The sequence below is a fragment of the Lonchura striata genome, chromosome 3, assembly GCF_046129695.1.
Source record: "Lonchura striata isolate bLonStr1 chromosome 3, bLonStr1.mat, whole genome shotgun sequence".
NCBI lineage: Eukaryota > Metazoa > Chordata > Aves > Passeriformes > Estrildidae > Lonchura > Lonchura striata.
In genome coordinates, this window is record NC_134605.1 from 71,472,093 (window position 1) to 71,544,181 (window position 72,089).

Here is a 72,089-nt window from a genome sequence, read left to right on the forward strand (position 1 = left end):
TTTGTTGCAGATCAGAGCAGAGCAGTGCAGTGCAGTATGAACAGCCAGCAGAAACAACAATTGGAGGCTGTGACTGCTGGCAGTAGCTAATAGTAAACTGGTGACCAAACAGGTAGCAAATACAAGTGCTGGTGTGAGTAGCAAGAGATAAATATAGTGTCCCTCAAAAAAACCCCCAACAATGGAGAGCACAGCTCCTTTGTCTGGGCTCAAATGGTGAACTAGGAGGGAATGGATTGTAAAGTATTCCAGGAACAATGATCAATACCTGTCATTTGGATGTCTCCAAACCTGGACTGGAAATGGAAATTGGACTTTCTTATTATCTTACATTCAGAACTGTAGGATTAGAACATGGTCAACAGTATTAGGAAAACAAAAATAGATTTATAGAAAAAAAACCCGAAAGTTTATATAGTCTGATGGAAGATGCTTAGAGAAAACGTGTAGAAAAGTGCAAGTGAGGAGGAACAAATTCCTGTTATGTCCTTCCTGTGAGCCCCTAGCAAAAGATTAAATCTTCTAGAAGAAAAAAATATGCACAGGGGCTATACTTGGATGTGATCGTTCATTTTCATGAATATGTTTAGGACTAGCACGATTACTCCTGTATAACTTTCTCCGCAAATATTTCAACATGATCAGTAGCTTTCTACTGCCTAGTTACTTATCAGAAAGGAGCCAATCAGAATAATCTACTGTAATTCATTAAGACTGACATCTTGTGGTTGCTTTTAGTATGACGCCTTTTGCCCGAATTTAGGAAAACCTGAATTTATCCCTTGGCTTAAACAGCAACTGTACATCCTCTTTACGTTACTGAGGATGTATTAGCCACAGGATTCTGAAAATTATTCAGTAGCCCCACCAGGAAGCTGAGAAAATAATTCATACTATATCAAAATTTAATTATCTTTTTTTATTTACCCCACAGAGCTTTATGTTGTTGAATTGTTAATGCACAAAAGCATTCTTACTACTGCAATCACAGTCTCTTTAATCATGTCTATATTTACATGATATTATTTATCATATTGAATATTTTTAAAACTGCTAGTAATCCTATGCTAGAACACTAAACTTCAAGGCATTGTCTAGAGTAACAATGGAGTCTCCTTCAGTTTGAAACTCTATTCAGTGATGTTTTGTCTTTTTCTAAAAGTTAAAAGTTACCATGTCCAGCAGAATGTGTATAGTGAGACCTGCCTTTTGCATGTATTGAATCAAGACAGTTACTGGGACTTGGCTGTGCTTCCCAAAGTTTCATCATGTATTTTAGTGTGGTGCAAGGGTAAAAGATGTACCTCCAATCTCTGTAAAACAGGATTCATACTTTTTTTCCAGTCCAAAGACTACAGAAATTGCCACATTATTTTTTTAATCTCAGAGATTGTGTTAAGAGGCTCAATATTCACGTTCTTCTAAATTTTAAAGTAGAAGTTTCTTTGTTAAACATATGTTTGCAACTGGCAATGTGTTGATACAAAGCTAGAAAGTAATTGTGTTATTTATATTAAGCTCTGCAATCTTCTATTGGTACTTGATTAGCTTGTTCAGAGATATCAACAATGTCTGCAGGAATGCTTTACATACAATATGAGATATCAAGGGGAGTCCACCTGTGTGGCATCAGTAGCAAGTAACAGAGAAACAGCAGAATAAATATGTTCAGTTACTTTATCAAGTGTGGATAGGTCAGCCCTGTGTATGTAACTAATTCTTTTATTTATTTGCTTGAGAAAAGAAAGATTGCATTCCTTTGAACTTTTCTGACTGACAGAACACTTGTCTCCCAACAACTAAAAATAGCCCAGTTTTAATACACTCCCAAGATGAAAATGAGTTGATTAGAACCAAATTAATATATTTTGTTTGTTCTTCAAAATATAATCAGTTCTATAATGACAGCAAATAGTGTCAGCCTGAATTAAATTTTTACAGAGCTAAGAAGGATCTGAAAGAGGGAGAGATAGTGAAAACCTCAGTATATCATAAAATCGAAATTTGCAGCAAATGGAGCAAAATAATGGTTCCATTATTCACTCAACATTTTTACGTTGTTGGTCAGTACGTAACATAGTATTTCAGCATTTTTTACCTTGCAGGTTTCCTTCTGATCTCTGCTTGCATCCAGTGGTGATGAGTTACAGCACCTTAAGTCCTGTTTATTGTTGAAGAATTGTAAACATGCATGTTCTAGAAACATGAGAGAATATAAAGAAATAGCTATCATTATCTGGAGAAAAAGTTTCCCTAACATCTGTAGAGAGCTCCTGCTGCAGAGAATAAAAAACCACAACTAACCAGAGAAGTGGTAGGAAAAACATGACATCCAGAAATAATCTTGCAAGAACGACATCACCAGTGTTAGAGAGACAAGGACAGAATGGTTATTGATTTCTTCTTGGTGAAGAAAGTGTTTAAATACCTGGCTCTTCCTCAAATCCACCTAGACTAATACTGAGAGAAGCATAATTATTAGCTGAAGAAAAAGCCTTATGTTTATACCTTACTTGCTTTTTGGTATTTTTTTTTCTTAAAAATGCTTTGTGCAGAAGATGGGTTTTTCTTAAAGAAGAGTGATGATATTTTTTAAATATGAGATGTAATCATAAGCTTTTCAAGCTCCAGTAAAGACAATGCAAACTGAAGGGCTATGACATTATGAAAATAGTTCAAAGTATTTTCACTCAAAGCCTTGAGCACTCTGGCTTTGTTTTGAGGCACATTAAATCTTCCTTTTGAAAAATTAATGCAAGGGAGATGTAGCACAAATATAGCAGAAATAGAACTGGTAGGAGCTGCTTCAGACCAGGAGCCTGGGTGAATTAGACAAAGTTTAAAAACATATCTTCAAGACTGCACATGTTATTTTTGAGAAATTTCAGCAACCCAGATTGAAGAAAATGTAGGTAGGCATCAAGTGGCATTAACTGCTCCACAGAGAATAGAAATGGATGCTGCACAAGCTGTAATTGATGGTCCTTTAGTTTAGAAATTTTGACAGTCTGTGTAAATCATGTGGGTCATAAAAATAGACAATAACATTTTAAACCTTAATTTAAAAAAAATTATACCTCTTTTTCAGCAGTGCCATAATCTCAGAAAGAGAAACCAGGACATAGTATAGCTCATGCAGCAAAGCAGCAGAGAAATAAAAGGCAAGATAGTTCCACAAGGCAGATAAAATAGAACCAGAAAAAGTGATGGGGAATTTTTGTGATGTCCTAAACCATAACTGCTGACCTGTCTGTTGGCAGAATCAAAACAGCTGTGGTGCTTTCAGGGCAATTTTCCCTCCTTGATGAAACTTCTTCATCCTAAAATGAAAAAAAGTCCAGTAAAAGTATATACAGTTTGTACTTTTCTAGAACATGGTTTTCAATATTACCTGGGGAACTAAGTTTGTCCATTAAAATAATATATTGAAATGACTTCAAGAAATCCCATTAAGTGATTATAAAGCCAGCATCTTTTTACATAGGCTTATATTACTCAAAAATAAGACAAGGCATAGAAATAATAGATCTTATTTTGTGATTTTTAAATCATTATTATAATTATGAATTATTGTTATTATAATTATAAATATAAAATATTGTTTTTTATCATTAATAATTAATGCGGCCCCCATTAGTGTTTCTTTGGCATCTATAGGACAAAAAATGGAGAGCAGAAATCAAATCTGAAATCAGCCAAGTTCACATTTCTTTTGACAGTATAAATAAATGTAGAGATAATCCATAGTATTATTATTATTATTATTATTGACATTTAACCCCATTGAAAAAAAAGTGTTGTATTGATAGTTTTTAAGATAGATAGCTAAATTAAAAAATTGATTTCCATTACAAATAACACATAAAAGTGAAACAGTTTAAAGCTACATTTTCTTACCCTCAATACTAATGGTAGCAAGGTGAAAGGTAGATTTTGGAATCCAAAAAATCTCTGGAAAAAACAAGGATTCATGTATACATGTATAAAGCTTATCTATCCAATGATGAAAAATGTTTCTTGAAGTTTCGCTGTGGTAGCATTTTACATGGCCAGATACAGTAAAACACAGCTGCATGAATTAGTGTATAGGACAGACATTCAGCTGTAGTAGCACTGGAATTCTCAGAGATATGTATAGATCCTCCATTACTGTTTTCATTGGGATTATGCACAGTTCTCTGACTGCAGTGCCTTGATCTAATTTCCTCAATCCCAAAGACTATACATCCAGCAATAAGAATGGATAATTTATGGGATCACTGAATGGATCATAGGGCTGGAAGATCTCTCTTATGAAAATAGACTGAGAAAGTCAGGGCTGTTTGTCCTGGAGAAGACAGAGAAGGGAGATCTTCTGTGGCCTTGCAGCATATAAAGAGGGCTTGCGAGAAGGCTGGAGAGAGACTTACCACAGGGCATGTTGTGATAGGACAAGGGGGAATGGCCTTAAGCTGAAAGAGGGCAGGTTTAGAATAGATACAGGAAAAAAATCTTTAGTGTGAGGGTGGTGAGGCATAGGAACAAGCTGCCCAGAGAGGCTGTGGATGTTCCATCCCTGGAGGTGCTCAAGAGCAGGCTGGATGGGGCTCTAAGAACCTTGGTCTAGTGGAAGGTGTCCCTGGCCATGGCAGGGTGCTGGAGCTAGATGACCTTTACGGTCTCATCTAATCCAAACCACACTTTGATACTAGGAAGACAAACCCACTCAAGAGAAGAGCATCACCTGTGAATATCTCATGTTCTTTGATGGTAACATGGGAAGCAGGAAGGTAGTTGAAGATGTCTGTGAATTAAATTGATCTCTACTGAAAAGGTCCTCAGTTATATAGCTTCATCTTCATTGCAGGCACAGTATATGTGGGCAGTTTTCAACCTTAGTCTGCTGGCATGTCCAGAAGAAGTTGACTCAGCCCACAAGGAGCACATGGCTCCAAACCACACTCCAAAGATTTGCTGACTCCTAACCCTGCAATGCAGTGGAGAAGAAAATCTCTGCTGGCAGAGCTGCTTCCAGGAAGAGCTCAGATTGCACTTAGAGCTCACTGGTAGGGAATGGAATCAAGGCAAATAGAATTGCAGCAGGAAGAACATTGGCTCATGCCTATCTTGGGTATCCCGTAAAAATATCACACTCTTTTCAGATTTTTAGTTCATTCCTTGATGAAACATGGACTGCCATGCTATATTGGTTTGTGTCAGAAACAGTGTGGCCAGCAGCACCAGGGTAATGATCATACCTTTGTACTCAAAAATGGTGAGGCTGTACCTTGAATCCTGTGTTCAGTTTTAGGCCCCTCATTACAAGGACATCGAGGTGTTGGAACAAGTCCAGAGAGTGGCAACAAAGTGGGTTAAGGGTCTGGAGTACAATCTTACAAGGAATGGCTTAAGGACCTGGGTTGTTTAGCATGTGGAAAAGTAGACTTGGAGGGACCTTATTGCTCTCTGCAACTACCTGAAAGGAGTATGTCAGACAGGGGTTGGTCTCATCTCCCAAGTATCAAGAGATAGGATAAGAGCAAACAGATTCAAGCTGAATCAGAGGAGGTTTAGATGGGATATTAGGTGAAATTTCTTCACCAAAATGGTTGTCAATCACTGCAACAGGCTGCTCAGGAAAGTGCTTGAGCCACCATCCCTGGAGGTATTTAAAAGTTGCATAGTACTGGAACTTAGAGACATGGTTTGGTGTTGGACATAGCAGTGCTGGGCTAATGGTTGGACTCAATGATCCTAGAGTTCTTTGCAGGCAAAATAAAAAATTATGCTCTTTTATCCATTTTGAAGTATTTACTGATATTTTTCCTTTCTGCAGAGATTGAGTGTTTTTTCAAAGAAATCCTGTCTCATAGTTTTCTTGTAAATTAATAAGGCTTGTTGAACTGAATCTGAGCAGAAACTCCTTTATTTTTTCGGTAAAAGGAGACAACAAACTGTAGATGAAATGTGCTTTTTAGAATGAGCTTGTGCAAGAAAACCTGAAATAGGGTCAAAAATGAGAGAGAAGGCAGGGATGTTTGGAGTAATGGCATTTGTCTTCCCAAGTCATCACTACACGTGGTGGAGCCCTGTGTTCCTTGGCATAGCTGAGCACCTGCCTACCCATGGGAAGTGGTGAACAAATTCCTTGTTCTGCTTTGTGTGCAGATTTTGTTTTACCTTTTAAATTGTCTTTGTCTCAACTCATGAGTTTTCTCACTTTTACCCTTCCGATTCTCTTCTCCATTCCACCGGGAGGGACTAAATGAGTGGCTGGGAGAGGCTGAGTTGCTGGCACAAAGACCCCAGGAGACAGAGAGCAGAAGAACCTGTTATTAGGTCAAGGAAGACCTTGTGTTTAGGGTTGGGAGACTGTGTAGATTATTGCTATGGAAATGAGTCAGTTAGTATGTATGCTCATTCCCTTCTTTCCTGAGCAGTTTGTGACAGTATGGAAGATAACAGCCACCAAGATTTTATCCACTCTCTGTCCCAAGAAGAACTAAGAAGAATTTGAGATCAAGCAATGAGATCAAGCAAGGTTGGCTAAGTAAGAGTAAGAACTTGTATTAGCTCTTCACTGTCCACTAATAGCATTTCTTCCCTGCTGATTGCAGATCACAGTAAAATACTCTATATTTAAAACAAAATTTACTAAGGATTTTATACTGCTGTATCAATTCATTAACTTTTGAGGATGCATCCTGAATATATTTTGTGTTTAGTGCTGAATTAGAAGCTAAATACATACAAAATTATAACATTGTGTAACTGATTGCATACTCTTAATGTTTTTGTTTCAACCCATTATTTTGGTGCTTTTAAAAGATGCCACCACATATGTCTTGTGGCAGTGTTGCACTGAAGGAATATTACTGTACTTACAGAGGGTTTCAAAAGATATTAATTTAGAAAAAACCCATACATTCTCTAGTTTCCTCACTTTTCTCTTCTTTGATTCCTATAAACAGTTGTTCACACATATTGTAGTTTTAATATTAGGTGTGTCTGGAATCATTCTCACAGAAAAGGAAAGGAACCTCAAGCAGTCACTCAATTAATCCTCTACACTAGTGAGAACATTTAGAAATTGCAATAAACTCTAATCCCAGCCCCTAGAAACTAGGAATAAAAGGAAATAGCTCTCTAAGGCTCTGTGCAGAGAGGAGCCTGTGCTGCAGCAGATTTGCTGGCAGGGGTTGTGACCTTGTGGGGACCCACACTGGAGCAGCCTGTTCCTGAAGGCCTGCACGCCATGGAAGGGACTCATGTTGGAACAGCTCAGGAAGAACTGTAGGCTGTGGAAGGGATATATGTTGGAGAAGTTTATAGAGGACTTACTTTGGTGGGAATGACTCCTCTCTCTGGGGAAAATGAACAGCAGAGATGTCCTCTCTCTGGGGAAAATGGAACAGCATAGAGAGTGTGTGATGAACTTACCACAGCCCTCCTTTCCTGTCCCCCTATGCTGCTGGTGGGGAGAAGGTGGAGAATTTAGGCATGAAGTTGAGGAAGAAGGGAGTTGTGGGGTATTTTTTAAAATTTACTTTTTGTTTCTCATTAACTAACCTAGTCTGATTTGATTTGAAATAAATTAATTTTTTTCCCCCAGGTCATACCTTCCTGACATTCATTATTTTCCCACTTCTACTTTGTTCTGTACAGGGTTTCTTTTCCAAATAGCAGAGTCCAAGTCAGTTCTCACTTACATGGAGGCCAATCCACAGAGCCTTTTGTAATAGAACAAAGGGTCGTGGTTTTAAACTGAAGGAGGGTTGACTTAGATTAGATATAAGAAAAATTATTTTTACAATGAGAGTAGTGAAACGCTGGAACAGGCTGCCCAGAGAGGTGGATGCCACCAGACATGCAAACATGCAAGGTCAGGTTGGAGAGTGCTTTGAGAAACCTGATCTAGTTGAAGATGTCCCTGTTCATTGCAGAGGTTGGAATGGGTGACCTTTAAAAGCCTATTCCAATTTAAACTATCCCATGATTCTTGATTGTCCTTGTTGTCCTTTCTGAACCTTTCTCAAATCTTAGATAGCTTTTCTTAATTTTTCCAAGTCAGAGTCATTGGAGCATTTTACAGACTGAAATAGTGAAAGCATGACACAGAACCAGCTCACAGCCCGTGGAGTCCCATATACCTTCTTGCATTTGGAAGTTGATCGTGATCTTGTTGGGGTATGTTTTCTTTACATTCAATTTTTACATAATTTTTTCATTCTCTATTTACAGCATTGTTACGTAGCCCACACTCCCCTGGTTTGCCAAGATTGCGTCAACACCTGAAGCATAATTAAAGCCAAAATACCCAACACTGAATGCTCCTTCATGCTTGACAACGTATATTATTGTGCCACAGGAAGAAATAAATTAACAGGCTCATGTAGTTGCTTCCTTGCACAGTACCAAGTGTCTATAGTTTTTGTGCTGGCACTAGAAGGGCAATGCACCTGGTGAAGAATCTGGAGCACAAGTCCTGTGAGGAGCAGCTGAGGGAGCTGGGGGTGTTTAGCCTGGAGAAAAGGAGGCTCGGGGGCGACCTTATTATCAGCTGAAAGGAGGGTGTAGCCAGGTGGGGTTGGTCTCTCCTCCCAGGCAACCAGCGACAGGATGAGAGGACATAGCGTTAAGCTGCACCAGGGGAGGTTTAGGCTGGACATCAGGAAGAAGTTTTTCACAAAAAGGTTGATGAGGCATTGGAATGGGTTGCCCAAGGAACCACCCCTGGAGGTGTTTAAGAAAAGACTGGGTGTGGCACTCGGTGCCACGGTCTAGTTGACATGGTGTTCAGTCATAGGTTGGACTCGATGATTTTAGAGGTCTTTTCCAACGTGATCGATTCTGTGATTCTGTCCCGCCTAGGTGCGTTTGCAGCCCCATTCCCTTCCACGCTGCCGGGGAAATGAGCCCCACGGGCAGGCTCATCTGCCAGGGGCGGCTTCAAAAGGCAGCACTTTTTAAATTTTTATTTGCAACAAGCAGACGTTTAAGCATCCATTTCCCACGAGCTTTGACCATTCACCACCCACACCCCTTTCCTTCCGTGGGGGGAAAAGCAAACGGAGGGAGCTCGGGCCCGCCCCCAGCTCCGCCCCGCGCATGCGCGCAGCGCCCGGCGTGGCGGCGGCCTGGGCGGCCTCGGCGCAGCGATGGGCTGAGAGCGGGCAGCGGCGGCAGCGGGGGCGGCCGCGGCTCCGGGCTGGGCGCCCCGAGGATGGAGAGAGCCATGGAGCAGCTCAACCGGCTGACCAGGTCCCTGCGCCGCGCCCGCACCGTGGAGCTGCCGGACGGTAGGAGCGGGGCCCCGACACGGCGGTGGGTCCAGGCGGCCTCCGCTCCCCGGCCGGCGGGGATGAGTTGGGGCGGCCGGGGAGGATGGGAACGGGGCTCCTCTCTCCGCCTCCGACAGGCTCTGCTTGTTCGTCGTGCTGACATTAACAGCGGCGTCCCCTTCCTCCCCGCCCCCGGCGGGGATCCCTGCCGGCTGCTGCCGCCCTGGGCCCGGGCGAGTGGCCGGGGTGCCGGACCCCGGCTGTGTTCGCCGCTGAATCCTTCGTCAGGTGCCTTGTCCGTGACAGAGTAGGGATGGAAACTCTTTGTGGGTTTTTGTGTTTGTTTTTTAGTGGTGCTGAATTGAAAATGTGTTGTAAGTCACTGTCACCACCTTTCTTCTTTTGGCTCTAAACCACTTCACGCGGGTGCTGGACCCCCGTATCAGGACGGATTTGAAAATAGAGCTTCAGGCTCTTACGGCAAGTGGTTTGGTGTTTCAACCAGGTCCAGCTTTTGGGAGGACTAACTATAAAACTCTTGGACATGTAGAATTTCTGTTCTTGTCAGCCATGCACTGTCACTATGTTTTGTTCAGTGTTTACTTTTATGGATGAGTCTTTAACTGCCTGTCTGCCATATTTCATCTCCAGTGGTGAAGGAGAGGGAGTAATATTCTGTTTTCTCTGTGCAGTTGCTGTTTGGACTTCCTGGTGTCCTCCCGAATGGTGCTACTACACCCTTCACGTATTGTCACCTGTCACAGTTCCAGTGTATTGCAGTGTAGTTACTAATAAATTTCACTTGCCAGACAAGTTTCAGGCAGATTTTGCTGCTGCTTGTAAGCCTTTGACTGGCAGCACTGAAAATTGACATAATACCATTAACTTAAGCTTAGACTTACAGAAATAATGGAGTAACCGGTTTGACTAATTGAAGATGTTAATATGAATAATGCTTTGCACAACCTATGTCAGTTGGAGCTGCTTTAAATTTACTCCGGTACTAATGTAGGCAAATTGATTCTGAATTTCATCTGTTTTCTTCACACCTTGGGCACTTTTATCTTACATTTCAGAGGTAGTCTATAGAATGGTAGTGCAAGTCCTGAGACCTTTGGAACAAATACTTCCATCATCCTGTAGTGCAAGTGCAAGCCCTGAGACCTTTGGAACAAGTACTTGTATCATCCTGTAGTGCAGAAGGAATGTGAATTCTGTGCCTTCCTTAGGAATTGCATGAAACAAATCAATGGGACTGATATAACGAGATAAATGTGCTTAACACACTGAAGTCTCAAACTGCATCGACAAACATAGTCTCTGTTGAATGGCCATCCAACTTTGGGTCCATCTTGGCACATTAGGTATCTTCTTTCTTGAGCTTGGTGTTCCTTAGGTTCATGCAGGTCTGCCCAAACTCTTGAGAAGCAGGTTTGGCTTGTAGTATGTTGTCCCAAACATGTACTGACAGGATCACCTTGGAATATTCCACACTGATGTAGGATAGTATGTAGTTTTGGTGGCTTGTTGTGTGCTGTGTCTGGCCTCTTGAATTATGACTCCCCCCTCCTTTTCCCACCACTGCATTTGAATAACTTTAATTTGACATTTAATTTGAAAGATACATGGTTTACCCCTCCATCCTTAAAGTGAGAGTCATGGTTCTCTCACAGGAAATGGAGGTGTATGTTTGAATTTACTTAAGCTGAAGAAGGCAATAAATCCCAATAAATGGAAGATATAAACTTCCATTGCATGTGCCATACCCACTAGGGTATTATGTGGACAGTGCTGACACTTCTTTAAGATTGTGATCTCTGCTAACTTCATGACAGTATCTCTGAGGAAATAAAGCAGTCAATGTATCTTGCCAGGGCTGGATTCTAGATTATGAATTTCAAGTGGTTTTTATTTTTTTTTAAAGCAAATCTTGACACCTGAGTCCAGTGCCAGTGAATAACCTGAGCTTGCAAGTAGAACTTTTTGTATCACTCTTCCAAAGTATCCTTCAGCAGTTGTTTTTTGGACACTTGAGAGCTTACACAAATTTCTGGATGCTACTATTAAGGCTCAATGCCTGAAAACTAGATCTTGCAGCCCAAAGCTGTGACACTATGTTTGGTGTTCCTTTTTTTTTTTTTTTTTTTGTCTTTGAATAATCAAGATTTGAAAAGCAAGCAAGTTAGATAGCAAATAAGTTTGGTGTGTCCATGAGGTGTATAATGCTTTTTCTCTACCTGCTGTCATGTAGTTTATGTCAGATGGAGCTTTTTTTTATGACTAGAGAAAATAATCACCAAAAATAAGCATAAAAGCTCCTTAGTTCTACACACTCTTAAGTACTTCTTACAGAAAAACTGGGAAATCTGCATGTGCTTCACAGTATAATTTCTGTTAATAGAATAGGAAAAGGCTTAGTTTTGTAACTGCCATAAATGCCTGTTATGGCCCAGCTACACTTGTATTTAACTATTGACTTTTTCTATATCACTGCACTTGCAATATAGTTAAATATAGTTAGAATCAATATGAAACATTTCAGTTAAGTGCGCTGATATATTTAAAAGTATTTTTCACCTTTTTTTGGTTTCTTGTATAAAGTCTGATTGTGGAAATATATATAAGGATGTCATGTTTAAATTTAGTTGATGCCCTTAAGTTTCTTTTTTTGTTTTATTTGGAAAGCTTTATCTTCCTGCTCAGAGCTCTATGAAACAGGGCTCAAGATATATATATATATATTTTAGTTTGTGTATACTGGGAGCTAATCATGGACAGATTTTGAAAAAAGTGCTCAAATATTTTTCACAATTGATATTTATTTAGCATCTATTTAATTCTGTTTCAGGATTCTTTCTCTCCCTCCCAGTTTATTCGTCCCCCAGCAGTCAAATTCTAGGTGTGTGTGTCAGAGATGGGGTTATCTGATGCTCATAGAACTCTGCCATAAGAAACAATCTGTAGAGAGTTCAGACTTGAACTTGGTGATGATTAGTTACTCTCTGCAATGTTTAATCATAATTTGGTGTTTTGAGAGGCTTGTGTCTCTTGTACCATGTGTTTACTATAAGCAATGTTGACTTTTTAAAAATTTGTTTTAAAATTTTTATAGCTGATGAAATGTGATTTGAATTTGACTTATCTCTGTCCAGTGTTCAAAGGTAATAATAGCTTATTAGAAGCGTTGCTTCTTTCTTTTGCTAGCTAGGGACACACAACTTCAAATAGTTGATAGCAGTAGTAACCTTGGAGCACTGTAGAACAAAAATAACAACAAATAGTATAGCTGCAGCATGATAACAGTTTCTTGGATTTAGCTTCATAATTCTGAAAAATCTTTATTTAAAATTCAGTAGATGTCACTTTGCCTGCCTAGTGGAAGTAGAGGCATGTAAAAGACACAAGACACTATGCTTGTTTGGGACTTTTCTAATTCTTCCTGTTCTGATTGCTTTGTAACTTTGGATCAATGAAAGTGATGAAGAAAAATTTAAAAAGTCCTGTGTTTCTGAAACCAAACTCCTGTCATAAGTTGGTATCTACATGAACAATCTGTGGAGATTGTTCATGTTCATCTGTGGACTCCCAAAAATGGGTGGCTTGTTGAAGGGAAAAATTATAATAATTGTCCATAATAAAAAAAATATAATGCACATTAATAATATTTATAATTGTTATATGTTAAAATATTTTAAGTTTCGTCAAATTGTTATTCTAAAAATAGTATCTTCAGGAGGTGTGTAAGTGACCAAACAGGATCATCACACCCATGCAGTGTGCTGGCATTTGCAGCAGTAGTGATGACAGACGGTGTGGCTGTATGCCAGTATGTTCTCACCACTGATGGATCTTTGTGTTCTGGCCTTTCTTCATTGCCTTCAAGTGTGAAATAAGAAACTGATTTGAGATGAAAAAGTAAAGTGAAACTTATTGCACTCAGGTATTCAAGTATAAAGACAAAATTGAATGGTTGTGAATAATTTAAAGAAGTCACTATTACAAAATCAGTCTCAGGACTACAGAAGTCACCTTGGAAGACAGGAACCTTCCTTCTTTTTAAAATTAAATAGTTACATGTTTTAGTTTTGTTGGGATTTTTTAATGCATATCTCTTAAAAACTTGGATTTAATTAACAGAATTGTCATGCTCCACTGAAAATTTAGTTTGATGCTCCACTGAAAAATCTGTAACTTTTACTTTGTAAAATCAAAAAGCCACATTGAAGTCATTGAAGTTTCATGTATTGCAATTCTGTGAATTTTATCTCTTATGTAAGTATGATGGCTTTTTATTTATAATGAAACTTTGTGTGTGTAGAATATGTTTAAAAAGAATGATCTGTTGAACAGTGGACACTTGAAAAGGGACATAAGTGTTACTAGATGCATTTATTTTATGTAAAACATATTGTCTTGGTTTGACAGATATCTTTATGGTAACAAAGTAATTTAATTTCTTCCCAGATAATGAAACTGCTGTCTATACACTGATGCCGATGGTTATGGCTGACCAGCACAGGTGAGAGCTTCTTTAAATTTACCTTTTTTTTTCTTTTTTTTAAGATCTGAAAAACACAGCCTGTTTGCTGAAGTTGTGGCTTCTAAAGCAATCTCAGAAGGTCCAGCTGCTAAATTGTTGAGTTGTGGTCTAATTTGAAGTTAGTCACTGTCTGTGTGCATCCCAGTATATTTTTACCTGTTTTGATTTTTGCCATAGGCCAGAACTGGGATTTGTTCTCTTGAAGCACATAGGAAAGTTTGTCCCAGGATAAGAACAAAAGTGTTGTTTTGTAACTGTGTCTTAGTTCTGAGTGTGTATTTATGGATGACATAGAAGCTCTTAGTCTCATTAGACATCTCAGAAAGACATGGAATAAGACTTGGACAGTGAGATTGATACTTTTGGAATTCCTCAGATGAACAGCTGTTTCTGTTACTGAGTTGTCCTCCAAGTGCTTGGAACCTGGAGGCTATATGATGCCAGCTAAGTGATGCTTCCTTCACATGAATTTTGTAGGGAAGCATGCAGTAACTCTTAGTGAAACACAAAGCTGCTTTTCCAGCCAGGATAAACATTTGTTCTGCTATGTAATATTTTGAGACTGCATGCAAGGGTTTTAAATTATGTGATCAGCCCATTACTGGAAGTTGAAAAGTCCTATTTAATTTTTTTATCTTGAATCCTTCTACTTCATCATCATGATTTCACATAACAGTTTTCCCTCTGAACATTGTCTGTTTGGGAAAACTCTTGTATATATGGTTGGGGTGATTTTGATAAGGGGCAAAATGGGAATTTATATTTTGGTTAAATCAAAGCTGTTGAAATGCTTGTTTGTCATATTTGTAAAGAAGTGATTTGGTTGTTTGGTTTAATTCTTACTAGTTTACATTTGAAACAGTTTGCCAGTGTCACAGTTCATTTTTTATGTACAGTAAGAAATGTAAGGAATTAGTTTGAGGAAAAGAAATAGTGATTAAGTAATAGATAGAGTACTTGTGTACAACTTACAGTATAAACTTTGCTTGGATATTGTGAACTATTTTTAAAATAAAAAAAAATATTTTTCTATTTGAAGGTCTGTCTCAGAGCTGCTGTCAAATTCAAAATTTGATGTGAATTATGCCTTTGGACGTGTGAAGAGAAGTTTGCTTCATATTGCAGCAAAGTAAGACTTACTTGAGTCCAGTCCAGAAGTTAACAATGAAAATATTGCCACAAATCTAAGGCACCAATGTAAGCTGGAAAACTCTGTAGTGTCAGTTAACATTTTGTTTTCACACTTTTTGTATCTTGTTTGTTCTTCCTAGTAATGTACCTTCCTCATAAAGAGGACAGATTTTACACATGGTATCAATGAAGGGAGTCTGGCTAGATACTTTCTTACCTTTCTGTGAAATCTGAAGTCTTTTAAAAAAATGCAGCCGTGATGTTTATCCTGTATAGTTGAGTTACTCTTGCCTTTGTAGAGGTAGGGAACTCTCATTTGCAGGTGCTGATTGTTTTTGAGGTATTCTAAAACAGTGGGAGGCATTTGGATGTTTGTTGGGAAGCAGCTGTTCCAAAGTACTTCATGTGACCATAGCTGAAGGGAACTTGGGAGCTCACTTCTAACAAGTTATGTATCCTGGATAGAGGGTTTCAGTGCAAATTTTGATCTACATTATTTATTGTTTGTATAGCTGTTCAATGGGGATAATTCTATTTTATATGTAACTCTGCCAAGAAACAGACAGGTTAGCATCATATAAATAGAAATGAACCACATAGTTTTTGTCATGACTTTTCAGGAAGCTAAACTTTAAACTGATGAATGAATGCTCTGTATTTGTCTCCCCTTTTAAATATCTTGAAATTTCTTACATTTAAACGATTAGAAAAAGGGGAAAAAAAAGGAAATAGAAGTAGTATTGCATATATATATATAGCAGTATTTGATCACAATAAAGGTGGAAATTCCAGCTTCTTGAACAGACTGTTAGAAATAGCTGTTTCCCAACTATTTAATCTCAGAATTACATAGTGCTTATATAAAATTTACTTAAGGAAGTACTTAAAAAAATGCAAGCAAATTTTTAGCATACACTTTAGAAATCTATTTGAAAATATCCTATACTTACTGATTCTCAAGATACAAGAAGTTGTGTCTTAGTTTCTGGATTGTCTTTTATCTTGACTTAGTTATTGGGTCACAGAGGGGTCATCAAGCTGCTGGTTTTGCAACATATTGTACAGTTAGTCTTCAGTTTCTTTGGGTTGTTGTGTAGCAGTTCTGACATTGAGAAGATTTGTAAAAATGGATTAGCTGATTGCAACAAAACTAATCTGTTTATCTTTTCAATCAGATCTTCCTCTGAAAGAGTTGAGGAGCAAGATAAATATGTAATGCAGAGTTTCTGTCTTCTTAGTGACATTGGTTATTCTGAAGAGCTACCATATTATGTAAAGTGAAAGAGTTCAGCTCTTTGTTACAAGTTCAAAGTTGATAGCAAATCAGTATTTGTACTAGCAAAGAAATATTTGTGCAAGTTTTAGAATTTTCTTGATATTCAAACTTCTAAATATAACTTCCAGACACAGAAGCATAACAAACACCAAAATCTTTAATGGAAAATTTAGTCCTGTTAATAGATTAGAGATGAGGGAGGTGAGAGGAAATTGAAAGGAAAACTTTCAAAACAGTTCATAGTGTAAAGAATTAAGTCCTAAACACTTACTGTTGTGTTTTAAAGTCATTAAAATCACAGAGAAGGATGGTATCTATTCATTGCTGCAAGTTATATTTTGTCACTTTTCGCTGCATTAAGTGATTTTACTTAACTCTGTGTAACTTGAACTATGGCGGTGTAAAATGATTTTATGTAAAGATGTTCTAGTGAGTGTGATCTGCACATTATCTTGCTGTTGTCTTTATGCTAATACAGATTTGTAAATATCCTTGTTACAGTTTTTCCCTTTCTTATTTTCTTCTTAGCTGTGGATCAGTTGAATGCCTTGTTCTATTATTAAAAAAAGGAGCAAATCCGAACTATCAGGACATCTCAGGATGTACTCCTCTCCATTTAGCAGCAAGGAATGGGTAAGTTTTAAAAATCCTTAATATCTTAAAAAATTTTTGCATAATGCACTTGAGCTGGCATATTCTGTAATATTTTTGTATAGTTCAAAGAAACGCCTTTGGTTTTCACTTTTGAAAATCGAGAACATGGAGGTTAAAATCCTTACTTTGAGTATTCACAGAATAATATTTTATAAATAGTAAGTCATGTCTGAAATACCAATTCCAGTAGCAGTCATTTTATTGTTTTCTGTTAATCAGGGGCATAATGATTATTACAACAGTAATTGAATGAGGGATACATTCACCTTCCACTTAGCTGAGTAAGAAGAGGTTTTGGAGGGCTTGGAGGGGTTCAGAGACTTCTGATTTTTCTGAGGTAGTGTCTCTAAGAAACTTTTTCCTGCAAGAAAAGGAATACAAAGTTGGCCTGCACAGTGTTAGGAGAGAGGCAGAGAAAGAACTCCAAACCAAGTAAGCAAGTACCTCTTTAAGATCCTACTTCTGGAATTGTAGTATGTGAAAGCATGCAGCTGTAAAGGTAATGTTATATTTTTTCTTTTTGGACATGTATGTGATACAATAACAGAATTGTATCACAGCTGGTACTTCACCTGAGGAGGCTGTAGTGTTTAGTGGCTTCTGGGTATGTGTGAGGTCTATTTGTAGGAGAGGAAAGAAACAGGCAAGTGGTGTATGATGAAATGCAGAAGGAGACAGTTATGTGGAAATGATGTATAAGAAAAATGTGAAAGGTACCAAATAAAAAGGAAAAGCAAAATAAATTTGTAAAGGTAAAACACTTAGGGCATTAAAAATTGAAGCAAAACATGAATTAGGAAAAAATACCACTACTTTTAGAGGTATTTGCATAGATATACAAGACTTGCATATTTTTACAATGACTCATTAAGTAATGATTTAGTGGTGTACTGTAAACATATCCACTGACATGAACAGGCTACAGTGAACTTCACAGACTTCTATTAGCTGAATTCTGGCTTTTTTTCTTGAAAGGGTAGTTCATGAAGAGCTGAAACTGTTAGAGTAGTGGTTAAGTGCTGCTGCATTTTCCACAAAAACAGCTATGATTTTAGCCCTTTGTTGTTTGCTACCCTTGCACTGAGTCTCTGTGAAGATCACTTCTCTTGTTCACATGCTCAGTACTGTAGTCCTTATAAATTGGAACCACCTGTTATGCTTAGAACAATGATAAATTATAGTTATTTGATCTCTAAGAAGATATTTAGTCTTTGTAAGTGATTTTTCCTGACAGGATTTTAATGTATTCTTTTGCTTATAGCCAGAAAAAATGTATGAGCAAGCTGCTGGAATACAGTGCAGATGTCAACATTTGTAATAATGAAGGCTTGACTGCAGTAAGTGCTATTAATTGTCATGATGTTCATAAAATGAATGAGGAATTTGGAGATTCTTAGTTTTTAAGCTTTTGCCATCTTACACATAAAACAAAACTGCTGTGTGTCCAGTGCCATCAAGAATCAAAAGATGTGATCAAAATACCTAAGCATATGATAGTATTGTTCAAAGCTTCTCTTAATATTATGCAAAGCTTCTCTTTGTGGAAGTATTGACAATAATACAGCCGGGTTTAAAATAATTTTTATGGTATATATATATATATAATTGGTAAAGGATACATGTGTATCATCATTTTGTACTTAGATTCATTGGCTGGCTGTCAATGGACGAACAGAATTGCTTCATGATCTTGTTCAGCACGTCAGTAATGTAGATGTTGAAGATGCCATGGGACAGACAGCCCTTCATGTAGCTTGTCAAAATGGACACAAGACAGTAAGTTTCTAAATTGTATGAACACAATTGATTTGTGAAGAACTTGGTAATGCCTCAAAGTTGTGGGTTTTTTTATAAACTTCAGAGTAGTAATGCATATGATAATGGCTACAAGTGTGAAGAATGTGTCTTTACTATCGACTGCATACACTTCCATGGGAACAACTTGTTGATTCTTGTGGAGCTGATTGATCTCAGTGCCTATGGGAGTTGAGGTGTTGTACTGTGTATTGTTCAGCTCTTCTGTAGTGCTATTATTGGCTTGTTAATATCAAGGTTTTATGTAATTTTAAATGTTTGAAAATGTTTTGCCTTATTTTTCACAATATGTTTAATTCATAATTGTGCAAGCTATTATATGATTCTGAAATTAGAAATATTAATGTACTGTGAGTAAAAAATGAAAAGATTTGGGCCAGTTACAATTTAACTCTAGAAGTAAACAAGTTCAAATGAATTCTTCTGTTATTGATCTGTGTGAATTATTTTTATGCCTGGCCTTGCATTAGGGCTGACTATTTATATTCAGAGTATAAGTCTGGATGCTTTACTTGAACTGCATTAGAGCCCTATAGAGTTATACAGTTTGCCACCAGAAGAATTTACTGCTAAAAAAAATAAATTGTAATTCTACCCAGATCCCTTCTGTTAATCTTGTCAGTGCTGGATTTTGGAAGGCCAGATTCTGAAAAATTTACCTATAGTAACTGTAGCAAATTTATGAGACTGAAATGTAACAAAAGTTGTTTGAGAGTCTACTCAGTCTTTTCATATTTTAGACATGCACGAAATATTTGCAAGCCAGTAGGGTTTTCCACTGCTCTTTTCTAACGGTGGTGTTTTGTTCTCTTGTAGACGGTGCAGTGTTTGCTGGACAGCGGTGCAGACATAAACAGGCCCAATGTTTCTGGGGCAACTCCGCTTTATTTTGCTTGCAGGTTATACACTTTTAATTTTTGAATACTGGCCTAAATGTGAAATATTATTTCCCCTTTTCCAATAACTGATTAGAGATTAAAAAATATAGGAAATAGAAAAGCTGACAAGCTGACTGGTATTTAATCTTGTCTCATTTTTGAGTGTAGTTTGGTGTCTTACCTAAATACTTAGGTTAGTACTGCAGTACCTCTTCCTAACAGCCATATTAAACACATACCTGTACATGTTCTAGCATGACTCATAAACTGATGACTGCTGAACCCTTTTCTGAAAAAATGAATTTTGCCAACTTAGATTATTTTGAGTACACTAAAACCAGAGCCTTTTATAAGGCAAATTTGGCTATTCCTTAATGTACAGTATGGTGTTACAGTATACCTGAAATGTGCATATATGAGTCAAAGTTACAATATTGAATTAAAATTACATTGTTGCTTTGATCAGTTCTGTTTTTGTCATAGTTTTATTTCAAAATTAATCACATATGAGAAATGATATTTTGTTTTAATTAGTGCATTTCTGCAATTTGTTAGAACATTTACAATTTTTGCAATCCCTATGTTAAATAGTTCACATAAGATCAACTATTACTATAAGCAAAAGGAGAAATAGACTGACCTGCTGGTCTGCTAAGAGTTATGTTCTGGGAGCCGTGGTCTCTGGAGATAGTATATATTGACTTGTGGCAGTTGAGAAGAAGGGAAGTGGAGAATAAATTGCTGCTCACCTTGGTCCTTGATTTAGGGACTGGTATTTGTACACAGTTTAAAAGAAGTGGTTGTCTTGGCTTGGAGGTTTTTCACAAGAAGGGAATGTGGCAAGTACAGGAGTTATGTTCTTTAGAAATTACCAACTAGAACATCTGGAAGGGTAGAATGAGCAGGGTGTGTACTACAGAAAACCTGGGAAGAAAAGTTCTAGGTTCCTGATGACAGGGAGGGCAGGATGTGGTAGCAGTGGCAGGTGATAGCTGCAGGATTCAAAGTCTGAATCTGAAGCATCTTTTTTGTCAAGTGTTGGATTGTGCACTTAGTCTAGAGAGTTACAGTGAAGATGCTGCAAGTAGACCATTAGTCTGAGCTTCTTTTTGACATTTAATGTTTGTTTGCATTGGGACAAAGTCTGGTACATTAGATGAACCTATTGGCATCCTGGGCTGGAAGGACAGGACTGAGGAGAACTCCTCTGTGAGTTATTGAGAAATCAGTGAAGCTACCTCTTGCCCCTCAGCTGTTAGTTGTCACTTTACCTGTGCCCTTTCTGAACTGATAGGCTGCACCTATTGGGCTCAGAATTCAGACAGCCTTTTGTATGTTCCAGGATGCAAAAAACTCATATACATTGGTGTAAAGTGTGTACTGAAAAATAGCTTGAGAAATAAAACTTCCTTGAAAAAACTTGTATCTGTAACTGGAATTGCTATGTATTTTTTATCAGTCTTTCATTTCATCCTTTAGACACTTCTCTGTTATGTTTGGCGGTATATGCACTTAATGCTGGTGAAGGCAATATTCAAGTAATCATTCCATGTGTTTTTAGTGAAGTAAACCTCTGATCACTGGTACTCAATTTCTCATTTTTTTCAGAAGAAATGATTTGAGAAGGTGTTGAGAGGTATAAATAGTTGGTTTTTCTGTTTCCTAATGCTGGCATGTTGGGGAAATTTTTAACTCAAGGGAACTAAGGGTCCTATACCTATATGCAGATTAGTGAATATACTTTGAATGTAAAAGTAAATCTCATCACTTCTAGAGGCTATGCAAGACATTTATGTACAGAAATTAGAGGTATTTGAGTGATGTAGTTGTCACTTGTACAAAAAAAAAGATAAAAAAAAAGGATTATCAATAAAAATATCTTGCTAATGTTTTATTGATGGTTAAAGCACAATTAGATTGTTTTTTCCCCAAATATGGTAGAAGTGAGCAAAGAACTTGGCAAAGATAACTTCCTCTGTGAAGTAAAATAGGATTTAAATTGAGAAAGAGCTCTCTTTTTGCAGGAAATGCAGCTCATAAATATTTGAGGCGAGGCTAAGATGAATCATTCCTGAATTATGAGAGTGACTCTGACTTCATAAATAGCCTGAATTTTGGACTGCTCTTTTTCAGTAACTATTTTCTTTTAGCTTATGTTGGTTTTGTTGTTAGATGCAATAAAGACAGATTTATGACTCAGTTCATAAATGCTGTATTAACTGTCTTCCTTCTCTTTTGAATAGCCATGGTCAGAGAGACACTGCACAAATTCTTTTGATGAGAGGAGCCAAATACTTACCAGACAAGAATGGTGTTACTCCACTGGATCTCTGTGTACAGGTATTAAGTTAGCAACACTTTTTCTGTGAATTTCTATGACTTACTACAGTGTCACCTGATCATTATTACCTTTTTTTTATTCTTAAGGCCTCTGAGAGATAGTGGTCTTTTAGCAAAACAAGTGCAAAATGTAATTTTTTAATCATGAAATTGATCCTACAGGCAGATTCATAATTTCTACTCTTTGCATAAGTCAGATGCAAGAACTGACATTGTGAGAAAGAGTTTCCAGAACTCCATTTGACTGGAGAGTTTTGTAATCCTTGGTATAATGGTAGTACACAATAGGTGTACAATAGGTGCTTGCCTATTAACAAGTAAGAGGTAAAGGCATGCAGAAAGGAGTGCTTTTTTTTTTTTTTTACCTCAAATAATAGATTTTCTTTTCCCATGAGAAGATGTTGCTATTAAAAACAAATAAAACTTACATGGTGATGACTCTTTTCTAAGGTATTTTTATATGTGGGTGAGGAACAAAATTCTTACACATTTTCAACTAACATGGCATTTTTATCTGCAAAACAGTCTCTCTTGTTTGATACCAAGTACTGCTTGTACTGCTTGCTTAAGTGACTTTTTTTATTTGTGAACACTTATACTTTTTTCTGTCAGATCAGTTGAAGGTCAGTATGTAAATAACATGATTGAATGGAAGCTTTTGAACCTTTGCTAGTAATGAGACTAGAAAACTGAACTGAAAGCTGAAAAAACTAAATCGTTGGAGTAAGTGGACATCACACTATCTTTATGCATGTAATTAGTTCTTCAGGGTAAAGTTGAAATTTTCTATTTTTTGTTCTGTATTTTCTGATTATTTCAACCTCAAGTTATTTAATTTCTGAGGTGTCCTCATGTGCTTAAGACTTACACTTGAAATAGTTGTGTGTATCTGCCAGAGTGCTGTCTCCAGTACCTGTGGGGTATTTCTGGAATGTTTAACTCTGAAAACTTTTTATCATAGACTGTCTGTGGAAGACCTTGATCCAGTTAGGTTACTTACGGTATTTATTTTTGCATGTAAGAAAGAAGAAACCAAGTAAGTCCTCAGTTCTGGTCACTGAGAAGTGCCAGATCACTATACTATCTCGCTGCTGATTTGATTGTGAAACTCAGGTTTTTTTTTCTTTGTTATGGCAGAATCACTTATCATTACATAAAGCCATATGGAGTCTGATTAGTTTCAAGGTATTCTGCAGCAACAGACCTGTAAGACAGTATATGGCAGGAGAAGTTTAGATTTGATATTAGGAGTAATTTCTTCATGGAAAGGGCTGTAAAGCATTGGAGATGACTGCACAGTGAAGTGGTGGAGACTCCACCCCTGAAAGTGTTTAAAAAAATGGTGGATATGGCACTTGAGGATGTGGTTTAGTAGCCTATGTAGGGGTGGTGCTAGGCTGATGTTTGGTCTTGATGATCTTAAAGGAATTTTCCAACCTAAATCATTCTGTGACTCTATACCAGTCCTTAATGGTAAAGTTATTATTTTTTATTATTAATGTTTTGAGTTTCTGCTTCAGTCTCCAGTTTTGCAATCCCTAGGGCACTTTTTTACACATAAAACTTCTGTTAACTTTTTTTAGGTGTGAGTAGTGACACCTGGTGTTTGTTTTGTAGTGATGATCTGTGTTCAAGATCAGGCAGTATACAAGTTCATGATACCAAGTAAGAATAGAGAAAACAATATGTTTTCTTTCTTTTTACATTGTGGGCTTTATTCTATGCTTAAAGGTTTATTTTTCAAAGTCAGTACGTCTTTTCAGAAGACTGAAATTATAGATGCATACACTTCTTGCCAACATTAACTTGATCTTGGAGATTTGACTTTGATTAATTTTTATAGATTCTGTGTGGGTTTATTTTTAATACTTAATTTCTTGGTACCAGAAACAATTAAATTAATCTTTTTAATGTATGGTTTTCACTGAGCTAATGTTAACTGTCATTCACAGAGGAGCCCCTGGAGTTGCAGCAGTTAATACATCATATGGTCATCTTCCCAGAATAGAAGTTCATGCAGGTTCAGGTGTTAGTTGTCTGCTTAAAAATGCAGCTGTGTTAAATAAGATTTGATTCAAATAAACCACAAAATCAAGTTGTTTTCTTTCCTGAAAACATTTTTTCTCAGAAGGGTGTGAAGTTAGTCCAAGGCACATCCTAAGGAATCATTAATTGTGTGTTGATTTTAAAGTTAAATAACCCTTTCATGGGTTTATCCTATTTCTTCCTGTAACAAGTCAGATATGTGTCCTATGAACCTTTAGAAAATGTTTGTTTTGAAGAATTAGATTCTGGATGTAATTAAGTAGATGTCAGCAAGAGAAGAGAAGTGAAATATTGCACTGTTTTTAATCGCTGGTGATTGTTGGCTGAAGTGCTATTCAACTGTACCTTTAGTTTGGTAAGTAGGAAAATGTTTCAAAAAAACAAAAAACCCGTGAGTAGATATGTGTGAGCCAGTATACTGAAAAAAAATGATTCTGTCTACTTCCAAACATTTTGGGATACCTAACTTTGCTACATTTTTGAATTTCAAATTATTTTGGAATAGGATTTCTCCAGCATTAAAAAAAGACCATAGTCCTTAATAGATGTTATTGCTGGTAGTAGTCTAACTCTCAATTCTAATGTTTCTTTTAATTAAAATGTTTTCTTAGGGTGGTTATGGAGAGACTTGTGAAGTCTTAATACAGTACCATCCTCGGCTTTTCCAGACGATAATTCAAATGACACAGAATGAAGATCTGCGGGAAAACATGGTAATCTGGGATGCTGTGTGTTACAGCCAGGGATCTCTCTGTGTGTGGTGGAGAACTTAGTGCTTAATATGAGTGCCAATCAGTACCATAGTAGTTGACCACTAGGTATCTTTCTGTCCTCATGGAAAATGTGCAGTCTTCACATAATTTTAAGCACAAGAATTTGGAATTAAATGTAGGATCTTTTTTCATCTGGTATTCTAACTTTGTACATTTGGCAAAGTGATCTAGACAGTTTAAAGAGCAGACATTGCAAGCTTCAATACAAAGGTACTGGTAGAGCATGCCTAGAGCATCCTATATATACAGTTACTTTGTGTAACTGTAACAGGGCCTATTTTCCTTCATTTAGTCATTATCTGCAGATTTCCATTCTAAGATGTGTCTTGAGACTGAATCATCCAGAATTAACTTAAAAGTCTGTGATATGAGCACTCATGTATGAAGTTGCCTTGTACAATTAGAGTGTAAGAGATTGCCACCACAATTTCATTTGATTATTATTTTGTAGATGAAACTACTCTGTTTTTTTTTAATGGTTCTCTTATACCTTGCTTGTTTGGTTATTGTGGGATACAATCTAAAACAAAGAAAAATCAAGGAAATAAGTTTTGTTTCTTTATTGTGTAAAGGAAAAGAAGCATTGGATGCCTTTTCCTCCTTGTAAATCTAGCTTGCTGTGGGGTTTTAATACGTTACTTGTTTTAAAATGATGGCAAACAGCCTTACAGACTATAAAAAAAAATAGTAAGGTGCTGGCTGCCAATTTACTTAATTTTGCTTGCTAGATTATGATGTTTTAATTTTCTCTAAAACTGCATTACTTCCATTAGAACACTGAAGATTTCCAGGTCAGTATTTAAATTTCTGAGACAGGGTTGAATTTTACAGAGTGAAATGAAGCAGATGAGAATTCTCAAAGTGTATGTTAGATGCAAGGGAAGGTACTATAGATGATTTAAATTATAAGTGAAAGAACTAAAACAGTGGAACAAAAAGACCTTTTGTATATTGTAAAAGTAAAGAAAATAAGTGAGAAAAATTTTTCATCTGTCTAAGTAATGATGGAGCTGTGTGCAAAAACAGGATCTTAATGAGATTTTATGCAAAATATGTTAGCTAATACATGGTGTAGTTCTACTTTGTTGCTGAAATGTGATCATATATTGAAAATTATTTTCTATGGCCAAGTTTCAGCTGTTCTGCTTAGTCTTGGGTAATGACCAGTTTGTATTATCTGGAAGTGATAACGTAAGGAAACTGGGTATGTGTTACAAGTCAGGACTTGTATTTTAAATGCCGTAAGTTGTTCTACATGGTTAAACATTCAGTGTTTCTAACATTCTGTAATTGGTTAAATACCCTGTAGTACATGCATCGACACTAGAATGTGTATCTTTGCACATTTGTAATCTTTGTAAATGATAATGAAAGGTTAACTGAGGTTAGAGGTTGTATAGATGTACATTAAATGTACAGTATAGATATACATTATTATTGTTGGATATTAATATTTGGGTAATAGTGTTCTACATAAGTGATAAATTTTTGTTCATCTGAAGCTCCTTGACGCTCTGCAATTGCTTTTGTTTTAATCCTTCAGTTGCGGCAAGTTCTGGAGCACTTGTCTCAGCAAAGCGAAAGCCAGTATCTTAAAATCTTGACAAGTCTTGCTGAAGTTGCTACAACAAATGGTCACAAATTGCTCAGGTAAGTGTGAGGTCACAAGCTGATAAACTACCCCACAGTTAGTGCCACTTAAGAGTTTTAATAGTCCAATCATGCTCAGCACATGCTGGAATAGATGGATCTCAAATCTGATTTATATGGTAATGTCCGTTCAGATCAGTGTCTTCACAGGCTTCAAGAGAAAAAGTTGGTGTCCTTGTACAGCTGCTGGTATCTGCAAGCTTCAGTTGCAGAGAAGTGTATTTTTTGTTTGGTTTGTTTGGCTGTGTCAGCTCTAGTGAAGGGAAGCTTTGAAGCTTTTAGACAACTATCAAATAATTCTTTTTTTTTTTTTGTCTTTACCCTTCTCATTTTTCATTCCCTTGAACATTTTTATTTTTCTACATGCTTCCTAAGCATGCTTGGGGAGAGTTTTGTTACTTCAGACACCTTTGCTGGTTCTGTTTGCCTTACATGGCTACTAATATATATGAGACAAAAAATCTCATTTACCAGTGTGCTGCCTCAGCAGCACAAGCAGCAGTAACTTAGGGAGATGCATGACATAGGCAAGAATATTTACCTGGTATGCTTTCCTAGTTCTTGTGGCATCTGTTTGAGTTTGTGCAAAACACTTTGCAATTTGTTGGAACATTTTATTGTTTTCAGTAGTGAACAGATTTTGGTTTATGCTTTACTAGAAAGTCTTTACTGAAAGAGTCAAGGGTCTGAAAACATGAGTGAAGTTCCTTAATAGGTTTTAGATGGCATTTTGGCAAAGAGAGCTTTGAGACTGTTCTGAGACCGTTCTGTAGAGGATTATAACTTGGGAAGCTTTTTTGTACTTGGGCTGGGGTCCATGGAGCCCATAAGTGAGGTGGAAAATAAATAGTATATTCTTTCTCCTAGATGATTTTTTTTCTTCCCCATTAGTCATGTTACATTTTAATGGAGCTTGTAGATAGGTCAGAACTCCTGGATGATGGTAGGAAATTCATTACACCATTAATAAATCTTACTCTGGTGGGTGTTCACTTTAATGAATTAATGTATAGGTCTGAATCCCTTTAAACCTTGAGGTTGAAGTGTGTAGACATTAATGAAATTTTGTTGCTGTGAAGATAACATTTTTTAAGAATTTCTGCTGTTGCTGAGCTTCAGTGTGTATCAGTTTAACTTGTAATACGTTCCTTTTTGTCTTCAGACTTCATTAGAGCCAATAGATCTCCCACAAGTTGTGGTAAGGTCTAAAACCACAGTGCAGCAAAGGGTTTCAAACTTGCTCTGTATAGGCACATTATTGGAAGTGGTGGTAGCTGGATTACATCCTATGAGGTAGTATTTGCTTCTGTTTCAATGTCTTCAGAGGTAAACTGATTGTTGTTTAGATTTGATTTGTTACTGCTCTTCTGATTTGAGCAATGCTCCCCCAGTGTGGCTGTAGGAACAGTAGCTCTGTGCCTGTACTGTCTCTGAGTTTGAGCCTCTGTATGCTCCTGTGTTGCTGTGTATGGGTGGGCTGGTGGAGGCTGAAGACAAGATTGAAGGGTTGCATTGCATTGGATGAGGACTCATTTCTAGAGATGCCAGTACTTGGAGTGTCCTGTGGACTCTTACTGGCCAGCTTCTCTTTGTACTTTGTAATACAGAAATGTGATAGCAAAAGGAAACAATTCCAAGATGGTTTCACAGATGCAGTTTTGCAAAAACTGTCTCTCTGCTCTCCAGCTTGGTTTCCTGGCAGAAGCAGTGAATTTCTACTTCAAGAAATATTTCTCAGTTGCTTTCTTATAAAAACAGTGGTGATTAAGGTAGTACTTGGTGGATACTCTGAGCTTGGGCCTCTTTCCTCTCTCTCTCTCTCTCTCTCTCTCCTTCTTCCAACAAAAGTGTGTAAAATGTACTTTGTACATTAAAACCTCCAATAATGATATTCTTGCATGGCTGAACTAATATCTCAATTAGTTTCCTGGGTACTAACCCCACAACCTATTGCTTTTGGGTTTGTCTATTGTTTAGTTGAAAAGTCTCTAATATTTTTTCTCATGATGCTTCTAGCAAGTATCCAGGTGTGCCACTAAGCTTCTGCCTGAAGAATTCTGCCTTGAGTACAAGCAAGGACCCTGTTTCATTTAGCATTATCTTCACCAAGTATTCCCTTTTCCCAAGAAAATAATTGATGATGTGTGACATGATTTGGTCTTGCTGGTGCAGGTTAGGCCTAGCTGACTGTTTACAAATGTGCCATTAGAATTTTCAGTAAACTATTAAAAGGCTTCTATGTTTTTTTCTACATATGTGGGTCCTTATCCTGGAGACCAGGAAATTTCACCAGGAAAATACCGCTGCTGAGACATGATAAACCTCAGCTGAAATGTTAGAAGGTTTTTTTTTTCTCTTTTCAATAATTAACTTCTTGAGTTAGCTTCTTGTATTCATAGATTCTTTTGGTATATAAGCAAAGATTTTACAAATGCTAGTTTTTAGCTGTGATGAGAGCTTCTGGTAACACAATTGTAGACTGCCAGTCAGGTGATTTTCTTTACCTGGTTAAAAACTTAACATTCCTACTGTAGCACTGTTTGCTCTCTCTGTTCTTTTCTTTCATTGACTTACTGAAAACTTACCTGATTAAAGTAAAAATTGTCACAAGAAAATTGTACTTTGTAATGTAATTTGGTAAAATTTTTTGTACATGGCTTTTAGAAGTTAACTCACAGTCATTAAAATGTAGTGCTGAAAACAAATAGGTATTTTGTTGATGACATAACGTGAATGAGATCATAATAAAGCTATGCTAGCTGTTACAACTAACTGTGTTTTAGGTTCGTGTATTGACAGATTATTAATTGCAACAGATGTTTACAGCACCCTATAAGATGTCAATTTTCTGGTGTTTACCAAACTTCTGGCTGGGAAGCATGCTTTTGAGTTGCAAGTACTTTAAGGATAGAATTGAATATGTGCTCACTTCTATAATATTTATAAGTTAGTAGCTTTTGATAGAAAAATAATTAATTTCTTGCAGTTTATTTTGCATTCAAAACAGAAGAATTCTTACTCCTTGGGGTTTAAGAAAGAAAACCTAGTTGAGTTTGGTGGAGAATATTCTGCTTGTGCATAATGTCATGAATATCTCATATTTTGCACTGTTTTGGTACAGAGTTCAGTGTTTGCCAGTTCAATTAAGGGGACATAAAACTTTTAGTATATTTGGATAAATAAATAACATAGTGGTGGTTTTGTTTAGTATCTTTTAGATTACATTTTTTCTTGAGTAGAAGTAGTGGCATCCTTACCATCCTGATCCCTTGTCTGGTTGAGGTAGTTAATGGGCATCTAGAATAATAGCTGGTGAGGATGGGCTGTGGCAGCATATCTGATCAGTCAGTAGACTTTTACTATTGGATGCTCTCTTTTTTGGGTTGAGAAACATTTTCATCTGGATATCCCAATTTGCTTCATGCACTGAGATTCTTAGGAAGCTGGATTTCCTCCCAGGGGTTCATAACAAGTGTATTTAAAAAAAAAAAAAAAAAAAAAAAAAAAAAGGAAGTGTTTTGAAAGATCTAGAATTTGCTGTTCTTACTTCTAGTTAAAGTTACCTGTACATGTTAGTAAAATCATAATGCTTATATTTGACTTTTGGGGCTGGTGCAGGAAATGAAAGTTAAAATTTTGTAGGGTTGAAGCTTAGGGTTGTTTTTCAGCATATGTATCAGACCCTGCCATTACATTGTTTACTCCTTATTATACTAAATTGTTTCATCTAGGAAAAGAAACTTAAACATTCCATTTTTTTCCCCCAGCTTGTCAAGTAATTATGAAGCTCAAATGAAGAGTCTCTTAAGGATCGTGAGGATATTTTGCCATGTCTTTCGTATTGGCCCATCCTCTCCCAGTAATGGAAATGACATGGGCTACAATGGAAATAAAACTCCAAGAAGTCAGGTGTTCAAGGTCAGAAAAGTATATGATGTTGTTAGGAAGATAGACGTTAAAGAGATGAATTTCACAAAGCATGCATTCATTAATCAGACATCTCATGAACAGGAAGTAAGTTTGGTTGATGTCCCTATCCCTTTTTAAGTTAAACCTACCTCTCTCCTTCTCCTGTATTTTTTTTCCCACTGAATTAGTTCATTTAGCCACTGATGTTATGATTTCTGATTATTTATTATTTAATAGATTGTTTATTAGGTATTGAAAGTTTAGCTACCCAGGTGACCTTGGTAAATTTTGTTTTTATTTCTGTTGAGTATAGTAATATCAAAATATGGTGATATTAATATAATAGATTATAGTAATGTAATTTCAAAATGGTAGTTGGAGATACACAGATGGAGTGATGATCAGTAAGTTTTATCCAGCTTCACAAGACAAATGGAAACAATTGAATTCTTGATCTCTGTTGTTCTCACTGTGATCATGCAATCTTTTCCCAAGTTGTTTTGGGATTTTATTATTACGTGCTTTGAAACATACCAGCTCACTACTACCCTTGCAAGGTTACTGATCTGTAGCTGCTTTTAAACACATGCTTTAGGTGGTTGCCATTTAGAGGTTTAGTTCCTGAAGGTGCTTGGTATTTTTATGTTTATTTGTTAAGGAATCCCTCTGTAGAAAGTCAAAGATTGCCTTTTTGTAAAGAAGCCCCAGTTTCCTGAGTGCCATTCAGTCTTCATTGGATGTATAGCTGCTGTATTTTCAGAGCACCTAATAAAAAAGAACTGTGGGGTAATCTTTCTTCTGCCATCTTACTCCATACTCTTACACAGCACCGCTCATACCAAGAAATTTAGATGCCAGTATTTGAGGATTTTTCTTTCTTCTACGTTTCTTCCACCGTGTTGTGAAACCAGCATTTTGAAATTGCTGCAATTATTTGATGATATATGTTCATCAGGTTACTTCCAAGGAGTTTTAAGACAGAGCTATATTGATAAGATTGTGGAAGATGGTACTCTTAATTCCAGATAATTTAGTGAATTATCTCAATTTCTGTTTAAGTTTCTTCTCTTGGAAAGAAGAAAAGCATTAGACTGTCAAAACCAAAAAACATGCAAGCACAAATGTTTGTTCTTCTGGTAGCACAATGGTTTTTAGGACAAACTGATTTATATAATGAATATAAACTAGTGCTTGAGTCTGAACAAAATGTAATGAGTCTGTACAAAATGTAATGCAATGTGCAGTGTAATAATTTTCCTTTGGAATTGTTCATCATAATAGGGCAATAATGTAGGTTTAACCAGAATTCTGTTTTTAAAAAACAAAGCTGTACTCAAATTACAAAAATAATTTTATTAAAGGCAGCACTTTCTAATAGTTTTAATGAAAATTGCTCCAAGTATACCAGATTAAATCACAAACAGATGTCAAACACACTTCATACAAGAACTATCTCCATTGAGATATTCTGCTACCAAGCCCAGAAATGAAAAAACGGAAGGTTTTCTGCTTTTCAACTCCACATAATTTCAGCACTCAGTATAATAAAAAAAAAAAACATTCAACTGCAATTTGCAAAGGAGGTGCTATATCTGTAAAATCACTTACCTGCGTGCCCAAATGACTTTGTGCATTTAATCTTGTGCAGTAGACTTACATGAAACAACTGCCACAGTTGTCCCAGAAAATATCAGTAATTCTTACTTGTGTGAAAACAACATGTATATTTTTAATAAATAAGCAAAATGCACACTACTGTTACATTATCTAACAAAACAAAAATTTCAGGATGTTTTAAAAATTATTTAAAAATTGCAATTATTGTAATTTATTTAGAAGTTTCATGAGTGAGGTAACCATGCAGTAGGGCTGCTGTTGTGTCCGTGGTATTTTAAAGACTGATATACATTTCAAACTCAGAAATATAAAACTGCTGATGAGAACTTACTGTTGTTTGGGAATGGGCACACAGGTCTGGCAATGCAAAGTTAATATACAGTTGTGGTTGGTTTAGCTTGTTCTTCCCTGAATTTCCAGTAGACTGGGTAGTGGGAGATTAGATATAGCGCTGAGTGAATTGGATGACTTCCAGGTTTCTCTTAGTCCTACCTTTCCTTCTGCTTTTTTTTCCTTTCTTTGAATATGTGCTTTTGATGGTCTTCTACACCATTTGGGAGGAGATAAAAAAGACCTGACTTCTTGTAATTCTTCATTAAATTTTTCTGTTTCAATGTACTGATTGAACATATTTGAAGAGTTGCCACTGTAATGTAGCTGGGAAGGGATTAAAAATGAGTATTCTGGATCTGAGCCTACAGAGGAATGTAGGCTTGATGAGGTCAGGAAAATCACAGGCCTACCTGTGCTTTTGTGGAATTCTCTGTATGTGATTCAGCATATCCAGATGTTTTAAAGTGGAGGTACTAGCTAATGATAACACATTCTCGTACTGACCCTGAAAGATACAAAAGAATCATTGAATTTTGTCTTCCAAGCTTGAATCTGCTAACTTAAATGAGATCTTACCAGTGAGAAACTTTGAGTAATTTTGACCAGGTTTACACTCGTTACTTTTCCATGTATTGCTCTTCCAATTGCTGTTCAGTGTAATTGCATATTAGGGAAACTTGCTGCAAAATTTCTCTGTAATTGAACAAGGTTGGGAAGTGCTTAATATTTTTTCCTTGTTTCAGATACTGTTCTTTTCTAGAATTGAGGTAACAACTCTGCTGTGATAATGTCACTTCATCGGTTAGTGATCTCCTGCACCCAGTGTCTTAAAAAGTTATCTGACATCTGGCAAAAGATTTTGTTTCTGTGTTGCAGTTTGAATATGGATTTGGTTACTGGTCTTGCTTTCTAGATGAGTAAAGAGGAAGGCATTGCATAGGTAAATTCTTGCATTTGGGAGGTAAGGTGTGCAGCTGTAACAGCTTGGTACTCCATCAGACTCAGCCGTATAATTCTAGAGAAACTTTTCCACACCCTGAAGCATGACAACTGAAGTTTGAGTGGAGGCCTTTGTTTAATATGAGGTTCATGGTAAGAATTAACTGAAGAATGCTGACTAGTAGTTTGAAAAAACATTACTAGTGGTTTGATTGAATATGTATGCTGCTTGAAAAGGTTATGAATGACAGCATAAAATGCTGACAGTCATGGATATGGAGGTGATGGGCAATATTTAGAAGTGTTTTATATCTTGAAGTTGGACTAGAAAAAAATAAAATGAAATGTTAAAGCTGCTGTGCTTGACTAGACTTTTAAATGAGTTTATGATCAGAAGCTGTGAAGAACTAGCTTTGGAAAAACAAATTGGGTAGAAAAGTTTTGAAAAGTGTGCTAAAACTCTTGGAAATAAAAGATAAAACACAAGATACTGAGGGAATATGGTGGAATATGGCAGACTAAACATTGAAAAGTTTGAGGGAAAAAAATTAGGTCTTAGTATTCTAGTAAATACCTAGTTTCTCCTGAGTTATAGGTAGAGAGTACAGGTACATTTTAATTCTTCTGTGTATTCAATTAATCCTAGTTTCCATTAGAAAGTTTTTTTTAATGTTATGTTTTGTGCTAAAAGTCTGCCAGATGGGTCTTGGAAGGAGGATAACTTGATCCTGTGTGGCAGACATTTATGTAGAAAATGCTATCTGCGCTGGAGGTATTCAGATCACCACCTAGAGAAATGTGTGGTCACTAGGAGCACAAGTATTGAGTGACATACAAAGCGTTGAGCAAAGTCTACCAGTATTATCAGGCTGGCTTTCCCCCACACTTCTATTGGGAAAAAATGGAAGCATAGTAGTAAATTTTAAAATAATGATTTTAAGCTGAATCTTTTAATACAGAGCTCTTATGAGAAGTAATTTATTGTGTATTGAGAGCATGTCAGCTATGAGGTGCAACTGACAGTGCTCCAGATAGTGTACAGATGTTAAGCTACAGTGAGCAGCTCTTTATTTTCAAAAGCAACCTGAGAATATAGCTTTCAGTGTTTGCTAAGTCTTTGAGTGTTTTCACTGGAGAAAAATGTTGATGAGACATTTGTAATGAGTAATATATGTAAAAAGGAATCAATTTAGAAGTTCACTCTTACTTTTGGAATGCTGTTAAGTACTTGAGTCCATCACTTCCCTGTAGGATTCATATCCCTATGCTCACTAGACTGTGGGCTTGTGAAACAAGCCCTTAAACACCATTAAGAGAAAACACAGCCTTTGTAGATTTTTTTATACTCATAGGAAAGCAGCAGGTCTTGTCCCTTTTTGTCTTCCATAGTAGGTCTGCAGCTCAGAGTAAATGTGTAATGAGGGGATTGTACTAGATTTCAATTATTTTGAGTTTTAGCAGGTGGTAGTAAAAAAAGCATGTCTTTGTTGAAGTAAAATAAAATTTATAGCCTTATAATTTGATATGGAATTCTGCTGATATTTGATTCTACTTTGTAAAGCTAGATGTTAGTGACCCTTACACTGAAACATCTGAGGTACTATCAAAGTGAGCTGTATGAGCTCATATTGTGCATAAAGCACATTTTTAATAGACATGAACGTGAATCTATGTGGTATTGTCTGGGATTTCCTCCATCTTCTTGGTAGAGGAAGCTCCTCTGACCATCTTCTTCCTAAAGAACTGGCACTCTCTTACTCTAGAAACGCAACCTGTGTGTTCTTGTTTCCCTGCCTGACTGCAGTGGTTAGGCAGTAGGGTGGTCTGTGAAGCCAAACTTTGTCATATAGTTCTGTTCTATAGTTCTTCTCTAGTTCTTTCTAAATGAGTTTATCCTTCTTCCATCTGCTGCTTGATTTTCCTTCTATATGAAATTGTCTCTTTGTACTGTTTGGCTACAAGTGCAAGATTTTTTATGAGTATTGGCCTTTTATCTCTAACCTGACCTTTAAAGGATCATTTAAAGCTTTAAAATGTGCATGATATTTATTTGTCTTAAGAGAATTATCACATTATTAATATTATCTAATGTCAACATGTTTCTTTTTGTCTGTTTTTTCATGTGTTTATTGCAGCCGCTTGAACTGCTCTGGCATTCTTTGGATGAATGGCTTGTTCTGATAGCCACAGAGCTGATGAAAAACAAAAAGGACTCTGCCAACATTACTTCTATTTTATTGAAGCAAAAAGGACCAGATCACCAAGATGCTACTTCTGCGCCTTCTTTTGCCACTGCAGGAGCTGAGGGAAGAAAAGAGCTGTCCACTGATGCTGTCGAGTTAAAAACATATGATGTTGCTGGGAAGCAGGAAGCTTGTGCTGATTGTCAGGATGTTGTCTCCATGACAGCAAACAGGCTAAGTGCTGTCATTCAAGCCTTCTATATGTGCTGCTCCTGTCAGATGCCTCAGGGGTAAGGAACTGATTCATTTTTCTTACCCAAACTATTACCATTTTAAAATCATACATACTTTCTTGGAAGAATGTTGATAACTGACCACATTGTATTAGTGACAGTCAAAGCTATGCTGTTTAATGCTTTCACTAGTTCAGTTATTTGAATGGTTTTTTTTAATGGTTCTAAAGGCACCAAACAGCACTGCAAGTTTTCCATAGTGCTGCTGCCTATGAATATAGCTGCACTGAGACACATTTTGTATTGAATTTCTAATGGGTCTTTGTAATCATGTACTATACTTGTAGGATTTTGGTATTTTGAAGCTTAGCTGTATTTGCTGTTGGTTCTGAATGTGAAATTAACCCTGAATTTAATGTGATTATCCAACAAGAAGAGCTGTGAGCTCAGAAGAGAAAAAAATAGTGAGTTATCTTTGTGTATGAAAATGATGGCTGGGGCAAAACTTATTTGACTATATTATATATAAAAAGGAGAGTTCAGTCTCAAAGTAATGCTCACTTGGAATCCTGTCCCAGGTTGACAAATATGTAGCTTTGTGTGGAACATGCAGTTCAGCTTAGGTAAGCCTAATATCATTGAGGTCTGGTTTAAAAAGGAAGCAAGTGTGACCACTTGTTACTGAGGTCCTAGTCTCTCCAAGATTGTTATGGATTATATTTATGACTTTGGCCCTCATGACTAGAAGATTAGGCAACTATGATGGTATCACAAGCTCCCTGAGGAATCTAGCAGCAAGGGTCCTACTACATGTCAGCTCTTATTCCTAATCATCATTCTTTCTCTGCCAAACTGAGTTGAATAAAAGCTTTCAGATTGGCCAGTATTTTCAATTGACAGTAAAATTTGTTTGGGGCATAGTTCTCTGTGGATGTTCTGGAAGATGATTGGTTATTGAAATTTTTGCCTTTTCTGTTAGAATTCTGAAATTTCTGTTTCTTGTTATGAGGTCTTAATGCTGTTGAATATTTAGTTTCATGATGACTAGTCAAACAGCATCAGTTTCTATTTGTGTAGTATTTATTTTAAAAAACCCCAACAATTTATGTAATTCAAATTAGTTTTGATTGCACTAACCGAAAACATCTTATGATTTTTGAACAGGATGACATCACCTCGTTTTATAGAATTTGTATGTAAACATGATGATGTCCTAAAGTGTTTTGTTAACCGGTAAGATTCAACAAATACAGACCCTGTAATCTGCCTCTCTGTTCCTCCCTGGCAATAATTCATTTTTTTCTTGCTGAGTTGTATTTTTAGATTGTTGCTGTGATATATGAACAATATGCAATTTAATGGTCTTGCTGCACTCAATAGTGTAGATTAATGATTCAGAGTTCAGACTTAAATGAACTCTTCTGCATATTTAAGTGATCTGTTTTGTAAGATTTCTGAACAAAATATATTTCACAGAACAACAGAATAATTTGATGAATGGATCCTTTCCTTATATTTGTTCCAAATAAGGCCTTCCATTTTAAGGTAGACGTAAACTTTCATTCTTCCTCAAATGTATGACGACTTAAGAGTCTAAATCATCTTTGTACAGTTGACTATTTCCAGAATTTCTCTGGGACTTCCAGGTTTATAACCTTCCTTCTGTGTGGGGAGCTGCTTCTAATCCTCTCATGTTTAACAGATGAGGTAGTACTAGTTGTTTAGAAACAAGAGTTAGGAAAAAGGAATAGAATAGAAGAATCTCTTGAAACTTGTCTATATGATAAATTGCACTTTTTCTTTATGTAGACTTTTTGCATCATGAAGCATTATTATTAAATCTCTAACAGGCTTCTAACCTATTTTTCTTTCAGAAATCCCAAAATAATTTTCGATCACTTTCATTTTCTTCTGGAGTGTCCTGAACTAATGTCCAGATTTATGCACATCATAAAAGCTCAGGTAAATGTCAGGAGGTGCTTAATTACAACTTCTGTGAATATAAAAAGGGTGTTTAAAAAATATTTAAAGAATTTCAACATGGCCTCAAGTGGCTTCTGAATCTGTAATGGGGAAAGATCATATTAAACAGACATGGCAGCCAGACTTCTATATTCATAATTCTCTAAAAAACATGGGTGAGTCCATTTGAGATAACCAGTATTGGATGTGTCTTACAATTCCAACTTCTAGTTAAAGAGTGAAATTTCTGTTTGTAAATCTACTTGTGCACATCTAATAGATTGAACTTTAAAATGCTTTACTTCCCCCTGAATGACTTGTATTTGGAGACAAACCAGAGGATAAATACATCACTATTACTTGATTTGGTCATAGTTAGTGGTAGCTCCTTTAATGAAACATCATGTCATCTTGTCTGTTCCAACAGCTTTATTTCCTAAGTTGTGAACCATACTGTGCTTTTATTTCTAAAGATTAATTGCTTTTATTAACCCAGTGTTGTTTTTGGGACATGGTGTATGTGTATTGTTTATTCAATCTTGCATTGAAGTGTGTGTTTTTGAAACTCACTACCTATGAGTAATGAGGAGACCCTGAGAACTGATGTCCTGCTTGTTAGATCAACTCATGTATGTGCTGTGTATTGCAGGGGATGAGAAAGGCCATGCTTGTGTCATATCTGTCTCAAAAGAGCTGCAAATGTTGACATAAACAGGGTCAAACAAGTTAGAACCTTCTCACCTAGGAACTGCTTTCTAAGGTTTTTGGTTCCTTTGGGCTGTTGTACTTTGCCAGTGAACCTCACTGCAAATAGGGCTGGTTCGTATTGCTTGTGCTTCTGTACTCAGCTGTGGTTGATTATCAGTAGTTTTACAGAAGCCAGTGGTTTATTTCTTATCTAAGTTCTTTCATGCTCTCCCCTAACCTGTAAGAAGTTTTGTGCTCTTTTTCTCTTCTGTGGAAAACTTAAATAGCTATTTCTGGATAGCTGGTACTCCAGTCTTTTTGGAAGCACTCAAGCACATGTCTAGTCCTTTCTTCTTCCCAAAATACTCTATAGCATATTGGGGTAAATCTGCATATCTCAAAAATTAATTGAGAATTATGCATTGCTGTTTACTTATGAGAGAGGAATTATTCAGGAGAATGCATGTGTATAATATGGTTTGCACCTTGTTTTGTAGCCATTTAAAGATCGCTGTGAATGGTTCTATGAACATCTGCACGCTGGGCAGCCAGATTCAGACATGGTGCACAGGCCTGTCAATGAAAATGACATACTGTTGGTTCACAGAGGTATTGTGTTCTAAATTGACTTAGTGTGTCTTTGAAAGACAATGAATGAAAATGAAAAAAAAATTAATTGGTATTTTGTATTTAGATTCTATTTTTAGGAGTAGCTGTGAAGTTGTGTCTAAAGCAAACTGCGCAAAATTAAAACAGGGGATTGCTGTGAGATTTCATGGAGAAGAAGGCATGGTGGGTAAAAGTGCATGGTTTTATTTTATGGCATTTTCATACAGAAATGCTAATTGTCATTCATAAGTGAGGTTTTGAGCTAAAGCCTACATTAAAATTACTTTAAAAGAAATATGTGGTTACTCAGCATAACTATTGAGTGAAAGTTTTGTGTACTAATATGTTTTATTCTCTTGACACACAGGGACAGGGTGTGGTGCGTGAATGGTTTGATATCTTATCCAGTGAAATAGTTAACCCAGATTATGCCTTATTTACCCAGTCAGCTGATGGTATGTCTCTGACCCCTCTTTTTATTTTTTTTTCCCCTAAGTTTAAGGTGTAATTTTTTATAAAAGCATTTTTATAATGCATAAAGATCTATGTAGAGGCACAGATTATTTCATGAAAGTTAAAAGGAGAGATTCGGGTCTGCCTTTTAAAGTAGTCTTCTCCAAGGAGGCTAGGACTGGACTGTCTCCTGCCTGCATCTGGCTGGAGACATATGAAGGAAAGTAGATATATTCTTGTCATTCCTTTGAGCATGTTCACAATTTGACAGAAGCAAAGCACATTAGAGTGAGTAAAACATGTATGTAGCAATATAGTAATATGGAGGACCAAATTTAGCAGTTGGTAATTACCTTTTTGTTGATTATAATTATTTTAGAGCAGTGCTTTGGAGAGTGGCTAAGCAGTATCATTGTAGTAAGATGTCATTACATTCTACGACATTACTTTCTGACATCTTTTTTGTGTAAACAAAAATTCCGAACAGACTTTCAAAACCCCAAGATAAAACTCTTGCAGTGTTTCCAGATGCTTAATGTGTTTGATAAGTAAAAGATTAATTAAAAAAAATAATGGAGCATGATAATATTTTTGTTTTGTAGGAACAACTTTCCAGCCGAACAGCAACTCTTCTGTAAATCCAGATCATTTGAATTACTTCCGTTTTGCAGGCCAGATCCTGGGGCTGGCTCTGAATCACAGGCAGCTGGTGAACATCTACTTCACAAGGTCTTTCTACAAACATATTCTTGGTATGATTTTATTAAAATCCTGCTTATTAGTCATAACAGTTGGCTGAGTAGTAAACCTTTTCCTTTTTTACTTTTGTGTATGTGTTAAAAGTGAAAAAACGTTAGAATTTAATGTCTTGCTAGTCTTTTATGTACATCAGAGTCACAGCAATTCTTTGTACCACAGTTGTGATATTCATTTACTCTTCTGCATAGTGTCATTCTTGAGAAATTAAAATAATTGTTCCCTAGTTAACTTAAGATAGACAAAGTTGAGAGTATTTGTGAATTCTGGCAAAAATCTATTAGGCATTCTTGATCATGTCTCAAATTCTTCACTTGTGCAATGGTTTTTAAAAAGGTGAAGCCCTGCTGTTGAAAACCCCTCTGTCTACCTACTCCAGCAAATACTACTTATTTCCCAAAACAGGATTTCAGAAGTAATGCAGGTTCATCCTGTCTCCTTAATGAGAGAAGTTAATTCATATTCTTTTGCTCTGTAGTATTCAAGAGGATTGGACAGACATTTTTATAGAAATGTAACTTTTTTAGTAGGATAACCTCTCTTAACTGGTAGTATCTGTGTTCTAGGGCTCTTCTCTACTCTTCTTTAAGAACCTTTGTGCCTCTTGATTGCTGAACAAGATGCCCCTCTTCTGCATTGTCATGAAAAAACTTTCCTTGAAAGAAGATGTGATGCCCTGTGTGTTCTTGTTACTCCTCTAAGTGCATTAATTTATTTGCTGTTGCATGCAGAATTTCCTTGGTGTTCAATCACTAATCTTTGGAAGTATAAGACAGCTTGATGGTTTTCTGTAATTGTTTTGTCTATCTAAGGTCTTCCTGTGATGTTTGCTGAGTCCAGGACAGATCAACTCTTAACTTCAGGCTTGCTGTTTATCTTCCCTGCAAGTGTTCAGAGATCACTTGCAGTTCATTGAAGGTGCAGGCTTAGTCATCTTTATCAAGATCTTCACAGAGTAGCATATTTTATTCCTCTCCCTCAGTATTGCTTTCTGTGAGAGTGACTGCTGGGCAAGCACCATGTTAGCAATGCTTCCTCAGGCTCCCCTAGTCACTGATCTTCACACAGGAAAGTAGTTCTAAAGTAGAGGTATCATTGCATGGCAAAGTTTGGTGCTGATTTAAGCCTTAGCCTCTGACATCAAGTCAGTAGAAGAATCATGAATGATTTGGGTTTGATGGGATCTTAGATACCTTGGGCAGGGACACCTTCCTCTAGACCAGGTTGCTGAAAGCCCTGTACAGCTTGGTCTTTGAACACTTCCAGGAATGGGGCATCCACAACTTCTCTGGGCAACCTGTTCCAGTGCTTCATCACCCCCACAGTAAAGAAAGTCTTCCTAATATCTAATCTAAACTTACTGTCTTTCAGATTTAAACCATTCCCCCTTGTCTTGCCACTGCTTGCCTGAGTAAAAAGTCCCTCTCAAACTCTTTTGTAGGCCACCTTCTGGTACTGGAAGGCTGCTCGAAGGTCTCCCTGGAGCTTTCTCTTCTCCAGGCTGAAACAAGTCCAACTGTCTCAGCCTTCAGTCTTCATAGGAGAGGTGCTCAGGCCATGTGATCGTCACTGTAGCCTCATCTGGACTTGCTCTGACAGGTCTATGTCCTTATATTAGGGCCCCAGAGCTGGCTGCAGTACTCCAGACGGGGTCTCATGAGTGTGAGGTAGAGGGGCAGAATCATTGCCTTTGACCTGCTGGCCACACTGCTTTCATTGCTATAAATAACACTCACAGGCTATTTCCTTGTGATGTATTCACAAAAGAGAAAATCTATTTTCTGCTGTTCAGTGTACATTGAGAGTAGTGAAGTGTTGTTCTTGTCACCTCTTTCAGAAATGACTGCTAATGATTTTGCCTTCCTTACTGGTTTTGGCTTGTGATGATATGCTTGATTGTTGGTTTCTGAATTGACAAGACAACCTGTTACATACTTTTTTCCTTTGTTTTCATTTTGCTAGGATAACTATTGCAAACGCAGCAGCAGTCATTAGTCTCTGTTAATAAGGTCTTGCCATTCCAACATTCTATTTTACAGGCATCCTGGAACTTTCTAGACGTTTATACACATTAAACTTGTTTAAGGTCAAAATGTTAACAATTCTTTATCACTTCTTTTTACTTATCAGAGACAAAGAACTAGAAAAATTACACCTCCACTTTGCAAAGTAGTTGCTTTTTCTGGCTCAATCCCTGTTATTTATTTAAACCCTTCCAAGGCCTTTTCCATAAACTTTGCACATCTCTTATCTTCTTATTTAAGGAATCAGAGATGTGCAACAGTGGGTGCTCCTGAGCAGATTTGTTTTATTTTTGCTAGCTCTTGTTCTTGTCAAGTACAAGTTATCTGGTTATAGACATGGAAATTCCCTTCAGCTTCTTGTCAGGCCTTAAGTAAAGGAGTGTGAAATCTCTTGCAGTCTGCAACTGTTTTCAGCCCTTTGGTTTTTCACCTTGCGCTGAGATCCTCGTTTTCTGTAGTGAAAGTATATCCATCTGTTGATGGCACTGAAACCACCAGTTTTGTGCTAAGCCCTTCTGTATCTGAGGAACACTGTGAATTTCTTTCAGAGAGGAACTCCTCTTTTTAGGCAATAGACCTGATGTGGAAGTGACTTAATTAGAAGCTGAAACCTGTATGAACAAATATTCATACATTTCTTTGAGACTCAGGTGGGTGCATTACCTTTTTCCACTGTGATGAGTTGAGATCTTTCTGCAACAATATCTGGTAGGTGAGGAAAGATCATTATGTGATGACTCAGCTAACACGCTACTAATGTGCATTATAAGGTATTAGATATGTAGTGTGCATGATTTTTTTATGTGTGTGTGCTATGAAACCAAACAATGTTCCATAGGTCTTCAAGTTTATTAAGTCTGCACTGTCTTCCAAATGTAGCACAGGGAGAAATACAGTTAGAAATTAGTAAGACGTCTTTGGTTTACTTTTCTCACACTTCTAAACTATCAGCCTCCTGCTTAAACAGGGGAGGAGCACATGGTTTCTCTAGTGCTGTTTTCCGGTTACTTTGTATTTCTTTACAGATATAGTTACTTTCCTGTTAACTTCCACCTTCAGCTTACAAAGACAGCAGATAAATTCTTAACTGTTCTATCTACTCTTACATTTCACTCTATAATAGAAAATAGTCCTTGAAATGGCATAAACAAAAGTGAAAATTAATTTCTAGGTCAGTGTATTTTGAACTGAAGGCCTTAAATCCTTGAATAATTAATAAGCTTGTCTCAGAACTTACCTGTGGTATCTCTTTGAAGTTGTGAAGCTAGTTTTCCAGTTCTTTGTCTCTGATAAGTAAAAAGAAGTGATAAAGAATTAAAACTTAAACAAGTTTAATGTGTATAAATGTCTAGAAAGTTCCAGGATGTCTGTAAAATAGAATGTTGGAATGACAAGACCTTAGTAAGACCAGTTAGACCTTATTAACAGAGACTAATGACTGCTGCTGCGTTTGCAATAGTTATCCTAGCAAAATGAAAACAAAGGAAAAAAGTATGTAATAGGTTACTTTGTCAATTCAGAAACCAGCAATCAAGTATATCATCACAAGCCAAAACCAGTAAGGAAGGCAAAATCATTAGCAGTCATTTCTGAAAGAGGTGACAAGAACAACACTTCACTACTCTAAAGGTAGCACTGAACATACCTGCACAGAACATACCTGCTTTTCACAATTATTCTGAGATAGATTTCTCTTCAAACTCAGGGGCCTTAAGGGTATACAGGAGAAAGATATATAGTATTTTGTGGGACTCAAATTTTTCATGATAAATCTGATGGAATTTTTTTATAACTGCCTGCTTGAGTCTCTTCATTGGTAAAATATCTGTCAAGCAAATGACTGAGCTTAGTGCTTTGGTCTCACACCATGTTGACTGTGAGTGTACTTTCATCATAACACTTGTTAGTTCCTTCTCTAAAGGCATCTCTGATTCCTACTTTTCAGTCTTCTTTTCCCACATTTTTCTTATATCACTCAGAGGCATCATTATTTCCATGTTTCGTGTGTCAAATGCACATATGCTTGCTAGTTAGCAAAAGTGAAAATCCTCTGGAAACTACTAGATGGCTGTTGGTTTTTTTTTTTTTTTTATTATTTTGAGAGAGGTGGCAGTGACATTTAATTAGTAAGTTATCCCTCTCTTAAACTGGTGTTGCTTGATTTTATTTGAAAAACAATGCCTTACAGCTGTGTGCACACCATTTCAGCGCTTGTCAGCTCTTCCAGGGAAGTACTATAACTTTTTTTACTCTTGGATATTTTGCAGTGGCTGCTAACCTTTGAATTTTGTGTTTCTCTGGGTTACTGCATCCACAATCTGTAGTGTGCTAAGGCTTCTACTAATGGGCACCCTTGTGACACTGCACAGTGCATGGAAGATGGTGAAGCAAGAACAGTACTTCCCAATAACTTGCTTTTCTCTAAACCTACTGCTACCCTCACTCCCTTCCCCTTTTCCCAGATATTGTATCTGTCTTGGTAGTGTTGAAGTATCTATCATGCCAGAGTTAAAATAAACAAGGTCAGCTTTCTTGTGAAGAGGGTAGCTCTCTTCCATAAACTAGGGACACTTTGTTCTGGGCCCATTTGCTCAAATGTGCTTGAGTGCCATGCCTGTAAAAGGGGTTGTAAATAGGCACTTTCTGTACCTGGATAAAAGTCAGACTTCTAAAAACTCTCCTTTTATTTGTTCTAAATGACTTGTAAGTTCAGTTTGAAATACAAACTTCCTATAAAATAATTTTTAACTGTTTAATAGATCTTATTTCAAATATGATTAAAAAGAAGAACACTGAAGAGTAAGGAAGAGGAAGGTTATCTCCCCCCTCACCCGCTAAATAATCTGTGGGAAAAGATACTGATAGAGATAGATAGATAAGATAGAGAAATACGGTATTTACATTTCTAAAATTTGGGTAGAAGACTTTAAGACTTTGCAGGAAACATTTAATGTTTGGTGTTCAGAATGAGTAGATGCTTTTACTGAAATCCATTAGTGAACTAAAATAATGCAAATTGGTGTTGCCTAAGTGGTATGTCATTTGCTTCATAAAAAGGAAAAACATGGAGGAAACTTGATTCTGGTGTATTTAAAAAATACAGTGTGCACAGTTCTGCTGTAGGTAGCAACAGTGCATCCCTTTTTCTCTCTCCTATTACTGCATTATTCTCATTTTTCTCTAGAGGGCAATCTTCTACCATGTATTAAGTCAGAACTCCTTTCTTCTTTTTCTATTTATTTGAGCAGTTTTGTTTCTTTGTTTTTTGTTTTTTGTTTTTTTCCTAGGCATACCTGTAAATTATCAGGATGTAGCATCTATTGATCCAGAGTATGCAAAGAACTTGCAGTGGATTTTAGATAATGATATCAGTGATCTGGGTTTAGAGCTGACCTTCTCTGTTGAGACTGATGTCTTTGGAGCAATGGAAGAAGTACCATTGAAGCCGGGGGGTGCAAGTATACTTGTTACACAGGAAAACAAGGTGAGTATACTGTTTATTCAGAAGATGGTGGTATAGTACAAGCCATTGGACTGATTTTCTGAATAACTGGGAGGATGAATGGTATACCTGTTTTGGAGAAAATACAAAAAAATTGCAGTTGCCAACACTGTTTCCTCTTTTTCTAAGTTAGCATGTTACAGAAATAGTACTAAGCATTTTTAAAAGAGTTCAGATTAGAGGTTCTTCTTTCTGACAGAACTGTGAAGGAAAATAGGATCAATTTAAAAGAAAGATTTATTTTAAAAGTTACAAATACTCCTAAAATTAAGTCTTGGGTATATATACCAAGGAAGTAGAACAGTAGCAATTGGTAAACATAAAATAGATAATGTTGCAAAGTGTGCTACCTGCTAGGCTGGTCTGTAGTGCACTGTATTGCTCTAATTAAAATGCAGATACTGGACAGAATAAAAGTCTGCAGGAAGATTTTTAATGTGTATGAAAATAACCTACTTTTAAAATTTACTTTATTAGTAGCAGGTTGAAAAGCTCCTGATTCCTCTGCAGCATTAGTTCAAAAAAAGAAATGCAGGCAAACACAGCCAGATTTTGAAGATCATCTAGAAATTATGATAAGCACAAGTGTAATTGAATCCTGCAGTTATTGACTAAACAGTTCTGAGTAACTGCAGGAGTGTCACGAGTAGACCTGTAGTTTTTTGTAACATTGACTCTTGGTCCTGATGTCTGCTTTGTGTTCTGATTTTGATTCGTGTTGGGCTGGCCAAGCCTGTTCTTACTGGGCTCAGTAAGCATTTGGCTTCAGGAGTGGTGCAGCAGATGCTGCACTGGGGAGCAGCCGCTTGGTGTCAGCCTTTGTTGCAAGGACGTTGCAGTTTGTGTTGGAGCAATTGGCACTGGATTCTTGTAGCCTTAATCCTCATTTTCATTAAGGCAGAGTGTCATTCCAATGGCAGGAATACATGTTACTAGCCTGATTCTGCACTGATTCCTGCAATACAGTCATTTGTGAAAGAATACAGATGGCAAAAGAAGTCTAATTGTGAAGGTAGTGGATGCTTAATTTCTTTTTTATCTGTTGGAGAAAGCAAGAATGTTGACTCCTGTGTCTGGTCAGTCTTAGCTTCTCAGTATATAAAAAAGATGTACTTAACATAAATTGTAGTTTCATAACAACTATTTAAAACCCGTTTTCAGCTAGCATAAAATTAGAAGTTTGTCCACCTGAGGGTACTACCCATTAGCAGTTTTATTTGCTCTCTTAATTTTAGAGCAGAAGAACAGTATAAGAATGGTGATTGAAAATGTGTGGAGGAGGTGCCTCCATTCTATTTCATCAAGCCTTTGTCAGCATGGCAGGAGGGAACTAGAGTTGGTGTAGCTTTAATTTGAAAGGTGGTAAGAAAGAGGTGCTCTGGTGGTAGCTTTGAAACTGCTAATATTAATGCATTTTTTGAATTTGAAGTTGCAAAATGAGAAGTCAAAAAACATCTGTAAGATGGCACAGTTTTGTTCACTGGCAAAGTTCTTGACAATGACCAAGTTGTTGAAAATTGGAGATATGTATTTTAGTGGTTTTGGGGAACTTTTTCCCAGTTCATTTAATGTAACATAGTTTTGCGGTCTGTTTTAGCTTAGTTGTTCTATCAGTTTAAATAGGATTGTGTCTACTTTATAAACAAAAATCTCTTTTTCTCCTGCAAGTGGTATCTTATTTTTTTCTGCCTTTACCCAAGGAATAATAGATCAGTCTTTAAAACTCATTGTATTTATTATACCTGTGGGAGAAAAAAAATTCAACTTCTAAAAGAATCTGCTGTGTATGCACACTAGCAGATTACCTGTTAAAATTAAATTATGAATGAATCTTTATCCCTTAAAAAACCTAAACAACAAACACAAAAAATCCTTTGTGCCAAAACCAGAATAAAACACACCCTTGCCCCTCCCTGCACAGAAACAACCCAAACAGTCCCTTTCTCTCATTGAAACCTGAAACAGACTAAATGCACTACTAGTAAGAGCTATTTGTAAAGTGTTATTTGCTTTGAATGGGGTAATTTTCTTTTTTTTATATCAACTGTGTAATAGGTGAATGGTTATGGGACAATTAGATGATGCAAATATTCATGCCTTGCAACTGCTGTGTCCATGTGGCCCAACTAAAATACAGTTATAGCTTGGTTCAAATGCCTTTTGTCATGGTAATGGAGAGACTTCAAAGGGAAAAGTCAGGCTTTGTCCTGAATTTATCTTTGCTTTTTGCTGTGTATCATTTAGCCTCTTTCTGCTTTTTAGGAAAAAAATAAAATCAGGCATAGTCAAGGTTTGACTTTATGTTATATTAAAGAATGGTGCAGATTTCCACAATCCTGTGGCTTTCTCAGTTCTCCCAGAACCTGTCTGTGAGCTGGCCATTCTATTTTGCAGTAAAATAGTAGGTATTTTTTTCCAGGCAGCTTTAAAATGGAGCTGCTCTCTGAATCTGAAAATCATCATAACCATTGATCCTTGTCTCACAGTATGTGGGATTGTGAAATCAAGGAAGCATGATCTCTGCTTTATTTACCTCAGAGTAAAATATAGAACAATCCCTCACTCAAACTAGATTTTGTCATTATATTTGTGATGCTCATCTAATGTGTGTTCAATCAAATCTCCCTTCCTTAAAGAAGCCTGAATCATAACTTTATGTACTATGTAGAAATGCATATGTAGATCTGAAATGATATATTTCTGTTTAGTAATGTTCTTCTAAGGCTTCAGAGGGGAAAAAATTGTAAATGAAGTGCACAGAAAGCAAAATAAATTGCCCAGGTTGTTTACTGACGTGTATTATGTAAATTCTGTGCTACAGGTCTTTCATCATGCGCCAGTGCTGATAGCCAAGGAAGCTTGGCTGTTCCAGGCTATTTTAAACATTTCTTGTTACACCTAAACTACAGCAACTGCTTTCTCTCATAATTAAAATGTTCAATGTAGTATTTTTGTCATGCATAAAATAAGTAATTTTTTTAAAATGTTTTTTTCAAAATAAGGTTGTACATTTTTCTTTCCTCAGCCCTGTTTTTCTCAGTAGCCTAATTTGCATAAAAACAGTTTAAGAGATGTAAAACAAGCATTTCTGATTATTGAAAACAACCAGTGTTAACATTATTTTGAATCCTGGTATTGCAAAAATTTCTGATTTCTTCTGTATTCACAGACTGACTTTTGTCTAGTGTAGTTAATCTCCTTTGGCTCCCCAAAATAAAAAAGGTATCCTGCTTTGAAATGTTTTATACTTCATTCTCTTTTTCTGAAAGGGAGGAAAGAAAAAATGCTTTGTTGCTTTTGTGCAGGTTCAGAACACAAAAGTTTAGGTTGAAATATTTTAAAATTAAAAATCAAAGTAGTATTTTTGTAAGATTGTTCTCTTGATGGAAGTTGATAGTTGAGATGGTTTAATCGGGAGATACATTTCATGATTTTCTTATTAAAAGTCATGATTACGAAGTCAAAACATTTCTTTAAACAGAGTACCTAAATAATCTAGGAATAAATTTTGTTTTCAAGTAGAAAACTATTTTCTTGAGTAAAGAAACTTTATTAAACTTGTGTAATTTCGTCAGGGTAGATGAGACATGTTTATAGAATTTTAATTTAGCCACTTTTTTAATGCCTCCTAGGCTTCTGTGTTCTTAACAAAAGCAAAGTTCTGGTGGATTCCTTTTCTTTCAAAGAGAACGGAGCCCCCATATCTCTAAAACATATTATAGTCTATTCCCTGGCTATGATGTAAGTTGTTTTCTGGTGTTTTTAATTTTTTAAAACTAAGGTGATTTTTCAAGGGTTTCTTAAAAAAAAATGAAATTCTTACTAAGACTAATAAACTCTGCAGGCTTTATTATGTATTATTTTAGGCTTCTAGAGATGGGGTGAAGGGGAAAGCAGGAAGCTTTTTGTCTCACAAATATTCCTTCAGAAGTTAGCTCTTTTTCCTGAGTAATGTCAGTTTGCTTAAATAGAGTATTTTTGCTTACGAACATTGGTGTGTTTATGCCCTTAATTGAGATTAATGGAAGTGGTATTAGATGTGGGCATGACAATTTAAGTTTTGTTTACTTTCTTTATCCTGGTCTGAGTCCCTGTTTTTTGACTGGTTTATGTAACAATTCAAAGACTTTGGTTTAGGAATTGTCTTAGGAAGGAAGGTGGAAGAGCAGAAGGGCCTTATTTTAGGTTGCTTCCATGTGAAAAATGCTTAGTTCCTTACAGTAGAAGAGATTTGTAATGCATTGAGGACTGCATTTGTGTGTGTGAGTTTGTTTGAGCACTGTGTGGTTTTGCTGGAGTCTATCTAAATATTGTTTTCTATGTTGCAGGCTGAGTATGTCCAGCTTGTGACAGAGCTCAGAATGACAAGAGCCATTCAGCCTCAGATAAATGCCTTTTTACAAGGCTTCCATATGTTCATTCCACCATCCTTGATCCAACTTTTTGATGAATATGAACTGGTAAGCTGAAATGCCTAGGTATTTTTAAATGCTTTGTTCAGCATATTTCAGCAGCAGTGGAAATTATGTAGAAGTAAAGCTCAGTAACCACAAAATAAAGATTTTGTAGCTTTCACATTGGCTTTGTTTCCTGGGCATCTATCAGTGAGGATCTCATTATGTGTATTCCTGCTTTTTCTAGTTACTCAGGATTACCATCTTCCTGAAACTTCACATGGCATTAAATACCTTAAATTGTAATTTCAGTATGGAATCAGCATGTTGTAGCCTTTAAGTCTTTGCATATTTTCCTTGAGGAGGACAGAAATCCTATAAGAGTAAGGCAATGCTGTCTATTGTCTTTACTTTTTCTGAGCCACAGAGTCAAATTCCACTAAATATTTGTTGGTGGTTTGATCGTCTGTAACCAACACATCTCAAATTTTCTCTGAAGCCATGGCGAGACTCAGAGGTTTTTTCTCTTAGGTTCTTTGGCAGTAATTTTTCTCTCTTGCTAGTGCATACTTAAATTAAACAAATCACGTGAAGTTATCTGAATTCAAGAATCTTCCTGCATTAAAATTTAGTCATGAGTTCCATAACTGAAACAACACTGTAAGCTTTCTACTTCTTAAAATATTGCTTCTTAAAATAACATAAACTCTTGAAATAGGTGGTTAGTCAGGAAGACTAATCACAATCTTTCTGCTTTTCCTGAAGGAGCTTTTGTTGTCTGGTATGCCAGAAATTGATGTGAATGACTGGTTAAAAAATACAGAATATACCAGTGGCTATGAGAGAGGAGACCAAGTTATTCAGGTAAAAATATTTGTTTGGTTGGTTTTTTGTTTCTTGTTTTTTTTAGATAATGTAGACTATTTAATCAAAAAAATGTGGGTTTGTTGTCACTCTGTGTGTGTTTGTGGAAGCTTATTTTGGCTGAAATTTGTGGAGGTTTTTTTAATACTGTATTTCTACATTACATTAATTATGTATGAAAGTGGTACAAAAAATTCCACAATTTAAGTAGCAAACTTACATATATTCCATTTATTTTTATCAGTATATTTTCAAGTACTAAAAATATTTAATAGAAAATACAAACTAACTTTTTTTTGTCATTTAGTGGTTCTGGGACGTGGTGGAAGAACTAACTCAGGAAGAGAGGGTATTACTATTACAGTTTGTTACTGGCAGGTGAGAGACTCCTCTGTAAGAACAAATACATTGTCTAGATACTCTGAAATAAGACAAGAGGCTTGAGAGATCATAAAGTATCATCTAGAAACTGTTTTGTATACTGGTTGTTCTATACGTTGATGGAAGTAGACAGAGTGTGTGTTAATACTTCTGCTGTCTCTGTTGCCTGCAAAATGATTGATTATGTATTTATTATACTTGACCACTTTGCAAGAGGCCTTTGTTGCTGTCCAGGCTGTTCTTGACAAGGCCATAGTGAATTTAAATAGCTTTATATTATTTTTTCCTGTTGCATGTTTATGTGATTCTTGTCTTTTCTAGCAATCAGCTGAGGCTGTGATATATGAGATAAGTAGGTATCACTTCAGTCAGTGTACACAGAATATCCTTCTCCTCAAGCTGAGTTGAATTTAACATTAGTGCAGTGTGTCAAGATAAGTAAAGATGTAACCTTATGGAAGACTGTCTGCTTTATGAAGGTTTGCTGTCCTAAATTCTATTTGTTCTCTAGGGAAAGGCACTTTTATTTCCCTAGTGGTTTGGGGGCAGTGAGGGAACATTTTAGCAATAAGTCCCCCTGCGAGCTGGGTGAGTTGCTGAGCTTGTGGGCACAGACATTTCACAAAGTGACACCCGAGTTGTGCAATCCAGTCGTTTCCTGGTAGCAGGCAGAGATCACAGCATCTTCTTGGTTTGATGTTCCCTTAATATTCTAGGATTAGTAGAGTAGTTGACCTTTTGTGTATAAGTTTTGTGGTTAAGCAAACATAAAATACAAATTAAGATCATCAAAACTACCTTTTATATTAAGGAATTTTACAGCCATGGATGTATCATCAAATGGCCTGGTCTCCAAATTCTGTTAGTTTCACTTGATTTATTATGAATTTCCTTGGTTTTAGGGATCATGGATGATTTAAGAAGCTAGTTGTATGCACTTTGATCTTTTTGTCCTCTGAAGAAATGATTCCTGAAGTTGTAACTGCACATGTGTGGCATGCCAACTGCTGGTCTTTCATTTTTAGTGGACTGGTCCATTTCTAAATCTAGACAACAAATAAGGATATTTAAAATGTAAGGTCATGTTTCAAATGCTTCTTAAAACATTCCAAATGATACAGAAGTGGCATTCAGTATTTTCATGGCATTTGGGATAATCTACTGGATTCTAAGAGACACTTTCTATCAAGTAAACAGTTACACTGTCTGATTAATACGTGCATCAGCATCATTTGTTTTGGTTACAAATCACCTACTGTCTTGTTCTTACCCATTTTCTTGTTAATAGGAAAGAAATTTTTGGTGTGACTTAACTCTGGTCTAGAATTTAAAAACAATCTGCTTAGGATTTTTTTCATGTATCACCTAGGAGGAACCCTTTGTTTTTTCTTCAGTGTTTAAAATGCAATAGATGTATTTTTCCATAAATATTTCACTTTTGAAAGTTACCTTGAATAGTGATATGCAGCTGGCATTTTTGCACATAAGTCCCAAGACAGTAATACTTTCTTTTAAAAGGAAGATTTAGATGCTGACTTTTCTGTGAGCCTGGTACAGTAGTTGGCCGATATCTTAAGTAAAATTTTACATTAAAAGTATACCTGATTTCAGACTATGGTGTTTTTCTGGCCTTAGTGAAGAATTTGTTTCTGTGGGTACTGGTTGGCAGGGTACATTCAAAAGTTTTTTTCCTCCATTTCCCTTTAATCTCTTCTATACATTCACTTACTTGATTTTTTGTGCTTGTGTGAAGTGGAACTATTCCTTCTTTCCAATCAAAGACTATGAAATTAATCTAGTGAATTAAATAAAATAGGTTTATGATTATGTCTTCAGTGTTTCTCTGACATCTCTAAATATTTCTTAAATGTTTTGTTTTATATTCTTCCCCCATTTTTACATCTCTTTCTCTTTTTCTCTTATGAAGTCTTGCTTTGGTAGTTTCACTGGAGATAACATTGCATTTGTCATTAATACCAATTTTGAGACATCTTTTTTGTGGCTCATGTTGGGGATCTGAAAGTTCACTTATGATGCCATTTATTCTTTCTCAGCTAACAGCTGCTTGAGGTGATACTGCCAATTCTACAAGCTTTTCTTATTTTTCCTCCTCTTAATCTGTTTGGTATTTATAATACTATTTGGCTAATTTAGTGTTAATTCTCTTCTGGGAACTTCTGATGGGGTTTTTAGTTAACAGTTGGAAGGAAGTGTTGACAGTTTGATAGATTCCAAATGATAAATTCTACTTTATTTGAATTCTACAGCTGCAAAGATTGTATAGAACTTCTTTGGGGACTGTAATTTTTGTGGAGCAACATGCTTATGCTCTTTAAAGCAAAATTCAGCATAGCTGTGAAATATGAAAGATATATGTGTCTACTGTCATATAAAAATAAGAAAACTTAAGGAAACAAGCTTAGAATCTCTTCTACCATGTTTTCATTCCAAGCAAATTTATGCAAAAATTGTCAGTGGAAAACTAGGTAGAAAAGTCACGATTCAGATGTAAATGTAGAAATTTCCAAAGCTATGAAATTGTACTGTTGCTCTTGCACACAGCTATTTTGATATTTCTTGCACCTATTTGCAAGGTTTTCTTTACTATATTGGCTGGGTTTTGCTTGGAGAGAAAACTCATTCTCGGAGGCTCCAGTTGGCAGCAGTCTCTTCCTTTTAGATGTTCAAAGCTTTGACCACGCTTCATTATTTTGACCTGTTATGTGGAAAGTATGTTAATAAGTTACATTGAAAAAAAATTTAAGTAATAGTGGACTGAAAGAAATTTTCAGCAGTTTTATTGTTGATTTGAATGTAAGATGTTTATCAGAGGGGAGAAAAAAAAGTCCTTGCAGGGGAGGCAGGGCTATATTGGAATGTGAGCCAAAATCATTGTGGTGCTGGTGGCATTGTTCCTAGTGCATTCAACTTCCTTTATCCTTTCATTATAGTGGAGTTTGGGGTGGAAGCTGAGGTTTTTTTGGATGCAAGAGCTGTGCTAGCAAGATGTTATCTTGCAGTGTATATTAGCTTAAGTTGATATTATGAAAATATCTGAATATCTGAATTTTATTCTATTTGTTAGTTTCTAATGAAAGAGAGGGAGTCTGACCAGTGAGCTATTGTGCATTTACACCTGGAGTAATCTTTGAATAATATGTTGGAAAAAAAAAAAAGAGTAATATTAAGTGAGATTGCATTCCTGAAGATGCTAGTGATTTTTTAGTGTGTTCTAGTTTTGCCATAGTTTATCACTGGGCTATAGTGTGACTGATGTAATGGTTTTATTAGTTACTTGAAATATTTGGTCTGAAGTAGTAAATGAACAGACATGTCAAGGACACTTTTGTCATTTGTCCCACAGATAGTAATCAGAGAATAAAGTGTTTTGTGATGTAGCTTAAACTTTAAACATAAATAGACATGTTTGTCTTAACTGAGATAATGCCACAATATAATAAGGATATAAATCTGTTAGAAAGCATCCAAAGAGGTCATGAAGATGGTGAAGGGCCTTGAGGGGAAGCTTTATGAGGAGCAGCTGAGGACACTTGGTCTGTTCAGTTTGGAGGAGACTGAGAGGAGACCTTGGAGACCTACAGCTTCCTCAGGAGGGGAAGTGGAGCAGCAGGCACTGATCTCTTCTCTGGTGACCAGAGACAGGACCCCAGGGAATGATGTGAAGCTGTGTCAGGGAGGTTTAGGTTGGATTTTAGGGAAAGGCTCTTCCCTCAGAAGGTGGTTGGGCACTAGAACAGGTTCCCCAGGGAAGTAGTCACAGCACCAGCCTGACAGAGTTCAAGAAGGGTTTGGACAATTCTGTCAGGCACATGGTGTGTGTTCTCTGAAGAGTTAGGAATCAGATTTCAGTCCTTGTAGGTCATTTTCAGCTCAGAATATTCTAATTCTATGAACATTCTGCTCCAAAAGCTGGTTATAGAAATGTGTACTTCTTCCAGGCAGAATTATCTTAAATGTCAGTCAAACAATATGGTGCCTATTGTCAGTGGACTAATGTGCTACTCAGTCTTGTAATTACAAGTTTTAAACAATGAGAATTTTGATATCAGTAAGAAAGTGAAAAGTACTTTTACTTTAGTAAAAATATTAGTAACTGTCAAATGATCCCAAATAAGAGATATTTTCTGTCTAAAGTTTACATTTTTTTGCCTTATAACATTTTTTCAGTGCTCTAATTTCTGTACATTTTCTCAGTTCCAGGGTGCCTCATGGTGGCTTTGCCCATATAATGGGTGGCAGTGGATTGCAAAATTTTACTATTGCTGCTGTGCCATATACTGCAAATCTTTTACCAACATCAAGCACATGGTATGTTAACTATTCTCATTAAGATATCTCAAAACCAGGGCTTTTTCAGGTCAAAACTGATTTAAACAGTTTCTTCAGTATTCACTCTCCAACATGAAAATGGTGGGTTTATCCCAAATGATGTTACATCATGTTTGCATCTCGAATTTGTCTAATCAAAGTTAGTAAAATTAATAAAGGAATATTGAAGTTAAATTACTGTATTATAACTTACTGAAGTTATAATAATTTCCTACAATATAGTCAAATGGTCAGTGGTACTATAAGTCTGCACAGGCTTGTTTTCTTCCATACATGTGATCTGTTCAAAGTTTTTAATCAGAAATCTTTGCTATTGAGTTTTTTTCTGAACTGTGGTGTCCTTATTTTTTTTTCTTTCCAGTATCAACATGCTGAAGTTACCTGAGTACCCAAGTAAAGAAATCCTGAAAGACAGGCTTCTTGTGGCATTGCACTGTGGAAGCTATGGTTACACAATGGCATAATGAAGTCTAGAAAACCCATCTGACTGTTAGTGTGCAATTTTGAGTGGCAGAAGTAATTTTGGAAACTGTCAATAGAAAAGCGTCTTGGATGCTGCAGCCAATTGGCAGTGTTGGGCTTCAGAACAGCACCATCAGCTTTCCATTATTGTGTTGTCAAGGTAGCTCTGATACCATTGTAACAAACTTCTCAGTATGCTGTATTTTCATTTTTTAAAATTACAGATCTGTATGGAAATCAGTTTACATGCTTTTCATTATTATTTCAATCTGAGAAAGTTTGTCAGAATCACTTTCCACAGTTTACATTTGATTTCCAACTATATGGTTAAATGACATTTGCATTGCAGTTTACTTTGCACTCGGATGGGATACTGCAAATGAAAAGAGTTGTACTTTATGCCTCGTTGCATGTGAAAGTGCCATTTATTTTTGCAGACCACTACAGAAAGTTCAATTGGAATATTGTACAGTAAGATAGAGCTGATGTATTTTCCATTTCTTTGCAGAAAGAAACAGAAAGAAAATTTTATAACTTTTTAGTATTCTAATGTATATAATATGTAAAGATTAGACTGTTATGACTGGAAAAAACCAACAGATTGAGTTTATCTAGTTTATATTAGAATTTACACTATATTCTACTAAATATTTGAAGTATTTGTGACTTTATAGTCAACTTGCATTTTAGAATTTGTAAATACCGTTTAAGATCTATATCCATTGTTTGAATGCCTTTACTCTCCTTGATATAATTGTATGTTCAAAAGGTATTAATTAAATTTTAATATTTTAACCAGAATCAGAATGTGACAAATTTGTGTGTTCCTGTGGGCAGATTATTCTTTTTCTACCAGGATTTTATTAATCTTTCTATAATTTAAATTGTCATGGAATTAGTATTTGAGGAGTCATTGTCAAAGTGTATGGATGGACATAAAAAAATGCACAAGAGAATAAATTGAGCTTATGAGGTTAACTGACAAAATTATGATAGTTAGAATCTCATGTCAAATATCAATATAGAATTATTTATTGCTGTTTTTTTCAGATTTTATTTATTTTAATCTAAAACATACATAACTTCTCTGGAGGAGTGAGAGAGGAATCCATGGACCATCTTGTCACAGTAATTTTCTTCTGAACTAAGCTTTAGACATGAACTTACTAGCTTCATTTCCTTTTTGGTTCTGTTTGTGCACATGTTGTATAAATGTCGGTTTAAATTCTGAGGCAGAGTCTGTGGCTGGAACATGAGGAGAATACCAGTTTTAGGTAGTGGAAAGAGCAGACACTTCTAGCAGAACAGTCCAGGGAAGGCTGCTTGGTTGTTGCTTTTAGGAAAAGGAATGAAATCTTGAAATCAGACAACAAAGCCTAACAAACGCTCTGGAAAGGAGATACGACCAAAAATAGTGCAATTGAAAAAAGCCGGAAAATTTGGAAATGGAGTGACTACAACTAAATGGACTGAGATTAAATGAGGGGCAGTGAAAAGGACCAAAACTTGCCAAAATTACTCCAAGTAAAATCCTGAAATCAGGGAAGAAACTAAAGAAATGAAATGTTAAGAAAAAAAAGGAAGAAAATAAAAATCCAAAACTAAATGAAAAAAATAATAGTGAATGGGATGAGAAGTGCCGGGAAATGGATCAAAGCTTGCCCCATTTATCCTCATTGAAATCACAAGATTTCATTCCTTTTCCTGAGAGGAAACGGGAAGGTGCTGTTCTTCTCTGGCATGCTTGAGGGATCTTAGCCTATTTGAATAGGTTAGATGGTTGAGGATGTGTGAGGTTTTAACATTTAATCCCAGTTGCTTTGGATCCTTCAGTTTAGCAAAAGTACTTTGCTCTCTTGCACAGCTGGGCTGTGCTTAGTTACCTTGTTCTATTATTTTATTATGTGCTTCTGCAAGGTACATTTATAGAGGACAGTGTTTTGAGCAGTACAAGGTATTTGTCAGGCATTGGGCATTTGTTTTCTTCATGTAAACTGGGATTTTTGTTTTTATCTAGGGTTTTACTGTAAATAATGTTGTTCATTAACTGCTATGCAATCTCTGCTTTTTTCCCCCCTTTTACATGTTTTATTTACAGTAATATACAGCAGTTTCCAGGAAGCCAAAACATTGCATGCTCCTGCAGTGCTCAAAATAAGTCATACTGCAAGCTTGAGTGAAGATAAAAAAAAATTTTTTTTCTTCCCACTTCTGTATTACACTTTACGTGACAACAAGCTGAGTTTGGTCTCAAACAGTTCACCTAACATGCTAGGCAGCTGGTTTTGAAATGTGAAGGAGAGCAGAATTTTAATGTTCTCAGTTTCCTATGACAGATCTCCCTGTTACAGCCTCACAACGGTAAAGCAAATTATTCTTGTTGCCTCTGTGCACCACATTAGTGATGTCCCTTATGATGTATATTGTAGGATTTCTTGTAATGTTTGCACTACTTACCCCCTAACCCATTAGAATGAAATTCCTCTGAAATCCTCCAGTAATAAGAAAGCATGACATAAATATGAAGATAATGGGAAGAGAGCTGTTGATACTGGACTCTTGGTTTTACATCAACCTTGCCATTTATTTTAAACAGGGTTTTTTCCTGCTGGAACTGAGCAGTGCTGTTGACTGCAGCTGACCATATGAAGTTAGCAGGATTTAATTACTGCATTGAAAGACTGTTTTTTAGGACACCTGTGCTGTATTAGCAACAGGGTATGAAAAGCTTGTTGAGAAACTATAACTTAATATAGCTTATAGTTTAGAATGGTTAATTGGTTTATATTTGTTCTCTCCCACTGTGCCAGAACAAGGCAGGGTGAGTATTTTATCTTGGAAAGAACAGAACAGATGTCTTGTCAGATCATAGATCATGAGTACTCATTAGCTTTTATTATCTTTATGAAATGTTAGATAGCAAAGCCTAGTTTTTGATGCTTGAAAATGTACTGTGCATCTAATGTTGCAAAACCATTAAAACCATAAACTGTGAAATGCAGCTTAATGACTTCTACTGTATGTTTCGTAGTCAAATAAGATTGAAAATGGAATGAGAGGAAGATGGTGGTTGGCCCGAATTTTCCAGATACTTGGAGATTTTCACGTGCACAGTAGAAAAAAATGTTAGGATCATCTGTGCTTTAGAAATTATGGGCAAGTCAGTAGTTTATGCAGCTATTATTATTACTGAATTTTTAGCATGTCTGTAGAAGAGCATTTGTCTAGTTAAGAAGTAAATTCAGCGAACTACTAAACTAATGCTGAGAACCAAAGCTTTAAATCAACTAGATTAAATCTCCTCAGGGATTCTGGAGTTGTAAAGATAAGTAATTTTCAAGTCAGAACATCTGTTTTTATCCAGACTTACTATAGATAATAATACAGACAAGAGACAAGACAGGCAAGAGACTGTGATCCATGTTTTATAGACACACTTGTCAATTCAACAGTATTTTGCACTCTAAGAACACTAACAGAGTTAATGTACTTCTGTGGGGCTCGCTGCTGTTTAGAGGCAGTAGGAATCACACCACATAAAGAAACCTAGTGTAAGGTTACTGACCTAGGTTAATTACTAGCTAGTTTCATTTGAAAATAGCTCTGTGCAGTTAGGTAGATTGAAACATTTCGTATTATGTGTGTAAAGTAGTATTTCTAGTTTCAGTTTTAAAAATCTGTGTGTAATTCAAACTAATATAATAGTAAAAATTAAATTCATATAGACTGCACCTTTAGTTTGGATTTAAAAATGGCATTATTGTATGTCTTCCCATAAATGGTATATAATTTAGTTGGAGAACATTGTTTTTGAAATGCTCACTTAATATGTTTGAAATGCTACAAGTTAGCCTCCAAACAGCACTAAGAAGGGCTGCAGTGGTCCACTGAAATATTTCTTCTGAAATCAATGTCATTTGTGTGTCAATCATTTGTGTGTTAAAAAGTCTTTCGTCAGAAACACTTTGGTCTCCTTATATAAAGGAGATTACAGATTGATAGACTTTCTCTTATATTGATAGATTTTCTCTTATATCAGAGCCCTCCCAGATTTTTCCTGATCTTTTTCTCTGAATGTAATGTATAACCATTGACAGGAATAGCAAATAATATCCCTACATTTGTGTCAGTTTTTCCCATGGGAAGTTGTTTTTAAAAAAATAAAATACACTAATATGATTGGAAACTGGTTAATGCCAAAAGAGAAGTTGAGGAGGAGTACAAGCACTATGAATGGAAGTGTCCCTGAGCTCACTGTTTGCAGCTGCATATATTTGTTGCATTAAGTGTTTGTGACATTCTGTGCCAAGAGTTCAACTATTCCGTTTCATACAATGCCAAGTGATTCATTGGGATTATTAGGATACTCCTGGGATAGCGTCGCCATACTGATTGCCTCTGACATACCAGTTTGCTTAGATTAAAAAGCAATTGTTGCTGTCTAGTCAAATTTATAACCCCTGGTAAAAGGAAACTGAACCCTAGTGCTGTCCAGTATATAAAAACACCTTCAGTCTATAAAGTACTTGGATTGGAAAGAGAACTGAATACTTGAAGAATGATACTAGTTAACATGCATAGGGCAAAGATTTCACAGGTATCTAATAGCTTTTCTTTGCTGGTACGTTTATTCTGATATATTTAGATCAATGTATAAGCAGTATTTTAGATTAATTTTTCTAATTGCTGTCATTATTTCTACAAAGTGATGCAGCTATTGATTGGTATTTGGATGCCAATATGGCTTTCTGGTGTATGTCAGCTAAAAATGGGATTGTACTATAGGGAATCTAAATTTTGTGGTAGATTAGGTCTGGAGAGGTGGCCTGGAGACAGCTAGTGTGCTTTATTCCTGATTTGTGGGATGTATTAGTGATGCTCTTAGATGTAGGACCATAAGCAAGAAAAAAGAGGAAATAAATGGTAGAGGCACACTTCTGAAAGTGACGAGTATTTCCAGGAAAGAGGTGGGTCATGTCCAGAGTATAAATGTGGAATAACAGGGATGTTTTGAGAACAGATACATCATTCAGCTGGCAGATGGGAATAGTGCCTGGGCCTCATAGAAATATCCTTTTTTCTTCCCTGCCTGGTCTGAAGGCTGCAGTCTGCTGCCACTGAGATTGGGAAGACTGGTTTGGCTTAGCCAGGAGGGTTGCTGGAGCATGGTGGATTTTCTTTATATTTGATGCTAGCTCAGAATGAGCCTACTGCTGACTTGTTATTTTGGTATATCCCCCCCATCCCACGCCTTAAGGTAGATCTTTTGACAATGTTTGCTAGAGCAAGTTAAGGTTTTACTGAAAGGGCACCATTTTAAATTTTATGTGAAAAGGGACTCCCTTCTATGCAGGCGAGATGCTCCCCATTAAGCACAGTGGCATGAATAACTGCTGAAATGTGTCTCCAGTATAGGAAAATTCTAAATGTGAACTCCATGGACAGGCCACATGGAGGTTAATAGTCATATCTGTGCTTTTGATTCATAGCACTTTGGCATCATTTTAAAATACACCTTAATTATGTTGTGTTTTTGAAATAGTCTGTGTGTCTTTGTTTAGGTTGTGGTTCTTTGTGGAAGTGTTTTTATTTTAGTGGATTTAGAATCTCCATCTTCAGTTTTGACTGGATTGTGGCAATTTAAAAACTCTTAAACCAGGCAAATGTACTTTCAGTTCTTGCTATTCATTAGTTTCTGTGTATTGTGTGACAATTTCCTGTGTCTTCACTGGTAATGCTACCAGAGGAATGGACTGAAATAATGAAATGTATGAGTGAACAACTGTGATAAACTTCAATGTAAAGCTATACTTTCTATAAGGTGTATTAATACTTTGGTTTAAACTGTCTAAAAGTCCAACAGAGCTCACAGCAATATGCACTTGGGGTGTGTGTGTGTGTGTGTGTAAATGCCTGAATAAAAGGTTTTCTTACTGTCTTTTACATAAAAAAAAATATACCTTTGACCGTGTCTTGCCCTGCTGGCCTGAAGGTTTTGTTTCTGCTTGTCTCTCTGTCTTGTTTCCAGTACCAAACTTCTCAGTTACTCAGTCTTGACTGGTTTGATGTGAGTTCAACAGGGGCTTTGGCTCTGTCATGTGTCTTTGTAGTTAACAGACAGCAAAGTTCAGTGGACAGGCAGATGACAGGGAGACTGCTGTGGCTCATGTTTGGTGTCTGCATCTGCCACTGACCCCCTTTGTAACCTCGCTGAATCCCTTCATGTCTCTGTACGTAGTCTGTGCTACTGCAGTGAGACTGTAAACTTCTGAGGGAAGGGGACAACCTCTGTGTGTCTGTGTGATGCCATGCAGAGTGATGAGTTTGGCAGGGATATGTGGAAGTAGCCAGACACAGTTGTCAGTGTTTTTACCCAGGGTTTAGTGCTGTTCCTTAGGGACTGCCCTAGAGTGGGGTCTCAGGAGTGTACTTGCTCTTCTGTCTCAAACATCCTGCTGAGCTCTTCTGGCAGCTGGAGCAAACTGGAGCAGATGGCAGTTGTAAACTTGTGCTTAAGAAACCTCAGTATCTTGAAAATGCTGTTTAGTGCTCGCCTGTCACAAATTTTGAAAATGGTAACAGAAGAGCTTGGTATCAACCAAATTCTCTCCAAGGCTTGCTTCTGGTTCAGTGTCTTGTCCTCCCCTGTCACCATGACTCTAATGCTTGGTAAAGTGCGAGGGAATATGTTCATTCCTGTGGTCTGTCTGGAAAGCAGTCATGTCTAGTAACCAGTGAATTGGTGGGGATATTCCACACAAGTGTGACTCAGGTGCTTTAACTTGCCCTAGAAGCACCGTCTTGTCAAAAGCCTTTGTAGCCCAGATGCTGGAGGTGTTTACACCCAGACATTGATGGTCTGGATGGAGAGATGCTTCTGATGAGGTGGGAAATCCCCATGGTTTAATGCTGATTCCTTAACTTTCAGATAAATAAGGATCTAAGTGCTTTCCAGTTTGTGACAAAGTTGAAAAGTTGCTTTTAAGCAGTAGGAGTTATCCTATGGCATATCTTACCTTCTCCTTAAAGCAGAAGTGAATTTAATTTTCAGAAGCCTTGATGGTGAGTGTCATGCTCATCTTATTTGGGTCTGTTTCTATATCCATTCAACATCACCTGGCAACTTCTGTCCCAAGATTGACCACCTAAAGTTGAACTCATCGATACAAGATGGACTTTTGGGATCCTACCTTTTTTCTATACGTACAAGCTCTCACTAGTGCAATCTATGCTTAGAATCTCTAAATCTAATCTGGACCTTCAATGTGTATTTGCAATGGATATGATTTTTGGTTTAATAAAATAAATACTGCACTTGTATAATTTTAAGATAAGCAGTTACATACATGAAATGACTTTAGGTCTGTGTTTGAAGTGGGCACTTAAAGAAAAACATCAGTAATTTGGGGAACAAGGGTGGGCAGTTCCACGTTTTTTCTAGAAATGCACTGGTCTCTTAATCCAAAGTGCTATCCTCCAACTCTACAGAGATGCAACTTTTTAAAAAAATACCTTATTTTTCCTATGACTCTGGAATATTAGATCTTTCAGTTTTATGCAATTACCCTCCCCTTCAGACAAATCAAACTTCACAGCATCAGGAAGGCTTCTGAGCAGGCTGGAAGGCAGTATAGAAAGCTGTAAACCAGCAAAGAATCTGATCTGCAGGGTCTGAAGGTCTCTAATTTTGAAGGTGACACATAATTATGTGGTGATTTATGCGAAGCAACAACTCCTACCATCCCTCAAAAAATGAGTACCAAGTATTTAAAATATTTCCACTGATTTTGCTGCCTTAGGACAGCTATTTACTCTCATCCTGGACCATAAAGCCGTGCTAGTTCTGTATGTCTGAACCTGCTTAAGTAAGGGAACTTAATTATTTCGACATTTTTGTCTGATTTCAATCTTTGTAGGATACCAGGTCTTCTAGCTGCCAAAGGCCAAACTAAATATGGGATATCCTGTTCATAAGACTCATGTAAATTGGTGGGTAAGGGAAGGTCTTTATTCAGAAACCTTTGCTGAGATTCCAAAGACTTAACTTTTGGGCAAAATCATAATTGTTATCAATGACTTGTTTAAGAAAATGATCTCTTGCTTGTAAATTGGTTTAAGTTGCTGGAATGAGAGGATCATACAATATGTCTCTAATGAATACTATTTAATTAAAAGTTAATTAGTCCAATTCCTCTTTCTCCAATGAATTTAGTGTTTGTATGTCAGCCTTTTTTTCATAGGCATCTGTCTATAGGAGTTGTGAATTTGACCTTTGAATAATCTACCTGGAAATTTCCTCCCATTTTTGATTTCTTTTTATTGCCAAAGTGCTAGGTTGACATTCTGAGCTGTGATTTATCCAAATCTTTACTGAATTCAGGTAATACAAATGAGGACATTTACCTTTAAAGGAGCATTTTACTCTCTTTAGATTCTCCATGTATAAGACCACCTTGAAAGACGAAAGTTAGCATCTGCCCTATACTACATATTTTCATATGTAATCTTGAGGAGTTCTTAAAATTCGGAATTTTGGAGGAGCATGTGTTTCTGCTTATGTTGTCCTAAGACCATATTTCCTCTTTATTGCTGGATCTCAGCTGTGGCAGGAAGACGGATCAGCAGTCTCCAGAGAAAACATCAATGTCTTGATAAGACATTTCTTCTGCTACTTATCACAGGGTACGTAGGGTAAACTGGGGAAGTTTCCATGGAAATATGATGTGCACAGGCTGCTGAATACATCATCTCTTTGTTTCAGAGCTTGGGCTGCAAACATCAGTCAAATGTGTCAGCAAAACAGCTTTACTTAAAAGAGGATAAAATTAATGTCTTGAGGGAGAAGCCTGATGGGCAAACTGTTGAGGCCCCTTTGGATGCATTGACAAGAACAGGCTCCTTCCATTTCTAATTGTTTACAGGAACTGCAGGAGGGCTGCTGCAATGCTCACCTGAGGCTTGCCAGCTCTGGGTTGTGCTCCACCTTTCTCTCCAGCCTTGATGTCTGTAGCTGCCTTTCTGTTGCCTCTTTTCTTTCCTTCCTCTCTCATCTTTCCCTGTTTTTCTGTGGACAGGGAGAGTTATCCTTCCATTTGTCGCAAAGAAAGCAAGTAAAAAAAAAAAAAAAAAAAAAAGATCTCTGTGTTGTGGAAACATTTTAGCTATATTTTTTTACTCTGCATCAAATCTTAGTTCATGGCACCAGAAGAACCAGAAATCGGAGATGTGCTCCCCCATAGCCCCCTCAGCTGGCTCCTATTTCTTGTTTTGTGTGGATGAAGCTGCTCTCCCTGCGCATACACCAAGCACATGCCTCTGCCAGCCTTGAAAAATGTAAACCATAAATTCTGCTTTAGCAGTCATAGCTATTTCCAGTTTTCATTAGCAGCTCTAATTATTAGGACAGATGCTTTAAAGGTTGGCACATATTAGAAAATGTAGTGAGGTAGATCATGGTGATGTTGGAGGAGACTCTTGAGACCCTTATCATAGGAGTGAAAACAGGAAATTTTAGTCCAAGTCAACTCTGAACAGTTAATGAAAGTTAGCTAAAATTAACCTGAGGCAGTAGTCACTTTAAAATGCTTCTTGCTCCAATCTTGCTGTGCTCCTGGTGGTATTCAATGCTTACACCATGTGTCCCAGCTGAGCTTAGAAGGTAACACTATCCTTCCCACCCCACCCACAGCCTCCCCCAAAGAAACAGATTTGTAGTAAGTGTTCTGACTTTAATTTTTGTGAGAAAAATCTAAGTCCTACAGAGAGAGAATAAATCTGTAGCAAGCATGGGTGATTTTTTTTGGTTTGGTGTTCTTGTGTTAATTTTTTTTGATGTAAATTTCATCTAAGTGAAATGAAATCCATCTTACCTCAAACCTGATAAGTCAAGGTGATTCTTTGTGCTACCTGGATTTCAGTTAGACTTCAAACTTGATATAAATTGAGTGGTGATGCCCTGATCCTGTAGCCTTGAACACTCTGCCTAATGCAAATCCTAATATGCTGATGTGTAATAGTTCTCTGTATATACTGCTGTGTGACCATGCAGGCAGTACTTCTGATATAAGCACTGACCAATGTTGTTTGTTGCACTTGGTGAGATGGTAAGAGAAGATAAGATTCAAATAAGCCAACGGGACAGGTCTATCTAAACCTTAAGTGACTGTGGGGCTCTTCTCGGAAAGCAAAGGCCATAAAATTTATCAAGGCTGCAGTTACATTCAGGTGCCTCCTACCACTACCCACCCTGCAACTCTATTGTTGGCCATAAAATTAAGTTATTTTGTCACCTATGATTATTAATTTTAACTTAAACATAGTAAATTTAATGCAGAGATATTTACTTTAAATTTGTCTCCCATGAAAAAAAGGGGCACTAACTTTGCAGACTTATGTAAAGAGTATCTCTTTCTGTTAAAAATAATGGAAACTGCAGGTTAGGACATCTTGTAGAGTGAGTGTATATACTAAGAATCAATAAGTGTTTTATTAGTGTCTGGACATTGTTTGACTATAAAGGAATTTTTTTTTTTTAATCCAATTGCTGTAAAAAGATAAAAATGTTAACCATCTGCTTCACTTTCATTTAAAATCTTGTGCTTAATTTATTCTTTGTAGGTAACCAATTTCTGTTATTTTGCTGTAATGTTGGGCTTGCAAGAAAGTGGCTTTAAATTATAGCTTTTATTTATTCAAATGTATTGTTGGCATCATAGGTTTACAGTTCCTATTAGAAGTTTGAAAAATATTTCTTGCTACTCTGAAAGAGAACAAAATTCAATTTAGAAGTATAATTTCCTGCCACTGAGACTCTCCATAACTTGGGAGAGATTAATAGAGCCTTATGACAGAGGCTTGATTTAAAGCAGGAGATTAACACTGCTTTATCAGCCCATACCACAAGTGAATTAGCTCAAGAAATCTGTTTGATGTTGCTGAGTTGTCTGTTAGAAAAAGGTCTCTGGATATTTATTAGATCACTGCTCAGTACTTGCTATAGGTTTGTCTATCTGGCAACACAGGAACAAGCTTCACACCAGCCATGCTTATTTTACAGTAGCATGTTTAATATTATTCTTTTTTATCCCACAGGAAGCTGGAGTGCTTTGGAGGTTAGCTATTGGCTCAGGGGGATAATCTCTAATAAACTAAGTTAAAATTATCAAACAGAATTACAGTGATGTTCTGATTTCATTGATACTGAGGACAAAAAAAAAATCCTTAAGCTGTACTTTAAGTGGAAGGGTTATTTCCCTATACTTGTAATTTTTCTTTTCTTTTTTTTAATGAGCAAAATAAGCCTCATTTCCTGTCCTACATATAGACGTGTTTATCTTTGAAGCATATTAAAGGTGTTCAGAAGTTGGGCCTGACAGGCTGGTAGATATATGCATGTACACAACTAACAGAGGGAGCTGGGAGCTAATGTGCCAGGGCTGCAGCTGATGGCTGCTCCATGTTGTTGGCATTCCAGCTCTTCTTCTGATGTAAATTATATCAGCACCAAATGAGGCGGGGGGGGAAAAAGTCTGTAGCACTCAATCCATTTCTGTCATTTGGCAGCTGTGCTCTATATCTGAGGATACAGACATCAAATTATCTGGTAGTCCTTAAGATCCTGTATGCTTTATTTGAAGTAAAGGAGAAATTGTGTCAGGTGCATAAATAAATATAATGTATGAGCCTGTGTGCATGCACAAGATATGCATGTATGCACACAAATGCTTTTCGTCCAGTACCTTTCAATTCTCTTGGAAAAATGTCTGAAGCAGCTGTTCTTGTAAGTTCAGCTAGTCCAAAAATCTGCATGATTTTGTATAACTTTGTTTTTTATTTATACTAGATTTGTAGAATCCAGGATTTTATTTCTAAAGCTTTTTCTTCTAATAGTTTTTTGCCATGCTGGCTATGCAAATGAGTCTGCAGAATTGTCCTTCTAACATATAGATTGGATGATTGTCACAATTATATGATTTTAACACCAAGCTTGTGTTTGTTGCCCACAATAAGGTGATATATAGAGGTACATTCTCAAATGCTGCACTGCAGAGGTAAATGCAAAGCATAGCATTTTGTATGCACTATGTATGCAATGTCAAATTCTTTAAAAGTGCCTTTTCTGGGTATCTCAAATGTTTCTTTGGTACAGATAAGAATTAACAAGGCTGGTAAGGTGTGTAAATTTTGCTGGTGTGAATATCTGCATTTCATAAAGCCAAAAGAGTGTACTTGGGCGTGCAGACAGAAGTGTGGGTGGGAGAGCAGCATTTATGTGCAAACAACTTGGATCCTGTTTGTGAGACTTGTCTCACAAAAGAGGGAAGGGGAAAGTCCTCTCTGCATCCAGGCAGGAGCAGTGGGCTTTGCCCCATGCCTGCAGCATGGGTGTGAAGTTCTGCCCATCACAGTGAAGTACCAAACCAGTATCATAATCTACAGCCTGGGGGCTGGGACAGCAGCTGATTAAAAGAGCCTGACTCAGCAATAGAAGACAGCTAAAAGAAGCTAGAAAAGAATTACTGGGTGTAAGCAAATGATCAGAGACATAAGACCTGAACAATAAAGGACAGGTACCTGAGAAAATATTGTCCTTCTTTATTTTCACTTTAGGATTTCTCCAAACTTTCTGATTCACTTCAGCAAAGGCTTGAACTATCTTCATAAGCTTGGTTGAAGTAGGCTACAGTCTCTGAATACTGCAAGGAGCAGATGACACATATGCCCATCTTGACAAGGTTTCCACATCTGATTTTCTTGGTGAGCTCAGTCACTGTCACAGAACTCACACACAGCCAGGTTTACCCCATGTAAAGGGCAAAGAGACAAAGCCCTAGTGCCCTGGGGAAGTTGCAGTCAGTGGAGGTGTTGCCTTGTGAACTCCCGAGGTTTCCTCTCTGCTCCGTTCCGAGGGGCTTCCCTTCCCCTGTGTGCCATCACGGAAAGCAGTCGCCATCTGGTCCAAAGTGTTTGTAAAGTTCATCACTGTAATAAATGTCATTCTACAGGAATATGAACAGGCTGTTGCTCTGCTGCATTACTGGGGTATTCACACCAGTATGCCAAAAACTTGGAATTTATTAATGCGAGTAAAATTAAACGGGATATTTTCCAGCAGAAATTGCCTTGGCAGAACACTGGCTGTGATGCTGTTGGGGACACCTCTGACTTGCTATGGTGCTCACTGAGCCATTTTTTTGCTTGTAGGCAGAATCAAGAAACTGCCTGCTTTATACTAGTTTCAATCTGAATGTAGAGGTCTATGCCTATGTTCTCTTTTGACTTCTTGTATAAGAGACCACAAGATATGTGGGATTTTTTCAGGAGTTAACTATTAACTATTAAAATGCATTTTCCAGAAAGACTGTTGGCAAAGAGAATTGAAGATCTGGAGATTCTGCCTTTTTCTTTACAAATGTGTTTTAATAGCAGACACACTGTATTAAAATCTTACATATAATACAACTTAGCTATAACTTAAATTTACTTAGCTTCAACTGATGTTGGAATCTTGACCATTCAATCCTTCTGTAAGGTGTGCTTTCCATGTCCATGGCACTTGGACACCATGGCCAAAATCTTTCTTGCTTCTAATTAAATCTTGAGACTTTTAAATAATTTGAACTCTGGGCTCAGTATTGTGGAATCTGGGGCGGGAGCGCGGCAGAATACTCTTCAGTACTGGGGAGGCGTATCAGTTTCCAAGTTTTCAGTTGTATATCCCTTCCTATCTGTCCCATAACAGTCTCCTCAGACTTTATTTCACAATTTGCAGTTTATCTGGGTTTGGGTTTTCTCATTTTTTGTTGTCAGACTATGGACATGGGAGTTATAGCTAGTGTCTGATTGAATTTATGCAATCCATATATAGGAAGCTTTTAACTTACTATTCCAATTTTTAAATACCCAAGAACTGTGATAACATTGATATGAATATAGATAAACAGAAATTCCAATGAGAAGCATGAAAAGAGGAAAATTTATTTACTTATTTTCTCTAAAGCCAGACTCTCAATCAAGTGTTTGTGCAGGTACATACACAGCATGGAAAAAAGAAAGAAGGAATTTGAAGTCTACATGCAGCTGCATGCCTATGCCACTAGAATAGCAGAAATGTGCTGAGGAAGTTTGCATGACTGGATCTAGTGAAAGCTCTGCATCCGGTGATAAGCTGGGAGAGTGATGCTTAAGTGACAGGGAAGCTGGACTGAGTTAGAAACAACTGAAGTCAACAGGGCAAACACGAGGCTGTGGAATCACATGGGCTGCATCCAGGGGTGCCAAGCATTGGCTGATAAAATTGAAAAATCCCTCTCTGTCATCTTGGAAATGTGATAACCATTGGGAACAGGACATGTCTTTTTAATGCCATTTTAATAAAAGATAAGGAGGAGAATCTGGGGAACTTTTGACCTATCAAAAGAACCTCGATTCTCAGGTTATGGAGCTTGTCTTTCTAGAAGGCATGTCCAAGTACATGAAGAATGGGAAGGTGACTGGAAGCAGTCAGGGTGGATGGACACCATGGACAAATTGTGCCTGACCAGTCTGCTATGTTCATGTAGTGGAGAGTAGATGAAGGGATTGTGATGGGGATGTTTATGCTTTAATACCATTCTGTGAAGTGCAGAGGGAAAGAATGGTAGAGACTAGAGGCTAGCTGCAACATGGAAAATTCCAAGTGGATATTAGAAATTTTTTGTCCACCACGAGGGTGGCCAACACTCTAAGAGCCTGGCCAGAGAGGTTTTGGTGTGTGTTCTTGCAGACATTCAGAGCTAGAACATGGCTATGAACAACCTGTTCTAGTTGATCTACTTGGAAAAGGACATCAAACTACTTGGTATGTTGAGATCCTTTCCATACATACCTGGGATTTGAGAAAGACATGATTCTCTCGTTTGCCTACCTAATGGTAACATCTCAAATGTGGATCTCCTACTTTCCAAGTGACTGCCCTAACTAGTAGGAATGATGACATTTTCTTAATGAGAAATGTTGGCAAATCCTAGCTTTGTTTTCATACTAGCAAATTCTGGAGGAAGCAGAAATGACAGTTCTGGGGAGTTACTTTTTCCTATGCCCTGTTTCATCTAAAACCAGTTTACTCTTGAACAGATAAGGCTGATAAAACAAGTTAACAGCACTACATATTCTTTATTAATATATTTCTTGTAATGTAGTGAAAACAAATATTTATTGGGAGATTTTATTTTACAGCTTTTTCTTTCAGAAAACACATTTGACAGCATTTTTTCAGAAAACATATTTGACATTAGTCAGAAAAGCAATTTTCACAACAGAAAACAAGAAACAAATAGGACTTGCCTTGTGATTAAAGAGTCTGTGATTTTGCTATTCATATTGCAAACTGCATGAAAGCACCTCTGATAGGACAAGAAAATCTTCAAGGTTAAGTGTCACAAGAAGGCATAATTTTGTTTAAGCTATTCTCTTTTCATTTTCCTTGGAGAATGTTTTCAATGAGAGGCTGAAGTCTGCTGTTCTTGCAGTCATGCTGGTGTGTTGCTGTGTCATCTGGACAGAATGAATTCTGCCTTTCCTCTGATTTGAAAATATATTCCAATGTGGTGACAGTCACCACCCTCTTCCCTTCTTGTCCCCCCTACCCCAAGACAAGCTATTTCTCTGGCAAGAAAGGCCTCTTCAGTGCAGAGGACTAAGAGAAGGTCTTTGAGCAGGAGTGAGTGGGTGACTGCATTGCTCCCTCTCTCATGGTACTGGGCAGGCTGCTGCAGTGCCTCCCAATCTGGCAGCAGGGAAAACCATCACGTTGTTGCTCCTCCTGCTGGAATAAACTTTGTTCCTTAATGCCTAGAGAGATGTGACAAACTCTACATTGTCAAAATTTTGCTTGGGGAATATTTTGCAAATGATTCTAAGTGTATTTCTGCAGCCTGTCTTCCACTGTCCAGCTGGGATTTGTAAGGGCCCTGCAACACCTCCAGAAATGAAGGAAGAGCCCCCTTCTCCTGAATTCCTGGGCAGCAGAATAGGTTGGGGTGACTGGGGACCAGAGACACTGCCCCCAGCCAGTTGTCAGAGACTTCA

The 72,089-nt window shown here is 36.8% G+C and overlaps 1 protein-coding gene across 4 annotated transcripts; it reads left to right on the forward strand.

Annotated features, from left to right (window-relative positions):
- Positions 1–9,108: 9,108 nt before the first annotated feature.
- Positions 9,109–56,822, forward strand: HACE1 (HECT domain and ankyrin repeat containing E3 ubiquitin protein ligase 1). 4 transcript variants are annotated; one of them, XM_021553833.2, is made up of 24 exons: positions 9,109–9,278; positions 13,725–13,779; positions 14,840–14,929; positions 16,736–16,840; positions 18,123–18,198; positions 18,506–18,637; positions 19,493–19,575; positions 21,798–21,894; positions 24,552–24,653; positions 26,257–26,363; positions 30,131–30,377; positions 35,297–35,634; positions 36,742–36,810; positions 37,452–37,539; positions 38,724–38,835; positions 38,921–39,018; positions 39,203–39,290; positions 39,891–40,040; positions 45,356–45,552; positions 49,899–50,030; positions 50,730–50,828; positions 51,136–51,206; positions 55,425–55,538; positions 55,921–56,822. In XM_021553833.2, the coding sequence occupies exons 1-24, from the start codon at positions 9,203–9,205 to the stop codon at positions 56,021–56,023; spliced, it is 2,829 nt and encodes a 942-aa protein (XP_021409508.1). In that variant the 5' UTR covers positions 9,109–9,202; the 3' UTR covers positions 56,024–56,822. The 4 variants fall into 4 exon arrangements, with proteins under 4 accessions (XP_021409508.1, XP_021409509.1, XP_021409510.1 ...); XM_021553834.2 differs by having other exon boundaries at positions 55,431–55,538; XM_021553835.2 differs by having other exon boundaries at positions 30,131–30,281.
- The last annotated feature ends 15,267 nt before the right edge of the window (positions 56,823–72,089 follow it).

What these genes read in the sequence shown, in the direction of transcription:
- HACE1 (XM_021553833.2), top strand. Translation starts at nt 9,203, where the DNA reads ATGGAGAGAGCCATGGAGCAGCTCAACCGGCTGACCAGGTCCCTGCGC. An exon ending in TTGCTTCATATTGCAGCAAA is followed by an intron (nt 14,930 to 16,735) that starts GTAAGACTTACT and finishes TTTTCTTCTTAG; the next exon opens with CTGTGGATCAGTTGAATGCC. An exon ending in TGCACATCATAAAAGCTCAG is followed by an intron (nt 37,540 to 38,723) that starts GTAAATGTCAGG and finishes CTTGTTTTGTAG; the next exon opens with CCATTTAAAGATCGCTGTGA.